General features: G+C 44.2%; 1 protein-coding gene across 1 annotated transcript; it reads left to right on the top strand.

Annotated features, from left to right (window-relative positions):
* The first annotated feature begins 13,041 nt into the window (after nt 1-13,041).
* Nucleotides 13,042-65,449, top strand: PTCHD1 (patched domain containing 1). The gene is made up of 3 exons (XM_027096708.1): nt 13,042-13,437; nt 49,963-50,623; nt 61,833-65,449. Exons 1-3 carry the CDS (start codon nt 13,087-13,089, stop codon nt 63,485-63,487), a joined length of 2,667 nt encoding a protein of 888 aa, XP_026952509.1. The 5' UTR covers nt 13,042-13,086; the 3' UTR covers nt 63,488-65,449.
* The last annotated feature ends 6,640 nt before the right edge of the window (nt 65,450-72,089 follow it).

Raw genomic sequence — 72,089 nt, 5'->3', positions numbered from 1 at the left:
AAGTAGGATCATTGTAGATGTAATTAGTTAAGATAAGGTCATACAGAGTAGAACAGGCCCCTAATTCAATATAACTGATGTCCTTATAAAAAGGAGGAATTTAGAGACACACACACCCAGGAAGAACACCCTGTGAGCATGATGAGACTACACGGAGGGATGCCAGAGGTTGCCAGCACACTGCCAGAAGGCAGGAAAGGAGCATGGAACAGATTCTCCCACACAGCTCTCAGAAGGAACCAACCCTGCCAACACCTTGATCTCAGACTTCCAGCCTCCAGAACGGTAGGTAAGACAGTAAATTTCTGTTGTTTAAGCCACACAGTTTTGGGTATTTTGTTATGGCAACCCCAGGAATCTAACACACCAGATTAATCATTGAAGCTTCCAATATTTGAGTTCCCAAGCGCCAGCTCCTCCATACATTATCTTACGACCGCTAGAGAACTACCACTGCCACCATTTTCAGACTTATCTTTAAGTTGCCTTCTGCCTCCGGCCCCTTCTTATGTATTTACTTCTTTCCACAGTTAGAAAAATCTGTGTTTACTAATTTCTAAGATGGGCTTGATGCAAAGCCATCTGTTAAATGAGAAAAATCCCTGTATATATGAGATAATCAACAAATATGGTTCCAATTAATGATTTTTAAATTACCATTTAAATATTTACTTGGACTGTGGCCATATGATGTCAAAATAACCGATTTGCATGTGACTATTTCTGTCAAACAATTAGCTGTTTTGTCTATATAATGCCAAATCATGTGGTTGGTGGTTGTTCTATTACCATATTGACTGGACTGACCGGTGGGTTTCGGCATCATAAAGCACAGCCTGGATTCCTTTAAGAGTACCAGGAGACTAAGCCAGAGACATAAAAAGGTATTTCTTTTCTTTAAATTCCCAAGGACTATTAATAATGAAATATTACAGTGGAGGGAATCTTCACTAAGAAAGTATCACTTAATAACATTAGTTAGTCCTTCCTGTGGGATTGTCACCACTTAATTTCACCTTTATTGTTCTATAGGGGAGTTCATTACCATGACTTAGGTGATACTACTGCTTATGGAGACCAAAGTGTTATCACTTCAGGTGAGGCAAATTAAACAGAATGCCTACCGGACTGATAATAAATAGGGAGGTGCAGAAGTGGGGGAAGGCTCATGAATACATATGTTCTTATTGTTCTCTTTTTCCCATTCCTTAATTTTCCTCACCAGCCACTGGCCAGATTGACGGGGACTGGACGGATAAATGTAGGGTGGAACTGGAAGGAGTAAATTGGGGTGAGTAGTTTCAACTAGAGAAAGGGGATAAAGTGAATTTGACAAGCTTCCAAGTGGGTCCAAATCAGACCCACTATTGTACCTCAGGCACTACCCCCCTCTGGCTACCCTCAGAGCTATAAACGATAGTTGGCACATTATGTCTTTGTGGCCTTCCCACAGCTCTCTCTGAGTCTTTCATCTCCTTTCGGCCTCGCCCTCCTTTCTTTCCCATTCTGAGTGTAAACTGAGAGAGCATCCTAGTGGCCCCAACTGCCATCTTTGCTGTTCCATGGCTTAAAGAAATCCCCCCAAATTGGAGATTCTGTGGAAGGTTTGGGCATCCCTGGTAAGATGTGGACATCACAATCTGAAATTCAAAATCCCCAAACAATGAGCTTCCACATGTATCTAAGTAATACACTAGTCCAATCAAGTATATTTTCCAGACAATCTCATTATCCGAATTTTTATTAGGATATTACTGGGATTTTCAAGTAACATTTTGAGATGTAAAAAAAAATGTCTTTCATCACAAAGGGAGAATTTAAAAGACAGACAAATCCGGGGGCTGGGGGGGTGGGATGAACTGGGAGACTGGGATTGATGTATATACACCACTTGGTATAACATAGATAACTGATGAGGACCTGCTATATAGCACTGGGAACTCTACTCAGTGCTCTGTGGTGACCGAAATGGGAAGGAAATCCAAAAAGGAGGGGACGTGTGTATACTTATGGCTAGTTCACTTCGCTGTGCAGCAGGCGCTAGCACAACATTGTAAAGCAACTATACCCCAATAAAAAGTAAATAAATAAAAGACAGACAAATCCAGAAAGAGACTGCTGAAAGGTTTCGTGAACTACCATCTAATAATAAGCAGAGAAAAAACTAGCATAAATATGATTGAAACAAACAAGCAAACAATCAAAAAACATTGCCCGTGCGAATGTACAATGGTTCAGGCCCTTTGGAAAACCGTTCAGTAGTTCCTCAAAATGTTAAGCATAAAGTTACCACGTGACTCAGCTGTTCCATTTCTAGGTATACAGCCATGAGAAATAAAAACACATATCCACACGAAAAACCTGTACACAAATGTTAATAGCAGCATAACTCATAATAGGACTAAAAATATTTCATTTAAATGGTCTAATATTTACAGCGCTCCCATATAGGTGACAGTGAAAGAATGAGTGTCTAATACTATAAAATGCTGGTGCCTGTTTTCTTCAATGTGATTGCTAATTGTGTAAATTAAAGCACCCACACGTGGCATATGCGTGTGTGTGTTTCCTAACGAAAACATAAGCTTCTGCCAAGGAATGGGGGCCTTATGTATAGGGTCTGGTTTTTGGTCACCTTCGGAGATGGGTTCTAGAGGGTCATCAGAGGGGAAATTCGCAGGGGTGCATTATAAAGATGAAGAGAATTGAGATAAACCAAAGAGGGAGGTTTCTGGGAAATCTCACCCATGAAGGCCATATATTTCATTTTCCTCCCACTGCCCCTGTCCCCACCACCTCCTCCTCATTTATCTCCTTTTCCTTCTCCCCTCAGTGAAGTTGTCTCATTTAAGCAACTGGCCTTAAGATATAACTCAGCTCCCTAGGGAGCAAGGACGTTCATTAATCCACACGAATCACCATATTACAGACTTGACCTAATTGACTTTAGCCTCCACACTGGGGACTCCTCCAGGCTACTGACCTCTCTTGTCCAACTCTCATGTCCAAACCATTACATTCAATCCCCATTTGCTGTAGCTTAGAGCTTAACGCAGTCCATCTTTCCTCTTCCTCCCCCTGACAAGAAGCTCTGTTCTCCAGTAGAATTGGTAACAGTAAACTAATATCTCTAAGGTTGGATATGATTTAGCATAGCTCTTTGCAATGAAACTGTGTCTTCAGAAACCACGAGGCAGTGCCTTAGCTCCATTCTGCAATCACCTCAGTCCTGTCAATTCTATCCCCCCAAAAAATGTATCAATCCTTCCCTTTCTCTCCATCCCACTGGCCTCCACCTTGCTTCAGGCCCTAATCTCTTCTTGTTCTAATTGTTATCATGACCTCCTAACTGGCTTCTTTGCCTCTAGTCTTGCCCTCTCTTTATCCACGCTCCACACAGCCGCTAGAGTAACTTTATAAAACATAAACCTGGCCATAAACTCCCCTGTTTAAAGCCTTGAAATGGCTCCCCGTCGCCTTAAAAATAAACACCCAGCTCTCTATCTAGGCTTATAAGTCCCTTTTTAACACGGCCCCTGTCTACTTTTCCAAGTTATTGTCTATCCATCTTGAACTGTCTGCAGCTACCAAAACAAGCTAAGCTCTCTATGGCCATCTTTATAATTTCAAACGTTATTCTCTCTGCCTGGAATATTCTTTCCCTCCATGATGGGTTGGCCAACTCCTTTTTTTTTTTTTTTAGACAAATTTACTGAGGTATAATTTATACACCACTAAATTCACTAGGCTTGACTAACTGCTAACCTTTGAGATGCCATTTGGATGTCATCTCCTGTTTTCAGATGGGCTCCCCCAAAGACAGATACTGAAACAAACATGTGGGCACAAACAGTTTATTTGGGAGGGGATTTCCAGAAAGCAGAGCGAGGGAGTGGAGAAGGGAGAGAGAGAAGAGACAAAAGCCAATAAAAGGTGTGTTCACAAATGGGCAACCGTGGGGTCAGCTCTGCTGTGGTGTCTTTGAGAGCCTGCGTGAAACACCTCTCTGAGTTGTCCCACAGAGAGGCAAAGAAACTTGGGTATTTCTTTCTTTTTCCTATCCGTCACTAACTGAGGGCCACTCCTAAGGTTGTTAGCTCTCTGGCACTTCCAGCCTGCCCCCCGTGGCCAGAGGATATCTCAGACAGAGAGAAGCAGGAAGCCATCAGCATATATAGGAACTACCTCGAGTGAACTTCTAGAGCAGGCCAAGAGGCTAAGGTTGGAGCACCAGACAGCACCTCCACACATACCCTTCACAGCCTTTCCAAACCCTACCTCTGCTTTTCAGATTGGATTAGAGGAACCTTCTCACTGGTCGCATAGCACCAATGTCCTTGCCACACTACACAATTTTGTTGTTTCACTTGGTGGCCCCAGTCCACTGCACTGTGGACACTTCAAAAGCAAGGTCTTCACACGTCTTCATTCTCCACATTTAGCAAGATGCCTCGGACTTATCAAGCCCGATAATGGGTATGGTCATTTCAAAGTACTTTACATTCATTATCATGTTTTATACCTGAAGATCTCCTTACCTGGGAGATAGCATCATCTTCTTTATCATTCTGATTTTTATGAAGAGAAATCTGAAATACGGTGATGAGACAGAGCTAGATGCAAGACCATATTTGCTGATGGCTAGGCCAGTAGCCAAACGACTTCAGTTTTTGCTGCTAGGCGGACCACAGGAGGTAATGGCATTCACCTGAGGCTAAACCTTTCAACTCATGGAAGAAAAGGCTTTTCCACAACTAGAATAATCCCCTTTACAATATTCAGAAGATGCCTGAAGGTGGAAGCAAAGCAGCCCCAGAAATGCCAAGTCTTGTGCTTTTTCTGAAAAAGGATTCTTTGATTTTTTTTTCCTTCTCTCACTTAGACCCTCCTAGGAGCTGCCTCTGATGTAACTTTTCTAAAATTCTAATATTTGTGAACATGTAAATCAGATTTTACTATTAATTAATTCACCAACGTAATGCCATTCACTAGAAGGAAGTTATCAGCCATGGGGAACAGAATGCCTTGTAGCTCTGTCATTTTTAAAAGTCAAAGCAAGAAGTACACAGTTCTAATAACAGAAGAGATGAAGCGCTTTGTTCTTAGGTTATGCTCTGGAGTACAATTTTTAAAGGAATTAAATATATAAACATCAAAGAAAGACTGCCCCGAAGCTAAGAACTGTATCAGGAAACCCCCTGCTTTCTTATGTCCCCTATGCTCATACATAAGACAACGGATCTGGTGATTATAATGGTCTCTGTTCACTTTACACAGTAAGTAAAGGAAGAGAATTAAAGAATCTTTCCTTTGCAGTATAATGACTACTGGTGAACCACTAAAAAATGGAAGAATTTCAACAGGCATAAGGTCAGAGTCTATTTGGTTGCTTTTTCTGCTATGTATTTTGGAACCACTTGACAGTTTTCCATTTTAACATTTTGAGGGATTTTTCTTGGTAGAATCCAGACAAGGACTGCAGAAATTTTGCCATCTGCAAAAAGAGTGGGTTGGATTAGATCAACAAACACTTTGGGTTCCATAACAATATTTTTGTTGGTCCACAGAACTCCTCTAAGGAACACCAACGTCAGAAATGAATACAAACACTGAAAACCTGATTGACGGATAGGCCATTGATACTGACACTTTACAACACTATTAAATGAATAGTAAATACAGAAACAGCATGAAATTGTTTATAATATTCATAGCACATTATATTAGCTGATTATGAAGTTTTTTACACTTCATGATATTCAATCAAGGCATTTTAGAAAAGGAATCAGGTAATTTTCTGCTTAAAAGAATGATTGAACAGGAAAACATGGATTTTGATATCAGATAGGCCTGGATTCTATTTATACTTCCATTACAGTGTAACCCTGAACAAGACAGTTAATCTCTTTAATCCTCAATTTCCTCTCTTTAAAATGGGTTTGACAATACTTACAGCCCACAGAGTGATTTTGCAAATTACAAGGACTAAGATACGGGAAAGTGCCTAAGGCTAAACTTAGCACATAAAACACAGGAGAATATTCTTTTCCTCATTTTCTATCATTCCTGTGAGTTTTCAGCACAATCGCTCCTAAAATTCAAGATATTGTAGTTTAGAATTTGTTCTAACATTTTCCTTTAAATGTCCCCCCTCAATACAAACACACCACAAATGCATCAAATTATTGGGCACAATTTTAAGTATGATCATATTGGATCTAATGGTCTACCAGTTTAAACTTATTTCCATTTTAAATGACCTGGCTTAGAAAAAAATGATCAACTCCCTGATTATATTAGTTTAAAGAAACTCTTTAGCTCTAAAATTTCCCTAAAACCAATTTAGAAGTGATAGAGGCTGGAGAGGGGAGGAGTCACTAGGTTTTAATGGACCTGTCCCTGGTGCTGAAAGTGAATAAAGTACCTAAACTCTCCTCATTTAGATGCAGTGGAAGGAAAGTCAGCTTCACTTAATGAAAAACCTGAGTTGCACTTAGATTTCAAGAAAGTGGCATTACTCAGGAATTCCCAGAATGAGGAGCGGTCATCTTTGACCAAGCTCAAAACTTTAGGACCATCCCAAGGGAAGAGAGAAGGGGGCCTCTATCAGCCCAGCCCAGTGGTCAAAAGCCTATCAAAAACTGATACATAATATTTACATCTCATTAACGTGTAGATATCTATAACATTAGATAACAAAGAAGCTCAGAACAGCAAGATGCTAGCTCAAGGCTAAAGGTATTCTAAGGCTGGAAACCAACCGGATATCATCTATGCCTTTTTTGTTGCCTCTCCTCTAACCCTTAACTCTGGTTCCTATTTTAATTCTCAGTATATTTATCCAACCCTATTAGACTAAAAATTTCTTGAGAGCAGGGAATCCCTCACTCAATTTCTCCCAGTTGTTGACCTCAGTAGAAACTTGCTCACTGAAAGAATTCAAATAAAATTGTTCAATCAAGTTAAATTAATCAATGTTGTTTTGGCAGTCAGAGAAAGCTTATTAGATATATGAGCTAGGATTTTAAGAGAACCTTGAAGGACGGAAGGATTTTGAAAGATGGAGAAAGGGCAAGGCCACGCTTTCTGCTTTTGAGGAGAAAAAAAAGCAAGCAACAATTTGGACCTGGCCGTCTCAACCTACGGGTGGCATGGTGAGCCCAGACACCCAAATAGCGTCTTTCAAAATGTTTCTCCCCGAATCGATGCATGAAATATCCCCCTCTTAGCCCTGGAGTCCTATGTTTGTTCAAGAAAATTATTTTGCATGACTTTTTTCCCTATGTCATGATTGATCATTTTGCTACAAGACTCATGATGATATTGAGAGCCTACTGAGTTGGCAGAATATCCTGAAAGACTCAGATATCCAATCAGCACACTTTTCAGAGGGGATCATCTACACACAGCAGCGTGCCTCTTTATCTTAAGCAACCTATTAGGACTTGCCACACACGTGTCCTCTCTTCAACTGCAAGTTTAAACTATCTTCAGAAGTCTCCCTTTGCGTAAACTTTCTGTGAATACAGTGTTGCTCTGCATAAAACGGTTTTTTGGTCAAAATAGGGCTGAGTCCCAGGAGATATTTTACGGAGGCATCCCCGCAAAAAACACTGATGTTTGCCAGGGGACCCTCCTCACTCCGAAAGGAAAATGCTTGTTACACTTTCTCCTTCCCTGCATCTGTTTCCATTCTCCAAGAAATCTTACCTAGATAGCATCTTTTAGGATGGCAGAAGCACCCACCACTTAGAAATCTATCAGGCTTATTGAGATCAGGATAGTATAAAGTGACGATAAACACACTATGCTACGTACCACCCTAAATTGCAGCCACCCAACTTTCCTATGCATGATCCTGCTGTACATGAAATCACGTACAATGATTTCATGGTTGACATAGAACAGTTTAGATTTAAGATATATGAATGAAAATAGTTTGTTGTTTCTGAGACAGAAAATGGTGGTGTGATTATTGAAAGCTAAGGTTTGACATACTTGCGAGACCAGAGACTACCCTTGTTTCTAACCTTTTCAAACCAAATAAGCTTTTCCTTTGGGTCCACACTCCTTCCACACCATGATCGATCCCTCTGGCATCTCTGAGCAATACTGAGCCAAGAGACGGACTCCAAATGTAACAGATGATAGAAATCCCCTGCCCCCAAGCAGGAATACTTCATTTATTTGACCAAGGAGTGTAATCCCTGTGAAGGAATGCCCTTGTCCCTTCCAACTGAACAATAATCAGAAAGACATTGGTTAGGTAGGAGCTGTCCACTTAAAATGTAGTGATGGATATTTGACCCTAAGAAAATAGAGATGCAGTCAGACATTTACCTACAGGCTGTTCATCTCACTGCTATTTACAAAAGTAAAAATTTTAAAAACCTAAATGTCCAGCAATATGGTACAAGTTGAAGTTTCAGCCATATGATAGAATTCTACGCAGCCATTAAAATGTCTTATAGCAATATTAATTGACTATGAGAAAATGCTCATAATCTATTTAATGGGAAAAATGTTTATCAAAGAGAATGTTTATTATAACCCTCTATTTTAGAAAAAGGCAGTGTATAAACATTGTACATGCACTGCCAAAGCCCACCAGGAACATGCCAATAATCGAACAAGTTGGCTTTATTTTTCATTGCAGCCAGGGAGAACACGCACCATGGAGAACTGAGGGGCGTCTCAATAAGAAGGTGTTAGAGAAGACTTATCATAGGATTTCGGCTCGTGTTAATGATTTGGGGTAAGGTTTAAAGCAGTGGGGCTTGCTCTGGTTTGGATGCTCTCGGGAAGCAGGCACAGTTTTATGATTGTGTCTTACTAAATCTTCACCTGGAGGGAGAGAAGACTAGAGCAAGGCTAGAGCTGTCATTTGTTTTGCAACACACCACAATAGTCACTCATATTAGCCAGGGTAGGAACATGTTTGGTCATTTTTGTGGTTTGGACAAGGTTCCTGTTTTGTCTGTGTTCAGACATGATTATGGAGTGTTCCTAATTTTGTCTGGATCCATCACAGTTACAGAGTGACCTTATCTGCCATTAGTGTTTCGGGAATGGTTTTTGCTCAACAGGAGAACACCAAAGCTTCGTTGTGAGCAGGTCCTAGCAACCCCAAGTCCCAGCAGATTATACCAGGCCAGCTTCTGCATGGCAGGGACTGGCAGGGACTGACTTTCTTTTTCACACACACACACACACACACACACATATTCAGTCAGAGAAAACTAGAATTGTAACAAATATCATTTACTGTTCGTGATATTCCAGGCACCGTTTTAAGTGCCCTACATTTTTAACCTATTTAACCTTCACGGCAACTCTATGTAGTAAGTACAATCAATATTCCCATTTTCCAGAAGAGAAAAGTATGGCATAAAGAGGTTAAGTTACTTACCCAACAAAAGTAGTAGAGCAAGGATTTAACTTAGTGGCTATAGACCAATAGCCTTAACCTCTACATTATGTTGTCTATGTGTACAATAAATTATTAATAGAGGTTACCTTTGAAAGGTGGTGAAAGTACAGGAATACAGGTGTCTTTTTCTTTTTCTTGTTCTTATTTTCTAAATTTTCTACAAGTAATATGTATTAATTTTTAACCAGAAAAAGGAATAATTTACAAATGTACTCATGGAAGCTCTGTACCCAAGCCAAGGTCATCGTCCTAATGCAAACCCAAGTCTTTGGTGGTGGCAATGCTCCTCTGAATGTCTGAATCAAAAGAGAAGACAAATCAAATCGGGAGGAGGCAACGCCCTCCCTGCGCGCGCGCTCTCTTTCTCTTAACTCCAACTCAATTTAGACAATTTCCGCATTAAAAAGTGGCAGGAAGACCCACTCTCAGGCCGGTCCGTGTGTCGGAATTAAAGCCGGTAGGGTATGTTCCCCCCAGTATACCGAAGAACAATTAGGAACCGAGTTGGGAGGACTAGAAGCAAATGCCTCGGTCTCCAAGGTAAGGCCCTTTCCTCGTGGGAGAAAACACCCCCAACCGGCCCGGTGAGCACCGCTGCGTTTGTCCCGCTCTAGGACTCAGCCCAGGCACTGAGAGCGGGGATGCCAGCTCTTCAGCCCGCGTGAAGGCTTATAGTGAAAGGCCGAAAATTCTAGGGACGGGAGGGAACCATCTGGAGGGACAAAGACTTCAGAATGCAAAGAGCTTTGCCGAAATGTTAAAGGCTCCCCAGCAGACCTGTCGGCTGGTTTCCCTTCTCTTACTTCTGGCGCTGCGCTGGCACCAGAGCAACAGGCAACATCTTTGTTTGCTCCCCGCGCAGAGACCGACTTTAGGCCTCCTGAGAGGTGCCCACCCACCAGCTGCCGCCGGCTCGGCCGCAGAGAACGGTGCTCGCAGTAATTCCCACTGCCACCGTACCCCCCTCCCTCCGCCGGCCCTTTCCTTCTTTCCGAGTGCCCCGGCCGAGCCAGGCGAGGCATCCACCCTGCCATTTAGCACCTCGGCTGCGCAGTGGTGGGTGGTTTCCCAAAGCGTGTGCCCTCGCAGCCGCTCGCGCTCGAGTCGCCGCTATCAGGGGCACAAGTCAATGAGGCTTTTCCCTCCGCGATCATCGTGAATCAGCAAAGCGCTGCAGAGCAGCGGCGTCTCTGCGAGCAGAAATTAAGATGACGGGGGAAGGGCACAAGTGGAGTGTTGCAGGGGAATTTCGAGCCCCTCCCGGGAACGGCAGTTCTGAGGGGGGGGGGGGGGGGAGCGCTGTCGGCTGGAAGCTGCTGGTGAACCAGAGGGAGCCTTTGGAAACAGAGAGCGGTGTGGGGAACAGCGAGGTGGAGCTGAGAAAGTGGACGAGAGTACGGCTGGGCAGAAGGACCTAGGGAGCGCAGGCAGAGCTGAGCGGGTGCGCCCCCGGGGTGGGCAGCGCAGCAGTTGCGGTGTTGCTGAGGGAATATAGGACGGAGGGTCTGGTGTGGGGAAAGGGAGAAGAGGAACCAAGAAAGGAGGATTTCCTGGCCCACGACTTCCTGTTTCTGACGTGCAAGTTCCCAAGTTCAGTTTGAGAAGTGGAGGGCCGCTTGGCATTGGGGAATCTGGGCTGGGAACGTTAGGGAAATACCCCCCTTAGTCGCGGTCTCCCATCCATCTCCCTCTCCCTCTCCTCCTCCTCTCTTCCTCTCCCTATCCCGTCTTCCTTCAGCTTTGATTAATATGCATGCCCATGCTCAGTAGTGCGGGCCACACTCCAGGGACCGCGCCTCCAGTCACCGCCGCCTCTCGCTTGACCCTTGGCACTAAAAAGCTAAGCAGGAGCGACCGGAGGCGTGGGATGGGAAGGCCGAGCGCTCAAAGCGCGAAGCCTGGGGACCCCTCTCCGCGCCCCGGTCCCCACCCCCCTGGCCGGACCGAGCGCCCCAGCGGCCCAGACTCCGAGATCCCGCTTCGGTCTGCGTTGCAACGGATGGACCCCGGGGATTGGAGCGCGTAACGAACCGCGCTAAATTGTACCTGTGCGTGGCCGTTCCCGCCGCCGCCGCAGGTCTATCCCGGGCCCGAAGCCGGCGCCCGCCTTCTCGGGGAATTCTCTGGAGGGGGTGTGCGAGGGGAGCCACAGTGGCTGCCTTCTAGCTCACGGCTGGCGCGCACAAGCACACGCCCAACTTTGCCGAGCCGTCGGCGCCCCCCGGGTTCCCCCGCGCCCCCTGCGGCTCGGCACTCTCGGAGACCACATCTCTCCAGGTCTGAGATAAGGTGTCCCCCGCTCCTACACTCGCCCATTTGAGGAGGAGAGGGCGGGGTGGAGGAGAGAAAGAGAGTAACGCTACAGACTCCCTAACCAGCTGTTCACAAACACTCTATGCCCGCAGGGGCGCCCGCTCCAGCCCCGCCGCACCAGGTCCCCCAGACCCGCCAGTGACGACAGAGAGAGGAGGAGGAGGAGGAGGAGGAGGAAGAGGAGGAGGAGGAGGAGGAGGAGGCGGCGGCGGCGGCAGTGCGGAGAGGCGGGAGTCCGGGAGCAACAGAGCCCTGGCGACCGGCGGCTCCACCGACTGACCATCATTATCAGCACTTTTATTACCGGGGGACGGTGTGGGGAGGTTGAGGGGCGCGCGGCAGAACTGTCCAACCCACTCTGGAGTGCCCCTAATTGAGAGCGAGAAGACTCTCCAGAGGCGCCTTTGGAGTGGACGTGCCCCAGACGCACAACCGGACTCTGTGGTCCCGCGGAAGCTGCAATGTTGGGGATATTTTAAATGGCTCTTACTTGAGAGGAGGCGTGATTTCCACGTTCGAGCGTCTTCGCTCCCCACCCCCTCTCCGCACCAGCCAGTGCGCGCCACCACCTGAGCCTGGCGAGAGAGCCTGGGCGCACGCAGTCTTCAGCCTCTTCCTTTCCGCCTCTGGGGGGATTCGGCTCTGAGCGGGTCCGCCCGACGCCCCCCGGGAAAACTCTTTACTTTTTGTTTGGAAAATCGGGGCCATTTCTTTATTCATCTCTGGGTCTCCCCGGAGGAGGACAGGGGAGGGGAGGGCGTGCGCGGCGGGCCGGGCCGGGGGAGGGGAGTGCGGGGAGGGGAGGGGACTGGGTGTAGCCTGGAATTCTCCGTCCTCGTGCTCCTAGGCTGGCGCGCAGAAGCTCCCCGCGATAGCGCCGCCGCCACTCCCCGCGCCACCCCGTCGTTGGCCTCGGGGGTCGGGTGAGTGGGGTCATGACGCGCCGCGGGGGCTGCCCCGGGCACCTCCGGCGCTGAGCCGGGACGCTGCCCCGCCGCTCCGAGCCCCTCTGGCGGGGAGGCGGCGGGGGGTGGGGAGGGCGCACGGGGTAGGGCGGGGTGGGGGCGGCGCGGAGGCCGCCAAGCTGGGGGGCTCTCAGGGCCGGCGCGGCCGCGGGCAGGAGGGCGTGTCTCCGGCCCGAGGGGACCCTCCCGAAGCGCGGCGCGGGACTCCCCGATGGTGGTGCCGCGGCTCCGGGAGAGCACCGGGTCTCGCCTCCGCCGCCGCCGCCGCCGCCGCCGCCGCCGCGGGCGCCGCCACCACCGCCGCCGCCGCCGCCGCCGCCGCCCGAGCCCGCGCCGAGCGTGCGCCTCGCCCTCCTCCCGCGCCCGCTCTGCTCTAGGATGCTGCGGCAGGTTCTGCACAGGGGCTTGAGGACGTGTTTCTCCCGGCTCGGCCACTTCATTGCCAGTCACCCTGTCTTCTTCGCCTCGGCGCCGGTGCTCATCTCCATCCTGCTCGGCGCCAGCTTCAGCCGCTACCAGGTCGAGGAGAGCGTGGAGCACCTGCTGGCGCCCCAGCACAGCCTCGCCAAGATCGAGCGCAACCTCGTCAACAGCCTCTTCCCGGTCAACCGCTCCAAGCACCGGCTCTACTCGGACCTGCAGACCCCTGGGCGCTACGGCCGGGTCATCGTCACCTCCTTCCAGAAAGCCAACATGCTGGACCAGCATCACACCGACCTGATCTTAAAGGTGAGAGGGGGGCGGGCACGGGCAGCCTCTGCGGGCGCCGCTGCCGCGGTTGGGCTGGCTGAGCGCGGGGGTCCGGGCTGAGAGCGCCTCCTCTCCCATCCCAGGCGACTGCCGCAGGGGCTCTGCTGCACCGCGCGCCCCTCGAAGGCCGCCCGGAGCCTCCCAGCCTCCCGGGCGCGGAGCGTCCGGGTCCGGGCCCGGCCCTGCCCTGGCCGCCGTCGCCGCCACGCCGGCAGCCGCTGCAACAGTTGGGGCGGCGGCGGCTACGGTGCTGTGGTCGGTGCGCTTGTTTTGGTTGCAGTGGTCTTGGGGGCGGGGAGGCTTTGGGGTAACTGGGCCAGAAGGAACCGAACTAGAGAAGACATTCTAGAAAGTCCTGCTACTTGAAAACAAAATACCATCTTGGGGGGATTCAGAGACCCCTCTCCCCTGTCCTCATTTCTTCTCCCTTCCTCTGACCCCGGAGTGTTTTGGAAAAGGCTGCTCGGAGGGGCTGTGAACGGGATGGTAAAGAAAATGCCTCCCATCCACCAGAAAGAAGTGTGGTCCTGGAGAGAGGACAGGGGCTGCCCTGCTGCCCTCTTCCCCGGGCGAGGTAGCCATCTCTGACTTATAGGGTGAGAGAGAACGTTTGTAATTCGCAGTTGTTTCATCTTTCACAGTAGCTCCTCTCCTTTGAAATGCAAAAAGTTCTTTGGGAAATGAGGGATTCGACTGATGCACTTTCATTTGGGTGTATTTGGGCGTGAGGGTGAGGGGCAGAGCCAGAAGGGTGAGGACAGAAGCCAGGCTGTGTGGCCCTGAGAAGAGCACAGGAAACCGAGCAGCTGGTTACAGGGTGACACTCAAAGAAACAGGGTGTGCTGTCAGCGTGAGGTGGGAATTTGATGTAAAAAGTGAGGTTAATGGTGATAACTTTCAGGAAGTTCCTAAGAAAAGCAGAGGAGTGAGGACTAGAGTTGGAAAAGTGGAGACCTTGGGAGAGAAAAGCAGAAATAGGTGAGAATGTTCCATCCAAGCCCTGGTGGGGATTCTGGGTCTTGTTTACTTAAGGTACTCCTCTGGGGAGGGCAGACAGGAGCCAGTCCCAGCTGGAGCCCTGGGGCGGAGGGATGGAAGGTGCTGGTTTTGTGTGGGTCTCTGGTCCAGATCCAGGATTGGAGGCTGGTTAGATTTCTAGTCTACTTATCCCACCGGGAGTCAGCCAGTGAACCTGGGGGACTCTTTCCTTCTCTTTTACTCTACAGGTAACCCCCTAGAGATAAGCGAATTTTCCCCCCCGTATTTGTTGACATGTTATCAATCAGCAATTAGTAATGAGGGGAATCTGACTAGAGACTCAGTGGAATTAGGACCTTCCCACATTGGGTGGCTCGTGGTATTTTTAATGGCACACACATCATCACACATACTCACCACAAAACCTCAGTAACATTAATCCCGAGTTGTCTTCTTTTTTCATGATTATGCTTCCAACATCGAAGTGGGTTTTTATTCCCCCGATACTTTAGTTACCGTATTTTGACACACAGATAAATACTGCTCCAAATGCTTTCCCAAGAAAACATGTAGTAGTTTCATCATAGGCTTAAGGAAACTATAATTTAGCCAGTCCTGACATTTAGAAAGCTGCCCCGTCTTTTGATAGATGATCTACTAAATGATGTTTCTCTTTTTTTGTTTTTTGAGGTGATGTTTCCACTGGCTGGTTTTTGGGGGGTTTTTTTCCCCGCTAACCGTCATGCCACTCTGACGGGCAGTCACCAGTTCTGTTCACTCTCAAGGTTAATGAGACATCAACAGGCACATCAGATGTCTTTTCAACTGGACTGTTTCTCTCCTATTTGATTTTGATCTGTTCAGGACAGAAAACCGTATTAGAAGAGAAAGTTGGGACTGGAGAGCCAGGGAGGCTGGCTTTGCCTTCATATCTAAAGGGCAACTTTAAAGGACGGTGGTCTTGTGAGTGAATTGTTTTAAGAAATGGGATGTTTTTTCGTGTTCTAGGTTTCTGGGGAAGATCAAAACCAAGTGGCATAGTGGTCAGAACTCACTTCTAGCTGATGGGTCTCTGGTGAAAATGAATTCACAGAGCTTATGAAAACCCAGACTCATGAAACTGAGGGAACTGCCTTCAATTTTATATATCCATCTTTTTCTTCTTATATCCAACGCCTATATTTGGTAGGTATGGAGCTGGGGGACAGAAAAATGGACCCTCGGTAGTCATGGTACTGTAAAGTGTGGGAACAAGCACTTACTTTTTTCCTCTTTTTTTCTATTAGAGACATGAAAGATTTGTCCTTTACACAAGACGTTAGGAGTGAAAGAGTCACTGTTTCTGCCCTTACTGGTGTTATTCTGATACTTCGTTGTTGGCATCAAGGGTAGCAGTGACAGTTAACATTGTACACAACACCAGCCAGCCCCTGCCTGTTTTATAACAGCGCACTGGAAGTAAAGTGGACAAAGCATAACCAGGGTTTGAGGCTTTCTCATGCCCCACGACAAAAGTGAAGGAAGTTAACTTGCAAGGCTGTGTCACTCACTCCTGGTGCTCTGGGGTTGTACCCACTCAATGAAGGCGATCCTTCTTGCAATATTAGTCCAGCTACTTTCTGATCAAAAATAGACTGGGAAGGGATGATGACAAAAAATGAAAATCCAGGTTGTTTTTTTCAAAAACATAATTGAGAGTATCACAGAAAAAACTAATCCACCCTTGACAGCCCCAGCTGATCTGCTTTGGAGGAGCTGTCTCAAATTCATGCGAGCGACATGACTGCCATACTCTGACCTCTGCAGCGTTAGAATCTGACCACAAACTATGAGACGGGTGACTCTCCCTAGCAATGGTTTCCTCTGAAGCCTACAGGGCAAAGATGTAATTTTGGGTGAAAGTAGGTGGGGCCTGATGGTACTGGCAAAGGATCAACCATTAATTTCTGAACCCCTTTAAATACATGTTGATCTTCAAAAGTCTTCATTTCACTAGAATATTAAATTTAACTCATTACTGTATTTTAACAAAAATCCATGCTGTTCATCTCAGAGCAAATTTCAGAGTAGTGCCTCCCGAGCTTTTATGGATATGTCTCTTCCTGATCACCTAAAGTGAAGTGTAAGCAGGTCTTAGTTGATAACCGATCTGGCTGTGACCAAGTCAATACCTGATTTGTTCCATCTGTGTAAAGAACCAATTTAGCCCATTCCTTATAATAATGATATCACCTTTATAACAGCTTATAAGTTATAAGCATACAGTATGTTTAAATACATCAAACACCTAAGGGTAGGCAGGAGAAATGGTGTGATTCCATTTTACCGATGAGAAAACTGCGCCTTAGAAATTAACCGAATTATCTATGGAAAAAAAGACAAGGACAGGACTGTGACCCAGGGTTTTGACTCCCCGCCCAGTGCTCTTTTCACTATCATTTACTGCCTCCCATATGATAAACTACTTGAATGATTTTAAATGTACATTTTTGGTATCCAAATGAGGTATATTCAACCAAAGTCTCATCCCCACCGTATACCGTTGTTCTAACAGTGGCAGTTGGATCATAAGGACATTCTCTCGACTGATGCTGCCTAATGTCAATGGAAATCCACTTACACAAACTCTACATGCCCAAAGTAAAGCATAAGATACTTGTAATTAGCAATATACAAAGACAGAAAGATAGACTATTTTACCGGAAAAAAACCTCTGGATGATTGAATGCAGCGATTTCCTGTTTCAGTGCTGTTCACTGGCCAGGTCCAGGTGAATTCAACTCCAATGCACACAGTCCCTGGCACATAGTAGGCCTTCAGTAAATATCTGTCCAAGGGACGTGCCCTAGTTTGCTCAGACATTTACGTGACGGGCAAAGAAAATTCCACAGAAACTACTCTGAAATGTATTTTCAAAATGACATTTTTATGTGTACAACTTTATAGGCAGATTCTAAGGCTTCTCTTTATCCAAGATACCATTCTCCCTTTCTCTTTTTCCAAGATCACCTCTGTAGTCATATCAAAACACTTTTCAGTTTTGCAGTTGCATAGGGGCGTCTCCTTTGCATAACGTCCTCTTTTTCGGGGGGACCTCATAGGCTGTTTTATTCCAAACCAAGGGAAGGACACATACTCACTATGCAGACATTCTTCCTTTTACTGGGGAATCTCATTTTGTTCAAATATTCAGTTTCTACTTTATTTACACTTTTCATGTTTAATTATATTAAGGAGAATTAAGTTGCAGAATGAGATTGATAGAATTTAACTTGGAATTATTTAATTCAAGCTTTCCACGAAGGGCAGCACAACAGCTAGCTCCGGGTCACAAAGACCTGATAGTTGGATCAAGATCCCAATTTTTCCAAATACCGTCTCAGCACTTTCAGTCATTATAGGAATCGCCATTACGTCTTTCTCTACAGTCTAAGGATCAGCAAATTCCAGCCTACTTTTGAGCGTAGGAGTTTTTACATTTTTTAAAGATTGTAACAAAACAAAACAAAAACAAGGAAGAATATGAGACAGAGATGGTCTAAGACTCTCAAAGCCTAAAATATTTACTCTTTGGTCCTTTACATAAAGAAGTTCCTATACTGTATTCCAAAACCCCCTTACCGGAGCAATTTCAGGAAGTTAGTGCTGTTAAGTAATCTCTAAGGCAGTGGTTCTCAATCAGGGGCGACTGTGCCCTGCAGGGGACATTCGGCAATGGTTGGAGACATTTTAGCTCATCACAACCAGGGGTGAGTTGCTACTGGCATCTAGTGGGTGGAGGTCATGGATGCTCTTAAACATCCTCTGTGTGCAGGAGAGCCCCATCCAGCAAAGAATTATCTGGGCCCAAATACTGCTTGAAAGGGTTCATGTGCGTATTTCTTTTTGTTCTGCTAGGATTTTTTCATCTGCATTGATTATGTAAAATGAGAAATTGCCAAAGAGAAGTTCACATCCAAAAATCTTATAGAAGTTTGCCTGGGGACAAATACTACAACCTGTGAGGAGATGCTCACTTGGGCAATTGGCCAAAGACCAGATTTTCCAATGTAACCTTCCCCAAGATGCACTTATCTTGCTCTCCTAGAGCTCTGTCCTTTATGGTCTAAATCCCAATGTAGAGGAACCCAGGAAACTGAATACGGTCTAACTGCTTGAATGATAAAGCTGCTGAATTGCTGCTGGCCTTGGGACTTGTCAGAGCGCCCACTGCTGGCAGGCCTGACCCTCAGTCTGTAGCAGCCACCCACCAGGCCAGACTTCTCCTGACAGTATGTAAGACCCCACTGTGAACAGTGACCTGCCGAGGAGACAGGAGGCCGTGCTCTGTTGCCTAGTCCAGCTGCTTTGCCTTTCTGAACATAAAATGACAAACGAAGAGCTTGCATCCAAAGGACAGGGGATCAAAGACCCTTGGGTTTGGAAGGCACCTTAAAGGTCATCTCCGCAGACACCGGAATGTGCTCTTCGCATCTCAGGGTGCTTTGTCTGGTGACAGGTGCTATGATGCCTTGGGCAGTCCCGTCACTTCGATGAGTTATCCAGGTGGCATGTACTCTTAGAAAAGATTGAGGCCAGGCCTGAAAGGGCAGCATTCGTGCATCTGCTGGACCAGCCAGTTGCCTTTTGCACTTTATTTTTACACTAGGAGCAAAGTGAGGAGAGGGTGAGATCTCGTTTCATTCTCCTTGCATTTCATGGGAGGTGCATCCGAATAATCCAAGTTCAATATCATTCTAGGTTTGTCTGACTTCTAAGCACATGTCATTTGTGTGACTAGTATCCTCCAATACCCACGCTGTTTGTCTCATTTAGATTTGGGGAGCAATCTTTGACTTGCCCATGTAGATAAGCATTTGGAACAAACTTTGGGTAAACTGCTAATTTAAACTGAAATTTAAATATAAAGCTGTAGTGTGAGAGGAAGCCCACCTTTTTAATGACTCAGAGTATCTTGACAGATGCCGTATTAGAGTTAGAGAAGGATGATTTTTTTTTTTTTTTTTTTTAACGAACACAAAGACTGAACCTCTCAGGATTCACCAGACTTACGAACCTCATCCAACAGCTGAGCATTTAACCGGTGACTTCTTGTGATAACTAAGAGAAGGAGAAGTAAGCTAAAAGAAGTTATCTGTTTTCTACCCGAGAGGTTGCAGCATCCCTTGGCGCAGGAGCTAGGGGATCTGATCAGCTCTGACTTTGTGGTATATGCCATCTGGTACCTGACTTTGGGGCTCAGTATGAGCCCCAAGTGATACCTGAGATAGACCTGAAGCAGACCTTTGAAGTCACCTGCTTGGTAGCACATCACAGCAAGCAGGCCTGTCTGCCGCACTGCCTGTGCTGCTGCCACATGCCCGGAAGGCCACAGAACTTCCGAGGTATTCTGCCAGACTGATTTAATGACCAGCAGGGGAGGTGAGTAATCTCTAACCTTTAAAAGACAAGAACAAAAAGGAAAATCAACACCAGTTGTTATTTCATGTGGGAAGCTCTGAATAAGATGTCGCGCCTTCAACTTCCGAAGTCATATTTTGAACAAAAGAAGGCAGTGAGGGGACAGGGAAGTTATATTTATCTTCTTGCTCTCCAGGAAATCCTCTTGAGAATATTGTTTCCGGTGTTTTGAAAGACCCCCTTTGTTAGGTCTTCTACTTTAGGTTTAACTTTTGGGCTTCAAGTCCAGTCGAGATGAGGATTTGAGTGCAGGCAGTTACCTTGGGGCGTGATATCCAAAAACATCGGTAAGGAAGTGAGGACAGGAAATAGGGAGTAGCAGAAAGCCAGCCAAGGCAGTGTTCTCAAGCCAGTGTCCACTGTGGGCACCCAGGGCTCAGTCTCACTGGGGAACTCTGGGAGACACTGGATAACCTCCATCCAAGTTATCCCAACTGTGGGTGAAGGACCTGAATAATCTTCTTCCAAGTCTCCAGCCATCATTAGTTGATCCGGCTGCAGCCCGGCACAGTAAATAAATCTCTAGCAATTCCAGATGCTGTATGTGTTCCCATAATCAGAATTGTTTTTGTTGTTTTGTTGTTGTTGTTGTTGTTTTCCGGTACGCGGGCCTCTCACTGTTGTGGCCTCTCCCGTTGCGGAGCACAGGCTCCGGACGCGCAGGCTCAGCGGCCATGGCTCACGGGCCCAGCCGCTCCGCGGCATGTGGGATCCTCCCGGACCGGGGCACGAACCCGTGTCCCCTGCATCGGCAGGCGGACTCTCAACTACTGCGCCACCAGGGAAGCCCCAGAATTGTTTTTTGTTGTTGTTTTATAAAAGCCACAGGCAAAGAGCTGCAGGTGCTCACGGTGAGCGGCCTTGACATGTAGAGGTGAGTGTGAGTGGAGAGAATACAGGTGGAACCCTAAGAGCATCTGCACTAAGGGTCTTACACCCATCTAGAGACACACCTCTAGGAGTTTAGGGCCCACATTGCTAAGGGATGTTCATCCCTTCACTCAACAAGATGGCCATGACGCAGGCAAGAATGACCCAGCACAGCTGTTCAGTTATTCTTGAATTTGATAAGTAACTGCCATTTTCATTTTGGCCACTGGATGGTGCTAAAGATGGCTCCAAGCTGGACCTGGACGCCACCCGGATTTGTGGTTTCATATCAAGCCCTCACATTTGAGTGGCCTGTGTCCAGCCCCTCTTCCCTTCAGGAATACAAGAGGAGTCTGCAGGCCCCCCTTTCACAGCCCCCATCTTCACACATCTACCTGTGTTGCTCTCCCCCACTAGAAATGCACTCGCTGCTTACTATGAGGTCAGACTCACATGTGTCCTACTTTGTGAGGCCTTCCCAAATTCATGGCTCCCTCCCTCCCTTAAATCTATCTGGCTTGCAGTTGTACCCACATTCTTTAATGCTTAACTAGATACTGTTCTATAATTTGCTGTATTGTCATGTGATGCTTTCTCTTAAGATCATAAAGCTCTTCAAGGGCAAGACCAATGTCTTATACTCCCACATCTCTCCTAGAAACTAGTATAATGTGGAATGTACAGCAGGTGCTTAATAAATTGTTGCTGGTTGATGGCCTGTAGGATGGAAAACACGCTCTGCCTTCCCTATTCATTTATTTTGCTTGAATATAATTTTGCCAGGCAGCAAGACCATGTGATTTCTTTAGATGTGTCTTCACTTCTCATCCTTGATAAATTTTGGTTTCAAACTTGATGATAAGCAATAAGCATCCATTCTGCCTTAGGATCTGTTGGTACTTACTTTATATGGGGAGAAACTCACATAAAGAAAAACCAAAACCAAACGCCTGACCACCTCTTTTGGTTCAAGTAGTTTGGAAAGGTGTAAACTGACCTCAATCTCCAGTGGTCCATTCCCATTTGGGAGGGCAGAGCACTCTGCAGTTCCCAGCAAGTACCGTCAAAGTCCGCTCTCCACTACACGTGTCCTTATGTACATGAAGTAAAGTCTCAAAACATTGGCCTAACCCATACTCAAATGTAAACATGAAACACATTTTTTTTCAATCAAGGACGAGTGGTTTTCCCAGTTGTAGCATCAGTGTTCAAGAGATCACCATTCTGATGTCATTCAGCTTCGAATTTCTCAAGAGGGAGCCCAGGGTAACAAAGACTTGTTCTAAGAGGCGAACTTAAAAAACGATGCTGGTACAAAATCAGTGTATCTCTGGTGAGTTTAACAGAAACACTAGAACTGTTCATTTCTCAGCATTAAAGGGGAGATTCCTTTGCTCATTCTTCCATGGGCTCCACGAATTTGTCAAATACCATGGCTTTGTCAATTCCTTCCAATTGTCTCAGTAAAAACCGTATCTCTGCTATACGACTAGCATAAGTGCTCAAAAAGAAAATCTTCGTAATACTCAGTACCTTAATTTTTTGAGTTTTGCACTGTTGTCTCGTTTTTATTCTGGTTTTGGTATAGCATGTAGGCAAGTGGTCATACTGAGTAAACTGACTGCTCTTAGACTCTTTATTGCCCACACATCACCTGGGCATCTCGGGAAAATACAGATTCTGATTCAGCCTGGGGTGGGACCTGCAATTCTGAATTACTAACAAGCTCTCAGATGATGGTGATGTTGCTGGTCAGTGGAGCACACTTTGAGTAGCAAGGCTCAGAACCTCATCTTCCTGCTTGACAGGGCTTTGCACACAAAGGAAGCATTCACTTCTTGTACAGAAGTATCTCTGGAATGAAAACTCTGGGAGTCTGTGGGCTCCAGTTTCAAGGTTCTCTCACAGCCCAGCATGCCAGAAAGGGATTCTCCAGCAATTTAGGTGAGCGAGTTGATAACTCTCCTCTGTCACTTAATTTATATGACTACAGTGTTTCCCTGGGAAATCTTCCCCACAAGCCCTTCAAAGGGAAGAGTGTGTCAGAATTGCCAGAGATCAGGAGAACCAGGCCAAGTGATAGTAAGGCCCCTTGAAACTGTGAAATGTAAAATTTTGCTGACTGGGGGTTTTAGTCATTTAGGTCAGTGCATTTCTTCACCTTCCCTTGTCTAAAATTTCTTTTCATAGGGTTATAAAAGAAACCTACAATTATTTAGGATCGAAGAAAATTTCTCTACCTTCCTGGTTCTCTATGCCTAAACTCTTCAAACAAAACTAACCTCAGTTTAAGTGAAGATTAGCAATTTTTCTCAAATCTGAATATGTTTTGGAATTCCCTGGGAATTTTATTAATGTTCATATTCTGATTCAATAGGTCTGAGACAGCAGGCCTGAGCTTCCGCATTTCTAACAAGCTCCCAGGGCTACTGCTGCTGCTGCTGGTCTGAGAACCACACTGACTAGATCAGTGGATTGGTGGACCCGAAGAACCTTTGCATAATATATCCTGACTAATTAATGCCATTTAACTGCCTCCATACTCTAAAGCAGTGGTTCTCCACCTTGAGTAGGTATCCCCTGGAGGGCCTGTCTGAACACAGATTTCAGATCTCACCCCCAGAATTTCCAATTCTGTAGGTCTGGGGTGGGGCCTGAGAATCCGCATTTCAAACAGGTTCCCAAGGTGCTGCTGTTCCTGCTGGTCTAGGGACCAAACTTTGAGAACCACTGCTATAAAGCATCCTAGTAATTAGCTGCCAGGACTAATTCTAAAAGTGCAGTTTCTCTCTCTCTGTAGAAACCTGGACAACAGATACAGCAGGGTGAAAAAGTTATTTGTTCAGCCGTTAATTTTGAATGATGCTGTCATTCAAAGGAGACTACATAAGCCTGAACCTTTAAGTTTGCGGTTTAAGGCAAGCATATTGGACAGAGGGCCCTGCCCCTGCTGCCTGTCTCCAGGAGCTGGAGTTTAGGAGAAGGGGGCTGAGTAGAAGAAAGGACGCTCAGAGATGGGGGGGGAGAGAGATAACCCCCCACTCCACACACATGCAGTGTGGATGTTGTTACTACCATCAATGTGATTACCAAAGCTTCCTTCCTTCCAAAGACTTCCCACACAGGGTCACCTGCCATTTGCCTTTGCAGAAACATAATTTACATCAGACCAGAAGGCACAGCAGGTACAAATAGGAGCGACATGTTGTGTTTCTGAGACAAGGACCCAGCTCTGGTTGCCAGAGGTGAAGTGTCCATGGGGGGGACCCTGGTAGCTAATGTTCAGTTTCAACTACTGACCAATGTCAGTTCTGTTAGAGAGAGGTAAAGTAGAACTGGAGTGAAGTTCAGTAAGTACTGATTTTGGCATAGTGGAATTAGCATTGTTTCAGAGCCCCAAAGTTCTGTGTTTGAGGCTGTGAACCATCAAAGTGTCTGTGATAAAAGTCATTTATCCTCTCTGGGGTCTTCATTTCCTCACCCATAAAATGCGATCAGCAATATCATCATCATGGTGTTGGAAGACAAAAGGAGATATAACGTGTGTAAACAAACTTTGTAAAGTGCAGCACGCCTAAAGCCACACAAACCTCCCAATGTCTGCACTGAACGCACACGTGTTTGTCTGGGGCAAGAGAACAACCTCCTGGGGATTCCCAGGGGAGAAGACTAACCACCTTAGTCACTCAGTTGACACATTCCAAATCACCGTCTCCTTTTATAAAAAGTATCTGTACAGTCTGTGACTACCTTTTACTAACCAGAAGCTTTGTTGACATGGCCTCGTGCTCGCAGATGATGTAATATTACATCAGTCTATATTTTTACTTTGAATTACTCAAGGAGAATTTTAAAATAGCATATCTGATCACCCATCGTCTACACTTCTAAAGCCTTAGACCTACACTGTCCAATTCAAAAGCCACTAGCCACATGTGGCTATCTGATTTAAATTTAAATTAATTAAAATAAGAAATTCATTTCCTCACTTGCACTAGCCACTTTTCAGGTGCTCGGTAGCCCACATGTTCCTGTAATGGACAGGACAGATAACATTTTCATCATGAGAAAAGTTCTATCCGACGACACTGCTTTTCACAAAGAAATCACTGATGCATCATACAGCTTAACTAATAAGCAGAGGAATCAAGATGGAAACACACATCTGGCTTCTAAAGCATCAGTAAAAAATTAACTCCACCACATTGCCCCCAAGAAATACAGAAATAGATGAGCAAGGCGTGGCCCCTGGTGCCAGATGGCCTTGAAGTAGTATTTCAATCAGTAACAGAGTAAGGAGGAGCTTTCGGTTTCAGCTTCGACATGTAAAGAGCTTGGAAGTTGTCATCCCCATCCTTACAACAGGAAAAACCTAGAAGAACTGAAAATCAATGATTTTTCTCGAGCACATCAGAGAACTGAGGTCACAGGGCAAAGTGCTATCCGCAAATCCATAAAGGCATGGAAACAATCTGCTGACCTGGAGCGCGTGTCTCTGGTATAAACACTTAAATGGTAATCTTGACGTACTGCATGGAAACAATCTGCTGACCTGGAGCACGTGTCTCTGGTAGAAAAACACTTAAATGGTAATCTTGACGTACTGCATGGAAACAATCTGCTGACCTGGAGCGCGTGTCTCTGGTAGAAACACTTAAATGGTAATCTTGACGTACTGCTGGCAGGGAGTGGAAGAAAAGTAATCCTCCTGAAATTCACCTAGTCTTCTCCATAAGGAAGGGCTACTCTCCAGGGAAAAAGACTTTTGCCAGAGCACAATTCTGAAACTTTATCCTAGGTTCCTCCTTCCCACTGGAGCCCCCTTTAGCTTTTGTCTCACGTAAGTTGGGGATGCAGAGTCCACAGGTGTCAGGGCTTCAAGGAAACAGATTAGGAGTGCAGCAGCCAGGAAAGGGAGTAGGAGGCAGGGGAAGAAAACTATACCACTGGAGAAATATCTGTGAAGGTCATAGCCCCAAGGCACAGGCCCACTTAAAGACTGAGATTTCTTCAAAAGATTATATACCAAAAAAAAAAAAAAAAAAAAAAAGATTATATACCATTTACCCTCCCATCACCTTACCACCACACCAACAGGGCTCCAATATAATAATAGTGGATTATAGCTGAAGAGCTGTAAGACACAGACTCTCTCTGAGGAGGAGTACTTAGGAAAGACAAAGTTAAGCGGAGAGACAAAAAGAATGACAATAGAGAAATTTGAAGCTTCTGGTACCTATAGCCACAACAAACATTAAATACATCCAAAGTCCTAGATTAACATAAGTCCTTACTATAAAATTCTATTTACCTCAGTTCCTACTAACTGATACAACATGTCCAGCTTTGGGGAAAAAATTACAAGGCATGCAAAAAAGAAAAAATATATAGTCTGAAGAGACAAAAGAAGCATGAGAACCATACTCAGATATGACACAGATGTCAGCATTATCACACAAGAAATCTAAAGTAACTATGATTAATATGTTGTTGACTTTAATGGAAGAAGTGTAGGCAACATCAAGAACAGATAGATAATGTTAGCAGAGAGATGGAAACTCTCCAGATAAATCAAAAGGAAATGCTAGAAATCAAAACTTGTAGCAGAAATGAAGAATGGTTTTGATGGACCATCATCAGTACACTCAACACAACCCAGGAAAGAATCAGTGAGATTAAATACCAGATGAAAGAAACTTCACATATTGAAACACAAAGAGACAAAAGAGTGAAAACACCCCAGAACATCCACGAATTGTGGGACAATATCAAAATAACATACACGTAATTAAAATGTCAGGAGAAGAGAGAATGCAACAGAAGAAATGTTTGAAATAATAATGGCCAAGAATTTTCTAAAATTAATGATAGACACCAAACTACAGATCCAGGTATCTCAGAGAACACCAAAGAGGACGAGTATCCATAAAAGCACACTTAGGCATATCATATTCAAACTACAGAAAACCAAAGACAGAGGAAATCTTGAAAGAAGACAGGGGATTGGGGTGGGGGAACACCTTACATATAGAAACAAAGATAAGAACTACATTAGACTTCTTATCAAAAACCACACAAGCAGGAATAGTGGAATGAAATGTTTAATGAGTTGAAAGGAAAAAAACTCAGCAACCTGAAATTCTATAATTCCACAAAATTATGCTTCAAAGTGAAGGAGATACAAAAACTTTCTCAGACCAAAAAAAAAAAAAAAACTGACGGAATTCATTGCCTGCAGACCTGTTCTGCAAGAAATTCTCTTCAGCAGAAGGAAAATTACATAGATCAAAAACTCCGATCTATATAAAGAACAGTGTTAGAGAAGGAATAAATGAAGGTAAAGTAAAATCTTTTTAGCTTTTATTCTTAATTGATCAAAAGATAACTTTAAAGCAATAATAGTAACAATATATTGATTGACTATAACATATGGATAAGTAGAATGAATGTCAGCCATGTCACTAGGGACAGGAGGGAGGAACTGGAACTACTGTGTTACAACTGTACTACATATGAAGCATTACAGTATTATCTGAAGGTGAACTTAGATTAGGTATTGATATATATTGTAGGTGCTAGGGCAACCACTAAAATTTTTTTAGAAAAAGAACAAATGCAACAAATAGAGAATACTTACAACTATGGTAGATATTAATCCAACCATATCAATAGTTACTTAAAACATGAATGGTATAATGGTATATTCCAATTAAAAGGCAGTGACTATCAGAGTGGATCGAGAGAAAACAAGACCCAACTCTGTGTTGCCTACAAGGAACCCACTTTAAATATAAAGACTCAGATAGGTTAAAAATGAAGGGATAGAGAAAGATGTACCATGCTAACACTAAGCAAAAGAAAGCTATTATTAATTTAAGATATGGCTGACTTCAGAACAAGGAAAATTATCAGGAATAAAGAGGGACATTACAAAATGATAAAAGGATTATTCTCCAAGAAGACATAACAATCCTAAACATGTATACACCTAACAAACAGAGTATTAAAATACATGAGGCAAGAACTGATAGAACTGAAAGGAGAAATAGACAAACCCACTATTATAGCTATAGAGACTTCAACATTCCTCTGTTAGTAATTGATAGAGCAAGCAGGCAGAAAATCAGTAAGGATTTGGATGACATGGACAGAAGTAAGGGGCAGGATGTCTAATACTCTGGGGAGAGTCATGACCCAAATTTTATAACAACAGTTCTTATAGAAGTATAGAGGTTAAGTTGGAGAGGCAAGATATTGGAGAAGGGGAGATCCCCTCCTCCACCCAGGAGACTTATTTAAGTTTGTAAGCAAGAGGCTTTGAGAAGAAAAGCTGCAGAAAGAGAAAAGATGGGGGCTAAATTAGACCACTATTTTCCAAAATGTGCTTTAGTAAAAATTTCCTGTGATGCGGCAAAGAAAATTGGCTTCTGTGACCAAATAACTTTGGGAAACGATGCATGTAGTAGCCCCATATTGAATGCACATTAGCATATCAAAGGCTTTTAAAAGCTCCTCTGTAAAGAAATCTATTTAACTCTATCCAGTTCAGCATTTCTGAAATTTATTTGATCATGAATACTTTTTACTTTTTTGATGACCCTTATTAACAACCCAAGGAACTAATGTGCTTCAGAATACAGACTGAAAATACTATCCCAAAAATAGGGAGATGGTATCAATAGGATTTGAGGTTCCCTGGATCTGTGAGTAAACAAAGGGAAAAGGGTGAAGTTGGCTTAGAAGTTTCCACCTGGGTAAGCAGAAGGAGGAGAAGGATGTTAACCATAACAGGAAACAGGTGGAAAAACAAATTTGGAAGAAAAGATTCAGCTGTTGGATATATGCCAGTTGAAATATTGCCATAATATGTATTTGCAAATCATCAGGAGGCAGATGGAAATTCAGATATGGAGTTTGGAAGAGAGGTAAGACATTGATGTGAACTGGGGATTGGTCAGCATAAAAATGGCAAGCCAAACCATGGAGGTGGAACTCATTGCCCAAGAAGAGTTTATGAATGTGACACGATCAGAAGTGCCAGAGACAGAATCTTGAGTAGTATCAAATTTACAAGGCAGGTAAAGGTAGAGAAGTCGGTTAGATAGACACTGGAAAACCAGGTAGAGAGGTAGGAGGAGAGGAGAAAATTGTGTCATGGAATTCACCGTGGGAGAGAGGGAGGGTTTTGGTCAAACCACACATATTGAGCACCTTTGTTTGCCAGGCACATAATCGAGGACGCAGCAGTGAAGAAACCATGCCCATGCCTTAATGGAACCTATTGGATTCCCACGAAAATCTCAAAAATGCCTAACCATCTTAGATATGTTTAAAGTACTATTTTGACTTAACTGTGTGTATCTGCTGAGAGTTCAAAAAAATGAGGACTGAAAAGTAGTCACTGGATTTACCTGCTTAGAAGTCATTGTGGACTTTTGGTTGAGTGCTGGGATACAGTCCAGAATGGAGTGGTTTGAGAAGTGAGTGGGAGGTGAGGAAATGAAGTTAGCAAGCGTGAATCACTCTTTCAAGTGTAGCTGGAGACAGCATATGTAAAGAGCTTCTTAAAGAAGGGGAGCTATGGCAGAAGTTGGAAGGGAAGCGGGGTCAATGAGGCCTTTTTTAATATGGGAAAGACATAAGCCTATTTCAAAGCTCATGGGAAGGAACTAGTAGAAAAAGTTTGAGGCCATGGGAGAAGAGGGGATAAACAATACTAGGAAAAAGGAAAGGAAAGCCAGAACCCAATGGAAGCAATTGATCTTAGAGAGAGGAAGGGTCATGGCCTTGATTTTCACAGGAGGAGGAGGTTAGAAACGAATGGATGTGGGTATTTTTAGAGATATGGTGGCAGCAAGTTGAGGGTAATTTCCGTCTATGGCTTGGGGTTTTCTCTGCAAGATAGAAAACAAGGTCAGTAGCTGAAAGTCTTGTCAAGTGCTGAAGAAAGTGAGCGTTTGTCATTATAATATCTATGGGCTTGGAGGCTAATTGACAAGGGAATGAAGAGACTAGGTGGTAAACTGGAAACACTCTCTCTGGAATTTGGGTACGAAAGTGAAGAGACGGTCTCTTCCTCCCTTTTGTCTCTCTTTTGAGCTCACACTGGCTACATTTACATTTTAGAAGAATATGGATTACACAGAAGCAAGGATTTCTTAACTCCAAGAGTTGTTTGGCATCTGAATGGCTCATCAGAGGAGACTGAAATGACCTAGAATGGTTCAAAGAGAGGTTGGCATGATGTGATCTCCAAGGGTAACATGGCCTTAGAATTCTATCACGTATCTCAGTGGTCCTCAACCCTGGCTACATGGTAGAATCCCTGGAGGAATTCAAACATACCATGCCTAGGTCTCACACCCATAGATTCTCATTCCACTGGTCTGACAACGGGGTGGCCCACTCTAAATGTGGTCCTCACACTGGCAGCAGCAGCAACAGCAGCATCCCCTGGGACCTTATTAGGACAGCAGGCTCCACCCAGGCTCCATCCAGACTCCACCCAGACCTACAAGATCTGAATCTGTATTGTTACAAGATCCCCAATTGATCTGTGTACAAATTAAAGTCTGAGAAATGCTGGGCTAAAGCATGGCCTAGAGCAGGGCCAGTCATGGGTACTTTTTAAAACTCCCCCAGGAAATTCTAATGTGCAACCAGACTTGAGAACCACTGCTACACAGAAAAAGAGATCCTTTTGAAACCGTATTAATTAAGCTCATGTGATAAAATGTCATAGTATTACACACACACAGAGAGTGCACGTAGAAACCGCTGAATCCAAACAAGGCCTGTAGTTGAGTTAATAGGATTGTACCAAGTCAGTTTCATGCTTTTTATCATGTACTGTGGTTATGTATGATATTATCATTAGGGGGAAGGTGAGTGATAAGACACATGGGAACTCTGAACTGTAGGTACAACTTCTTGTGAGTCTTAAATCACTTTAAAAGAAAAAGTTAAAAAGAAAACATTTTAAGCTAAGAGAACGCCTGCCCAGGATAAGGAGCAGCTGTTGTCCATCATCATCTAAGAAATAAACGGGCTCCATCATTCATTCGGAGCGGAGCCATTGGAGGATTTAAAGCAGCGGGATGACAGGTTTGGATTTGTGTTCTAGAAAAATAAATCTGGTGGCAGTTTGGAGGATTGACTAAAAGCAGAAAAGATGAGTTAGGAACCTGTTTCTGTCATCCAGATGGATTATAAGGGCTAGAACCAAATCAGGAGCAATGGAAATGGAGCACGAGAGGATGGATTTGAGAGATTTTGGAGGCAGAATCCACAGGACGTGATGAATGATTCAAGGATTCGTCAACCTTGGCTGTGTGTGTAGGCCCCTGGGAAGCTTTTTCAAATACAGATACCTGGGCCCTTGCCAAGGGATTCTGATTTAAAGGTGTGAGGGGGAGCCCAGGCATCTGAGTTTGTAGAGTTCCACAGGTGGTTCCCATGGGCAGGGTTGAGAGCAGCTGGCTCCGACTGAGGAGGCGGGAAGTGCAGGGGAAACCTCACAGGTTTTCAGTCCAGTCGTGCTGGAACCACAGAGGATGACGAGGAGGCAGCAGAGAGGCAGCCAGGATAAATTAGGGAGGTAGCCCTTCCTCTTCCATTTGTTTTATGTTGAGTAAAACTGTAAGACTCTGAGTTAAAACGTGTAAAGCCATTATCCTTGCAACCTAGCTGTCTTCCCATGGCTTGTCTGAACATATATTTTTTAAACGAAAATAAAACCTTAGTTCGTTTGTGCCATCCAGACATAACTTCAGCTTATTTAAAAACAACGACAGGGACTTCCCTGGTGGCACAGTGGTTGAGGGTCCGCCTGCCAATGCAGGGGACGCGGGTTCGAGCCCTGGTCCGGGAAGATCCCACATGCCGCGGAGCAACTAAGCCCGTGCGCCACAACTACTGAGCCTGCGCTCCAGAGCCCGCACGCCACGGCTACTGAGCCCACGAGCCACAACTACTGAAGCCCACGCACCTGGAGCCCGTGCTCCACAACAAGAGACGCCACCCCAATGAGAAGCCCGTGCAATGCAATGAAGAGTAGCCCCCGCTCGCCACAACTAGAGAAAGCCCGCGCGCAGCAACAGAGACCCAACGCAGCCACAAATATATAAATAAATAAATGTATTAAAAACTAAAAACGATGATGGCAGAAATTAACACAACATTGTAAAACAACTATACTTCAATTTAAAAGAAAAACCAACGACAACAGCAACTTTCTGTTAACCCCAAATTTTGAAGGATTTATACAAACAAGTCTTCAGGAGACTAGGCTAAATGCTTTGAGAACAAGGTGAAATTTCTTGTTTTTACTGCCGTTGGCCCCTCTGCACATTCTGGAAGCCCCTCCCAACCTTTCTCCCAAATCCACGCAGATGCTGTTCCCGTTTTCCTGTGAACAAGTCTTTCCTTTGGGGTTGCTGAGGCTGCTTTCTGGAATCCATCCAAAAGCTTGCTCCTGCCCGCCCCCTGCCCTCACCGCCACCACCACATCTCCTGGGTCACCAGGCCAGCAGGCGCAATGGAGCCTCCGCAGTCAGTGCTCACTGCTAATAAGCCCCCGGATTCCATAGAAGGGCTTCTGGGGCCGTGCACCATGCCCTCAGAGCTTCAAGTCCGAAGTAGCCGATGGCTAGTGGTTTATCTTTTTCAGGGTGACCCGCCAATGCCACCAGTCTCCAGCTCGTAAAAACAATCTGGGGTTTCCCCACTGAGAGCTGTTTGCTGCCTATTGGGACCTCTCTTCATAAAGCTGTGTGCAAAGCACCATGAAGGTGTTTCCATCTCAAAATGGTCTGTTCTTCAGCATTTCTGTTTTCCCCATTAAAGACATTTTTGACCCTTTTTAACTTAAAAAGAGAAGTTACAAAGCTCACCGATATCCATTATAATAGTGCAGAAGCACCTCATAACATATAATAAGCACATTACAGAGTGTAACAATGATTTAAGTGGTTAATGTGAGACGGAAAACACTAAGGTGACATTTACAGGGATACTTCTGTGTTTGTGTCTCAGCCTTTACCAGCTCTGTTATTTACAAGGTAACAGAGTAATGCCTGGGCTCATCCATTTCTTAAATGAACCCGAACTAACTTTGAGATCTGCAGGCTGGTTTATATTGATTCTGATAAAGCTACTTCAGCATGGAAAAGGGGAGAGGAAATAATAGACTCAGAATTTAAAAATCTCCTTATTCCAAATTCCAAGGTCCTATTCTTTCTAGAACTGCCTATATTAATAACTGCCTGTGTATTCCCTTGAGAGCTGGGCTGGAAAAGCATTACAGGGCTGTTTTGTTTTGTGTTTAAATTGTCACAGCATCTTTACTTTTAGACATAAAAGTACATATACTCATTGTAGCAATCACCATTCCCCACGTGTTCTGGTACCTCTTGCTTGTCTGTTGGCCTTTTTGTTTGTTTTGCTTTCCCCCCCACCCCACCCCCCGAGTATTTGAGAACTACCTAGTTCTTTTGCTTGATCACTTCTCAGTACTTAACCAGGCTTTAGGCCATGCAAGTGGAAGCTGTTTAAAGCATGCTGGTGATGCCAAGGCGATTTGGGCAAGAGTGTGTTGGCTTGTCCAGAACGTTTCTGCCTTAAGTACTGTGTGCCTGCACTGTGCTGGGAGTGGGGATATAACAAAGAATAAGACTCAGAGAGCTCAAAGAAGATGTCCTTATAATATGGCAGGTGATGAGACAGATGTGTCCACACGCAGGGGACCAGAGAGGACCTTGTCTGCATTTCCAGGGCAGGCTTCCTGGAGGGGGTGATGCCTGAGCTGAGTCCATCGCTCCTCACAAGTCCAAAGTCCCAGAAGGGAGGGCTGGGGACCACAACTAGGCTGCTCACTCGGCAGCCCTTTCCAAAGCAGCCTCACTTTCTTATTAGTCCTGCTCTGCAGCAGCTTCTCCCCCTAAACAGAGAACATGGCTCTAAAAAGTGCCCTGCAGATCCTTCCTGCCTCACATCAAATAAGGCACTGCAAAAGATCATGCTTAGGAAACCTTGCCATTGTGCCTCCCACAAAAAGAGAAATGCTACTTCTCACAAAGAATAAAGCCCTCACGTCATGAGACAGGCGGTAGCTTTATGACAAGGCACCACTAGACAGCCAGGGAGAATATGGGATTTCTACGCATTAAAACCATCATGTTCCTCGTGACTAGAAGCTCACAGGTGATTCTGATTGAGATGGGGCGAGGCTCCAACATTTACTAAGAACCTGTGATGTGTTCCTCTGCCAGGCACTCCATCTACGTTGTCCCATTCAGAAACCAACAGCACTCTAGACAGTAAGCCCATTTTGATGATGTGGAAACTGAAGCTCAAGAAGGGCATATGCTCAACGTTACCAGGTAGTCACCAGCTTGGCTGGATGTGATCACGTCTGTGTGGCCCCAATGTCAGGCTCTTTTCAGCACGCCAGGCTGCCTCTGGGGCTCTTCTGTTTGGCTTTCTTTACAAGCCAGCCCCACTTGTCTTGAACTTACATATTCTCTTAAAAATCAATAAAGAAAAGACCCAACAACCCAATAACCAAAGGGACAAACAGCTCAGACAGGCACTTTGGAAAAGAGGATAGCCAGATGGCTAATGAGCATATGCAAAGGCACTAAGCTTCAGGCATCATGGAAGTGCACATTAAACCAAAATGACGTACCAGTACACACCCACCAGAATGGTAAAAAATGTAAAGACTGATATACCAAGTGTTGCCGAGGATATGGGGCAACTGGAACCCTCATACATCGATGGCGGGAATGTAAAATTGTACAATCACTTTGGAAAACTTAAACCAAATATATGCCTACTCTCTGCTTCTGAAATTCCACTCCTGGTCTCTGTACCCAGTGGTATGCTGAGACTGGCTCCCACTGGCTCTTGAAAGCTGACTGGGCACACCTCTTCCTAACCCACATCCCCTTGGTAGCTTGAAACTGGTCATGGTGGCGGTATTTACAAACCGTACAAGTCAGAGCTACTTTTGTTAGAGAACTTACTGTTACACATTTCCCAACACACCACTGCATATACCTGAGAGAAATGAGTACAGATGTCCACAAAAGGACTCGTACAAGAATGCCCATCGCGGTTTTATTGATAACAACCCAAAACGTCCACCGATAAGAGAATGAAAAAATACACTGTGGTATGTTCATGCAATGAAATACTATGCGGCAAGAATTAAAATACAAGCTATAGATAAACACAACTGGGATGAATCTCACAGGCCATGGGCTGAGTAAAAGAAGGCAGACACAAAAGAGTACAGCTGACCTTTGAACAACACGGGTTAGGGATGCCGACCCTCCGCACGATTGAAAATCCATATATAACTTTACAGTTGGGCCCCCCAGATTCGTGGTTCTACATCCACAGATTCAACCAACCACAGATCATGTAGTACCGTAGAATATACTTACTGAAAAAAACCCGAATGTAAGTGGACCCACACAGTTCCAACCTGTGTTGTTCAAGGGTCAGCTATACATACTGCATGATTCCATTTATTGCAAACTCAAGAATAAGCAAAGCTAATCAATGTTGATAGAAGTCAGAATAACCTTCCCCTGGGGGTTGTAGGGGTATTGACCAGAAAGGACACAAGGGGGCCTTCTGGGTGCAGCAGATGTTCTGTGTCTTGATCCAGGCAATGTTTATATAGGTACGTACATATAAAATTCATTGAGCTGTACACTTAAGATTTGTGCACTTTCCTATATACATGTTATACCTCAATAATGAACACTGTACACACATACACATTCTATTCAGTGACCCTGTTAAAAAGGCGGAAGCGTTAGACCACCATCCCAGCAGAGCATCCAACAGTGCTGAGGACCGACATGAAGAAAAGCAGTCTGAATCTTGGCAGGCAAATCAGCTCAGTTTTACTGACATCTGACACACCACCATCATGGAGACTCAACACCTGTACTGGCAGCACATACTCCCTGGGCACATCACTGCCTGGGAAGGAATCCAGTGAACACATCAGCTGTCTCTCCCACACACCTACCACCATAACAGCAGAAATCCAGAAATGTAAAGATAGGGACTCTCATCCAACATGGGTGACATTCCAGCACTTGCTGTCAACAGAGAACACTGAAGCCTGAGACCTTACCTGCTGACATGTTCCAGAAGCATGCAAAGAGGCTGCTAACTGTGTCTCTGAGTGGTTTTTTTTTTCAAATAAAGGAAAGCCAAAGAAATGCCTGCTTCCTTTACCATCAGCAAGAAAGATGAGAGATCATGTCATCTCATAGTTCATTCCTGGCAGGATGTAGGCCTAATCCCTTCTTGAGGGGTTACCGTGCATTCTTGTCACCAATATACACTGGACCCAACATGTGATTAGCTATAAACCTTAATGAAGAGAATGAACTCTGCCCCAAATGAGGGAGAAGTGCTGTTGGGAGCATCTGGACATTTACATTCATGAACATATCAGAGCCACTTGAGAAATATTTGCTGCATACCTACTGCATGCAAGTTGGCAACATCAAAGAAATGTGTCCACCATCAAAAGACAATATGAAGAGAAGCTCAAAAGATCATAAATTTACTCCCTAAGGGTTGAGTTTTGACATAACCATTACTTGAATACACAAGAAACTGGGGGGTTGGTTTTAGAATGCTTTAGTATTTTGAGGAGACTTGGAAACTCTAATTCCAGAGGCTTTGAGTGTTATTAGACATCTTAGTTTGGGTTTCCCCAGAAGCAGACCTTAAAATAAGAAATCAAGTAAAGGTAGTTTATTTGGGAGTTGAAGGGCAACCAGAAGGGATGCAGGGCAGTGAGACAAAGGGGAAGGAGCCTCAAAGGGTATGTGATCAAGCAGACGAAGGCTGTGGGCAACTAGAGCACAACCCGCTGGGGAAGCTCTGGGAACCAGTTTAAAACACACTCACCCATGAGTAATCCCACCCATGGGGAGGGAGCTGGGTATTTCTATGCCAACTCCCATCTGTCATTGCTTGAGGTCTGCTCCCAGGGGACGTTAATTCCCCAGAACTTTTGGCCTGCCAAGCAGATGGCAAAGTGGGCTCTCTGACAAAGAGGGGTGGGTACTGGGATTCAAGGTTAGGTAGGTATGTTCTCAAGAGCTAAGGGCTGGAGGATATGAACAAGGTGCCAACCACATCTGCTACAGAGGAACTTGAAGCAACTGGCCAAGAACTTCTGCACTTGTATGGTCTATGACTGCACTTTACAATCATACACACAGAAAAGTGAAAGGCCACACATCGGCTAGACCTGCACATCTATAAACATGCAGTTGATAGACGACACATTAAGACCCAAACGTAGGAAATGCAGTTCAAGTGTTTAATCAGTACTGCAGATTTTAAAGTTGTCATCGGCTTCTGCTACCTGACTTACTCCCTGGGCTAAGCTGTCCAAATCTGTAAAAAGGTAGAGACATCAACCTTCTGCCTCCTTCACGCCAGTATGACTACTCACTGTGGTTCAGATCTTCATTTCACCAATGAACTAGTTACTGCATTAATATTTCAGTCCAGTTCCCCACCTCCACTCTCCAGTTTTCCCATTCCAGCTACCATGTTGCAGACAGAGTGATCTTCCTAAGACACAGTTCTGATCACCTCATCCTCTGTTTGAAACCCTTCACTGGCTCCCAAGTGCCGACAGGACAAAGCCTGTCTTCCAGGTTCAGCAGACAAGGCTTCGTGTGGTTTGGACCTTTCCTCTCAGTTCCCGGACCAGCCTGAATCACTTCCTTTTCCCCGACATCTGTATTGTGCCCCGAGATTGCCCATGCTGTAGCCTCCACCTGATATAGTCTCCCCACCAGTTCCAGAACCCATGCCAAGCCTCTGCCTGTGGTTAATTTCTTGTCATTCTTCAAGTGCTAATTTAGAAGTCACTTCCTCAAGAAGACGACTTCCCTGGTGCCAGGAAGGTTGGTGTAGGTGCCCTTCCCTTAATATCCAATATTTCTCCCATCTTAGGACTCCATGCAGATTTTGTAATTGCCTCTTTGCTTGTCTGTATCTCCCATAGTTTGAATGCTCTGTGAGGGCAGAGCCATACCTATCTTGTTCACATGGCTTTATGTAAGATTTACAAATAGTTACTAATACATATTTGTTGAATGTGAAAATCCTCCCTCATCTGGCCCGTCTCCTCTCCAACTTTGTATTTCATTGTACCCCCCACTGCTACACACACACACACACACACACACACACACACACACACACCCCAACATACTAGACTCCGTGTACTCTCCCTTTACTCCTATTATAGAACTGTAGCACTTTACTTCACTCTATGGTTTGCCTGTGCTAACCAATTCTGACAATCTGCCTAAAGTCCCTCTACAATAAGTTTATTGAGGGTAAAACCATGTCAATATTCTTTATCTCCCCAGGGCTTATATTAATGCCCAGCATAGTGTAGACACCTAGTACATGTTGAGTAGATGGTTCACTGCTTTAACTGGTGATGAAATGCCTAAGACTTTTTCTGTGTGACCTCTAACTCCCAACGAAGCAAAAATGCTCTGGCCTCCCACCTGCCTGCGACCCATCACAGTCTTCACATCTGCGAGCCTTGAAAAATTTCATCAGCCAAGTCTGAGCGCCACTGTCGGCCTTAAAGCAAGATAGAATCACCCAGAGTGACACCTTTGGACATGGAAAGCAACCTCGGCTCCTGGCTGGACGAAGCCACATGTCAGTAAGACAACCAAGGGGAAGCTATCTGTCAATTCCAGCAAGGCCAGTGTGCTCAGGGCAGGAAGATGGAATGTTCTAAGGGTACTATGGAGATGCACTCCACCTCTGCAGGAGTGAACGGAACTAGGCTATGTGAGAGCTGAATCTTGCAAAACATCAGAGCCGTGACATGGAAAGAAGTTGCAACGGTGGGAAGGTAGGTGTGGTTGGAAGTAGATAGAGACGGAAGGAGTTTCTCCAGATTCCTTTCCCAGAGGCCTGTCTGATGACAGGATAGCATCACCTGCAACAGTCTAGGTTCCATCAGCAGTGATGGGTCTGCAAACCAAAGGACTGCCATCTCATGCCCATTGTGAGGCATAAATGGATGAAATCACATCAGTGCTTACCCCCTCTGAGACCCCCATACATAGGGAGAACATCCTGCTTTGCTTATGATGGTCCCACTCTATGCCTGGTATTCCTGTGAAATTACCAGTGCCCTCTTGCACTCTCAAAAGTGTTCCAGGGCTTCCCTTGTGGCGCAGTGGGTGATAATCTGCCTGCCAATGCAGGGGACACGGGTTCGAGCCCTGGTCTGGGAAGATCCCACATGCCGCGGAGCAACTGGGCCCATGAGCCACAACAACTGAGCCTGCGCGTCTGGAGCCTGTGCTCCTCAACGAGAGGCCGCGATAGTGAGAGGCCCGCACACCGCGATGAAGAGTGGCCCCCGCTCGCCGCAACTAGAGAAAGCCCTTGCACAGAAACGAAGACCCAACGCAGCCAAAAATAAATAAATTAATTAATTTAAAAAAAAAAAACTGAGGGCTTCCCTGGTGGCGCAGTGGTTGAGAGTCCGCCTGCCGATGCAGGGGACACGGGTTCGTGCCCCGGTCTGGGAAGATCCCACATGCCATGGAGCGGCTGGGCCCGTGAGCCACGGCCGCTGAGCCTGCGAGTCCGGAGCCTGTGCTCCACAACGGGAGAGCCACAGCAGTGAGAGGCCCGCGTACCGCAAAAAAAAAAAAACAAAAAAAAACAAAAACTGAGACATAATTGGCTATAACATTATTTAAAAAAAAAAAAAGTGTTCCAGTTTGCATGATAAATTATATGGTCACCTACATGGACAGCATTAACACCAGGGCCAGAATCTTCAAACAGACATGACACTGGATATAGGTACATGGGAGTTTTTATGTTAGTCTCTAAACTATTCTGTATTTTTAAAAAAACTTTTCCCCTCCAACAAACAAAAACACTAGAAAAAATTCAAACTACTCTATAATTAAGCATAACACATAATTATTTTTAACACATAATTACCCAATTATTTTTTAACACATAATTACCCAATCTCCTACCTAAATTGTTTCTCTGCTCTTACATTTTTTACATTGTATTCTAACCATATCCGTCTGTCTAATGAGGTCAGCCATTTGTCTGCAGTGTGTAAGTGACAGGACTAAATTCAATGTCATCTGTTTATTTAAGATGGAAATGATATGCAGGTAGAACAGTAGCCTTTGGGTACAAATGAAGTATCATTCAATGTCACCAGAGAAAATATAAATCAGCAAGAAGGAACAAACACTGAAGGTTCAGTCAGCACGGCTTTGTCGGGCTTCCTCTATGTACCATACAGTATGGAGTGAAACAGAGTCCCTGCCCTCATGGAGCATTTACATTCTAATGTTAAACTGCCTTTGTGGCGGAGTGATAGCCAAATCCTGTACACCCCCAACTTAAATCTCATGTTTTGCAATAAACCCCCAAATTGCCGGCCCTTTTCACAAACATGTTCTATAACGTATTTTTTTCTTTTTCCTTCTGCGTGTGTGTATGGGGGGTGGGGGGAGAGTCACATAGAAAACACACAAGATGCAAAGGATGCTATCTGGACCGATGAAAGGCTTGTCCTCATACATCTGTTTTTGGCATCTCCAGCTAGTGGCATGTGCTTGTCACTAGTAATGAGATTGTAGCTTCTCTCTGAGGTCTCTATCATAGATAGCTGGCATTTGCTGGGTCTCACTGTTCAGTACAGGTCAGAGTCTTGCTGCTTCCCCTAGGCTGCTTTGTCACGTTTGACCCCTTGATTTTGCTACGTCATCACCACTTTTAATTCATAACTGCCCCTAACCATGTCATTCTGTGGCTTGACCATGCTTAAGCCTAACACCCCAAAACAAGTTTATCAATATCCAAATGGCCAAAGCACAGAGATGAAGGGGTAAGGTCTTTACTGTGCCAAAAAAACCCCACTGGGAGACAATCTTCTGAGCCCAAGATTTAAATCTGGGCCGATCCACTTACTAAATTTGTGACTGTGGGCAAGTTAAGTTCCTTGAGGCTCAGTTTCCTCACCTGTAAATGCAATGTAACATTGACCTCTCTGAACTGCTGTGAGGACTGAATGAGATGATAGATGCAGCATTCTCTGCACAAAGCCCAACCCTTCATAGGCAGTTAACACCTTTTAGTTTCCTTCTTTCGCCCACACCATAGTCCCCTTCCTAGTCGGATGTGCACGGTAATCTAACTGGGAAGCTAACCTGAAAAAGGTGGAATGGTTTCAGGCTGGGAGTTTATCCTGGAATTAGGGAGTGCAACTTGTAAACACATACAGTCCAGCTCTTCTCTTCAATTATGTGTATTGGTGCATGCTATTAACCCCATTTACCCTTTAGTCCCTAGTAAAGATGGGAGCAAAAATCTGTCACCTTTACATTTCATTGAAGATACTTTTCAAGAAACACTGAGGAAGTTCTATGGGTAAAAGAAAAAAATTAAGGGGGACAAGGCAAAACAGAGGATAGAAAGGGGTTTTTTTGTTTGTTCATTTTGGTTTTTTTGCTAACAAACCTTTACTGGGTAGCACTTGCGTGTCAGAGACTATATCGAGCAGTTTCCATTCAATTTCTCACTTATCCTCCAACAATCCTAAGGAGATAGGTACTATGATTGACCTCATTTTACTGATGAGGAAGCTGAGGCACAGAAAGAGCTATTAAGTAACAGCTTAGTGTTCAGGATCACATATCTACTAAGAGCCACAGCTGGCAACTGAGTCCAGGCAGTCTGTCTTCTCCACGCCACACGAGGCCACCGACATTGGCACCTCCCAGAAAGGTCAAGGCCCTAGCAAGCTGAATCACAGAAACTATCATGGCCTTGACCATTTGCTCTGTAAGACTTCTTTTCAGATCTGGAAAAGGAGGGCAGCAGCTGAGACACTCCTGTGATTTTTAAGGTCAGTAGCTTTGTAAGGTCAGTAGTTTGGGAAACAGAAAAAAACAGAAAAAAAACCATTTCCAGGAAAAACATGCACTATCAGGTAACACACTCTTTTATGAATTAAATCAAGTACTTGCTCTTATAAAGCTCATGGTCCACCACTCAGGAGTGCCGCCACCATGTCATTAGGCGGAACTTTTTCCTTGCTCCGTGCCCATTACAAACTTAGTGAATCCTTTGAAGGAAAAAAAATTGCCAAAAATCTCGTCTGATGAAGACGCTTGTTCATAATTTTGTAGATTTAATATTGTTATCAATTATTTGCAGTTCCAAATAGATCAGGGATGTGGGTTATATAGCATTTTTTTCCCTTAAGCTGAAAACTGCTAAAAGTGTGCATTCCAGTTGCATGCAGGGACTCATGGCCACAGTATCTGCAAGTCTCAGTTTTGCTCGTGGAAAAGGGAATGAGTGGATATTCTAGCCCCAAACTGTTGTCTTTTTCCTAAAAGCCTGTCCTGGTACCACCAAACTGGTCCTTGGAAACCAAATAAAATTGTCTGTGACCCCCTCCTCCCAGGGGAGTTCTGGCAGGACTCTTGGAAAGGAGGAGGGGCTAAAAGGGGAAAGAACAGACCCTCGCTGAAGGTTAGGTGATCCACATAAAACTGCCAATACTGAACCACTCTTTTACCTATAGAAGTGGAAATTTCATATGGTTTAACCCAATATTAAATGCCAGACCACAAACCTTTTTTATGTTATCACACTTGATCTTCATAATGACCCTATGAGGTCAGGTTTATCCCCATTTTACAGATAATGAAACTGAATTAAATGCCTGAAGTAACTGTCTTAGTTTGGTTTCCCGCTAAAGTTGACGCAGAGTCAAGGAACTGATGCAAGTAGTATATGTGGAGGACAACCCCAGGAAGCACTGATAAGATAATGGCAACAGGAGCCGGGGAAGGGAAGAAGTAAGTCATGGGGACATTGTCAAGCCGGTTACTCTGTGGGCAACTGGAGCCTAATCCCACTGGGCAACTCCAGGAGCCAATGAGGAACACATGTTGCAGAGTCAGCCCACCTTGGGGACAAGGGAGCTGGGCTATTTATACACAAACTGTTTTGAGTCATCGATCCAGGCTGCTTGGGATTGAGATAGTACGTTAATGCTTCATTATTTCCACATCAGGCTGGAAACAGGGCTGGTGTGCACTGAAGTGGTAAGGAGATAGGGGCAGCTATCTATGCCCTGAAAGCTAGCACTAAGCAGCAGGATTTGAACTGGTGGCATTCTGACCTCATAGCCCATGTCCCTCCCACTACAGCACAAGATGTTGCCAAATCGTGGGAAAGATCACGGGCTCCAGGAGAATCAGGAATCAATTGTAGGGTTGTGTCTGGACAGCTGGAAGATACTAACCACTCCATGCTTCCCTGCTGAATAAGAACTACATTTGTGTAGCCCTCTAGAGTTTACAATATGCATGCACATCTATCACCTCACTGGCCCTCATCATGCCCGTGAGACAGACTAAAATCCATTCACTCACAAGATTATTATAGTCATGTGTTTACGCCATAACTATTGAGTATATGTTTCAGGAACTAAGTAATGGAGATGTAGAAGTAGACCAAAGAGACAAACACTCCAGCATGGTAAAACATACTCTAGTGGGGACAGCAGAATAAAGAAACTAATACGTATATATTACATATAATGTAATGCCATATCATAGTTGGTGCCATGAAAAACTTAAAACAAGCAAAGATGATGGTGATGACGAGGGATGCTATTTTTTAACTTGGGGGTGGAGTCAGGGAAGATGATTACATTTGAGCAGGGAAGTGAAGGAAGTAAGGCTATCTGAAGGGAAGACATTCCAGGCAGACTCATGGCAAAGACAGGCAGTGTGACTAGGGCACGGTGAGATAGGAATCCGTAGAAAAGTGCCAGGCGCAATGGATCATCTTGTTGGCTACAGTCAGGACTTGGGTTTTTGCTCTCAGCACGATGAGGAACCACTGGAGACTTTAGGGCAGGGAAGTGGCATGGTATGTGTTTTCCAAAGTTCATTCTTTATTTATCTCTAACTCATGTGGCCAGCAAGACCCAGAACAAGGACTCAAACTGAAGTCTTCTGACTCCTGATCCAGTGCTTTTCCCACTTAGGTTCACAGTTGTTCTGCAGACCTAGACGTCCTCGGTATCCTTTTTTTAATTTTGTCTGTCCCCTTGCATAGTTATTTGTGGTCTCCTGACCAAATCTTAAAAGGGTTGTTGGCAGTTCCCCAGGCATTCGGCTCCTTGGGACTTCTCTTTGCCTCTTAGCCAGTCAGCTTTAATATTCTTCCATTTCTGAGAGCATCCTGTTCTCTTAGTTACCTAGCAAAACTCATGACCCACAAACTTGCTCAAGCAGAGTTTAAGCTTGACCATGAAAGTCAAGTGAGGACAGCAGGATTCAAAAATAACCACTCTAATCAGAAAGTTTAACTTTACAGATTTCCAGGAGTCTTCATATCAAGGAATTTTTTTATTTTTTTTTTGGTAATCAAGAGCAAGCCAAATTTTCTCCCAGACTACGGGAAAAAAGAGAGCATTGAACCTGTGGTTCATTGCATTCTGTCTCATCCAGACCAACGTGGAATCAGGCAAAAGTTGCAATGAGATATTGCAATTGCCTTTTCCTTCGTCGTTACTATATTTTGTTTGGAAAATCGCAGATTTATTTCCTTCAAATCCAAAGCTGCGATGTCTTTTCAGTCAAGGCTGCAAAGACAAACAACCTGTTTGGGGAATTACAATGTGGGGCTTTTAGTGTCAGCACCCACAAAACACTGTTTACCCCCTGGTAAAGCAAGGAGAGAAACAGAAACATTCCACTCTCCCAGACCTGCACTGGCACTGCAGTACTGACAAAGGTAACCGTTTGGGTTTTTTGTCACTGGAGCAGGTCAGCATGACACCAGGCACCTGTGTGTAAAGGAAGCGTGTGGATAGTCACTTGTTTAGCTATATCCACAGCTTAAATTTGGTGTCCTCCGAACACGTTATGTTTCAAAGGCAGAATGATATTTCTGTCCACTTATTAAGGCATGACTAACTTGCTTCTGGCTGCACTACAAATGAATCACAGTAACAATCCCCGACTTGCGACTGATGTTCTGATGTAATACACTTCTATTAAAAGAAGAGGAAAGAGAGTGGGTGAGAGTGAGATCATGCAGAGACAGAACATAAAACCGAGGGAGCCAGCGTAATTGATGAACTGCAGACACCAGATCCATCCACTTCAAGGTGCTTTCTTGTGTCCTGGGTGAGGATACCTTGCCAGTCCATTCCTACCCACTTACAGTGGCAGCATATAGACCCTGGTCAAGGCCTGGAATTTGGAGGGGACTCAGTGAAGAAAACACTTCATTCGGGCATGAAAACCAGATATTCCTTGAAAGCATTTTAAAGCAATTTTGATTTAGCATCACTTTGAAGGTAATATTTGGGGGCAAATGATATAGGTTAGAAAGGCAAACCAATAAGCTCCCCTTTTAAACTGTTCCCATGTGCGCAGCTTATTTGGGAGTGGCAGAAGGAGGGGGCGGGAAGGTGAGATAAGGAAAGGAAGGCAGCTGATAAAGGTAGTGCCATCAGACTGATCCCCCCTGGGGACCCCCCACCTCCTCTGAGCCTCTGGCACAGCTGAGCTTGCTGGGGGACAGCGTGAGGTGTTAATTGCCCTGCCTTAATGGCCTTCCTGCCTTCTCTCTCCCCTTTTTCAACAAGAAACAAATACAAAAAGAGCTGGAAGGTATGGAAAAGCTCTTCTGAACCCACAGGTATTTTTCCTACGTCAATTACCACTCAGGAGCAGACACTTCCTTCCTCCCAGTTCCCTTCTGTACTCTCCTCTACAAGGTGCCCCTGCTGTCTTCTGAGGAAGATCTGAGTGTGCCAAGGAGAGGCAGAGAGGAAATTAGACTCTGGCCTGTCGTGACCAGCAGCCCACACTGGCTTTGTCCCAGGCTCTGGCAGAAGGGGATTATAAGAGCCAGTGCCTCCCCAGCACGGGAAATCACTCAGAGAAGGGAATCTTTTTTTTTTCCCAGTAAACCTATTTTCCCTATCCTGTGGTTTTCTTTCTGGGTTTCATCTACTATCAGATCTGTCACTGACCTAAAAAGAACTTCAATGTGTTGGAAAAGCATACTTCAAGCAGCTGTAATAAATCTCAAGTTGATATTTATGAAGTTAACTTTCTCTCACTGAGGATCTGATTGTATACTTTGTGGGTGTCACTCATCTTCGAATCATGTCATGTTAGAACCAAATTGTCCGTGGAGATTAGCTAGACCAACCTCCTTTTTTTACTGAAAAATCTGAGACATGAAGAAGCAGAGTGACATTCCTAGGGTCTCCGACACTCCTACCTAGGCAGCAAAAGCCAGACTCGAAGTCAAAACTTCCTATTACTGGATTCCATTATGCCCCCCGGTCTTTTTTCTTGGTAAGGCGGTTTTAGAAGTTTCATTTGGCAACTAAAGAGGCTGGATGGAGAATAAGAAAATTCAGTAAGTTCAAAACCCATCCCCTTCATTACCTGTTAACATTGCCATGTTCCGTTGCTGCCTAAAGATGAAGTTTGGCTGTTTGGATTATTTCTGGTCTCTCTTAATGGACCCCAGATCCCCAAATGTGGCCATCCCACAGTTCAGTCACATCAAGGCCGGTCATTTGAACCAGGTGGGCTGACAATTCTTCATTCTTCCCCAATAGTTCTAAAGCTGCCCTGGTCTAGACTCGTTAGGCCTCAGCTGCTCCAGCTATAAAACGGGAATCACGATTTAACCATGTCCATAGAGTCTTGTATTGAAGAAATTTTGAAAACTATATAGAGAGTGCTTAGCAGACGAGTTACTATTACTGTCATCATTCTTAGCCTGAAGGGTGATGAGAGAAAAGAATCTAACAATTTAAACAGTATGTTCAGAGCCCTAGAACGAATCTCAATTTAACATTCACTTTGGCCTCTTTGGCGGCAAATACAATAATAATAAACATATTGCGATCAAGACTGACATTGGATTAGGCTTTACTAGAGCGCTCGGCATTGTTAGAATAGCCCCTTTGTTTTGGACGTCAGATCTCTTATGTGATTTTCCATGTGTAAGTGTGAGCACCCTAAATTCAGGGAAATTATCCTATTTTGACAACACAGTAGATTTGATGAGTACTTATTCAATGTGTGTTGAGTGAATAATCCAAAATCTGTACATAGTTATAGAAACGTGGATTATATGCTGATTCACATGACAGATTCAGACTATATTAAGGGTCAGGACTATGACTTTATGTCATTTCCCTCTCCTTTTCTTTTCTGAGGGTCTCTAATAATAAGCTTACAGGGATTGAGATTGTCCATTTCATGGACTGAGGTGTCTTGGTCACCATCTCACTATCATGCTATGATGTCTTCCTATCTTTCTTTCCCCCTTCTGCCCCTAAGAGCAAAGATTAAAGACAAAGATGAAGTCACTGTAAACTAATTTGTCATCGTTTTCACGTTGCTTTTCTTTTTCAGTGCAGAAATTTAAAGTGAGTATAAACCAAAAAAACAAAAGCATAGCTTTGATCTCTGGCTTCCATTTTCCCCTGTGAATATAATCTAAGATCACCTACTAATGCCTCTGCTGTCCTGAGTGGGGCTCCTTTAGGAAAGTAAATCAAGGCATTCTAAAACCCTGTACAGGTAGATGTCCAAGTAGCACGTGTAGTGTGTCTGCCCGTGGCTCTGTGGACAGCCAAGAGTAGAATGTGTGTGTACCTGACGTGTAGGCATAAGAACCAAAGATCAGAACTGAGTAATCCCAAAAGCCCCAGGAGGGAGTCTCCATTCTCCTTTCCCAGACCTCTCATTATCCTCGCACCTCTTATCCCACAGTAGAATCCCAGTAGACTCCCCCTGCCAGGTGGGTGGCCTCAGCCAACGCCCCTTCTCTGGCTGCTTTTTCACCCAGCATCTCCCTGCCACTGAGAAGCGAGAGTGACACATGTTCTACCCACCTTCCCTTCGGAAATTCAAAGCAGGTGAATCTCACAGCAGTTCTGGTACTGAGAATTAAGAAACCTTCCCTCTCAAACTTCAGGAAGGTTCTTATTTTCCAAGCCTCCCTCCTATGAGCTGGTGGTACGGGGGTTAACAGCATGTCTGCTTTCTTTGGTCTGTGGTCCCAGGGGGTCCCAGCAGTAGATCGGCAGAGTTGGCAGATCACTAAATAGTTTACAACTCCCCACCCAGCGTGGCATGGTCGCCTTAGAGAATGGATGGAAAATATCCCCTTGCTATAACTGGGTTCAGCCTTGTGACTTAGCACCATCTTATTTGGCAATCTTTTTCTCTTGACATATTTAGTAATCACTCTAAGGGAGATTTATTAGACTGTTCATGGGAACAAACAATGCACTAAATATTACACATATGCATGCTTTCAATACCACTCCTTTTCTAGCCTATTCTGAAGCTTGCCCCCAAAGTCTTTCTTTTAACTCCCTCTTGTCTTTAAATTCCTCTTGGTTCTTCTCTCCTCCAAAGTAACTTTTCATATTTTGGAATTTTTTTTGTAGTTAGGCGTTCTTTTAATCAAAATTCACTGGGCCAAGCTTAGAGAAGAATGGATGAAAACACACTCTCAGTGTTTACGGGTTGGGGCCCGTGAGGAGACGTGAGGAAGGAGGACTTTGACAGCTGGTGCCCCTCAGACATTTTCAAAACACATAGTATCCCACTCACTCTGGCACATGCATGCACAGGAAAATGTCTCAGCAAATAATCCAGCTACAGCAGATTTAAGAGCAAATCTATCAGGGTCATGGAGACGCTCAGAAGGTTATGAGCTATAATGGCACAGCAACAGTACGGCAACTCCGGATACGAGGCTTTTATTCCCTTTAAGTGTGAAATGTTCTTCGTTCATCAGGTATGTAATAACGGCTAGCTCTGCTCTTGGGAGAGCCCTCTCAGTGCCAGGCATGGACCTAGATGTGCTCATTTGTTTAACACTCAGCTACATGTCCACTAATGGCCTCATTTCACAGAGAGAAGGCCGTATTTTCTCACCTTAGACTAGATTACACACGCTCCTACATGTCTGAACTTGAGCCCTTGTCATTTTTTAGAGGTGGGGTGGTGAAAGCACAAAACCAGGATTTAGTTGCTAGCAAGAACCTTCATCTAGCTCCTGGTATTGCCAACCTAGAGGCGTATGGTGAGGGGCCAGGAGCACAGGTTCTGGAACCAGACTGCCTGGTAGAGCCCAGCTCTGTGTGGCCTTGGGCAAGTGACTTGGCTTCTCTGTGTCTCAGCTTCCTCGTCTGTAAAATGAGGCTAGTATTTGTACCTACTTTAGAGTTTCTTGTAAGGATTAAATGACTTAATCCATATAAAGGGCCTAGAACTGTGCCTTGCACGTAGTAGGGGCTGTTAAATGAGCGTCTGTATTCCCATGTGCACTTGGATCACAGGCATACAGAACTCGGGCACAGCAAATGTGATTTAGGGCAAGGTGTGCGGAATAAATCCTACTGTGTTCCCTTAGCATGACTGCCATGTATCCCAGCCAAGCTCTGCAGTTACAGCTCCCTTCCCACGGAAGCAGAGAATACAAGAGCCCTCAAGGTGAACCGCTTGTCTTTTATGTCACAGAGTGACTACATTGAATGGGGAAATCATTTAGCTGCCCTACAAATCGGCAGCAAGGGATGGGCCTACAGGGGGCCTGTGCACTTGGAATTGCACCTTAGTTCACTTCTTACATTTTCAGGGGGAGACCTTATACTGGGGTGGACCAGTATACGATTTTCAGATATTTATAGACCAACTGAGTCACACATAAAGAACACACAACGTGTAGAAATAATGGTGGTGCTCCTCAAACTTTAGCTATATCAGAATCCCCCGAAGGGCTTGTGAAAACCCAGATTCCTAGGCCACACCCCAGAGACTGTGACTTACCAGGTCTGAGAATTTTCATTTCTGACAAGTTCAAATCTGTGTTTTACATCCTTACTACCCACTTCTGATGTAAGGTTATAACATTTAATTTGAACTCTTTAGCTTAGAGATGGCATGAGTGACCCCCTTTCCCCTCCCCCACAAAAAATAGAGACGTTTGAATCCACAGAGCTAATGTCACTTAGTACTGTCTTATTTTTGGTAATCAACACTGACTCTCATTTTTTCCCCATAGTTGCATGCTGCTGTGACCAGGATCCAGGTTCCAAGGCCTGGATTTAATTACACATTTGCTCACATATGTATCCTGAATAACGATAAGACTTGCATCGTGGACGACATAGTGCATGTCCTGGAGGAGCTAAAGAATGCTCGGGCCACCAACCGGACCAATTTTGCTATCACGTACCCGATCACTCACTTAAAGGACGGGAGGGCAGTTTACAACGGGCATCAGCTTGGAGGCGTCACCGTGCACAGCAAGGACCGAGTGAAATCCGCAGAGGCCGTCCAGCTCACCTACTACCTGCAGTCAATCAACAGTCTCAACGACATGGTGGCAGAGAGGTGGGAGTCCAGCTTCTGCGACACCGTCCGACTGTTCCAGAAATCTAACGGCAAAGTCAAAATGTACCCTTACACGTCCTCCTCACTGAGGGAAGATTTCCAGAAGACCAGCCGCGTATCAGAACGCTACCTGGTCACCAGCTTGATCCTGGTGGCCACCATGGCCATCCTCTGCTGCTCCATGCAGGACTGCGTCCGCAGCAAACCCTGGCTGGGCCTGCTCGGGCTGGTGACCATAAGCCTGGCCACTCTCACTGCGGCCGGGATCATCAATCTTACTGGTGGGAAATACAATTCCACCTTCCTGGGAGTCCCTTTCGTCATGCTAGGTAATTACTACCCTTTGTTTTTCTGTTTCCTCCTTCTGGTGGTGGTGACTGGGTTCCTAAAAGGCAAGGAGAAGCCGTCTAACAAGTTTGTTTCATTTATGGCTTCCTCCTCTTGCCCAGAAGCCCTGGGGCCAGTTCTATAAGGTGGTGTTGGGTCACAAGAGGCAGCCTTATCTGGTAAATGTGCCGGAAGTCCAAAGTCCTGGGTTCCAGGCCTGGTTCTCCATTAAGTAGCTGCATGGTGTTGAGCAGATATTAATCTCTGTGCTCCAGCGCCTTAGGCTGGGCTTCCCCAGAAGCAGACCCTGAGACAAGGATTTAGATACAAGTACTTTGAGACCCGAGCATGGGAGTGAGGACATGAAACAGGGAAGGAAGACGATTCGGGGTATGCTAATCAGCATAAGCTGTGGGCACCCGTGGCTTAGTCCCACTGGGGACCTTTGAGAGACCTCAGAGGTCTCCTTGAGGGGTGAGGAGGCTGAAAGCTGTGCAGTGTACCCAGAAACCCTATGTATGATTCATTGAGGGTTCTCCCCCGAGTCATTAACGCCCCAGCACTTCCCAGGGAAGACCAAGCACATTCCTGCAGCTGGAGAAATCCCTCAGGTTACCAGTATTTGGAGTAAGAAGACTTCCGTGAGCTCAAGAATGGGGAACGGGAGGGCACAGAGGTTGGGCGCGAACAGTGTCCACTGGCCTCGGTTTCCCTACCCGATGGACTGAGTGGATGCGAACATCACACAGAACGATATGGTAAACGTACGAGAACTCTGAAGCCAACAAGTGAGACATAAATAAGAAGGTAACTTTTTCCTGTCTTTGCTATGAACTCAGGAGAACGTTTTAAAATGATAGTGTGAGAATCCCACTATGTTCTCTCTTGGAGGCTGCAGGAACTTCCTGATAGAGATAATTGTCAACGTAAAGCTGTAGTGGTCATAACATAATGTCAGTTGCTCTGTCCATCTGATTTTGAAGGTGCCATGCCCAGCAAACCTGATGGCAGAGTTCTTGTGGGCCAAGGATTCAGTTAGCTTCCCCCTCTTCTTTGGCAACTTCTCATCAATCCCTTTAGCAAAATTAAAATGTCATTTGGAATCAGATGCTGACATGACAAATGAAGTGGCATTTCTCATTGGCTGAGGAAAAACTATGGTGGAGTTCATTAGTATGCCTTGTGTCCTGTTTGGGGGTAGTAGAAAAGAAAGGAATTTACTCGGGAAATCTCAGCTGCATGATGGTTAAATGATAACGTGCGGGGCTGGCGGAGCCACAGAACTACGTGCGGCCTTCCATGCTCTGCGGCCTGTGGGAACTGAAACCCAGGCAATAAACACATACTAGCAGCCTTGGTGGAAAAGCGGGGCACTGTGCGGAGACCGAGCATGCTGCGCAATTACCAGATCGGTTTACTCATCACTGCCGAACTCAGCACAGGAGAGGCTGCCATACTTCCTCCGGAACTCAGTCTGTTGAGATGGCAGCATCACTTGCCTCTCTAAGATAACCCCAAGACGATGTGGGTCAGCTGTGGAATACAGGGCGGTTCCTTGAGGCGTGAGTAAGGACTGGTTAGGAGGAGCTTCCACGGAGGCCTGAGTCAAGATTTCAATTAAAATGTTCTGCTCATGATTAGTCAGATGCTTGGGGGGTTGTTTTGTTTGTTTGTTTGTTAGCTTTCCTTTTTAAAAATAGTGTATTTTTTAATGTGATTGTTTTTGTGGGAGGAAGATAAATGGGGATAAGGGTTTATGGGAAACTGAAGGGAGACAGGTTCTTAAGGGGAAGAAAAAAGGATGTCAGGGATAGAAAAAGGACTATCATTCCTGGTTTTATGACACTCTTAAGTAGTTACCAGTGAGCTCAGAGAATGATACAATATTTAAAACTTCCTGAAAATGAACTGCATTCATAAAACAAAATTTCAATATTTAGAGGTCCTTAAAATTAATTTTTAAGTAAAACTAAACAGTAATATTCAAAACTTCTTCAAATTAATTTCACTATAAGTAAAATGAAATTAAATATTCAAAACTTCTTGAATTTTATTAAGTAAAATAAATTACAATATTTAAAATTCCTTAAAACTGATTTTTGTACTTTTTTAAGTTTTAAATATTGTAAGTAGAAGTCAACACAAAAAGGAATACAGCAGGTAGTGCTGGTGTGGGGAGGGATGTAAGAGATGGAAAGATGCTGTTAGCAAGGGAGACCCAGTATCAGTGAACTTCACATGAATTCAATTCAGAAAAATCTGGCATTTGTCGTGAAAGAGATCAAGCGCCGCAGTGCCCCATACACCCTTGCTCGTAATTTGTGAGGAATGTTACATGCATTGATTTGATGGTAGTTTTCCCTGCTGACAGTCAGTAGGCAACCTTTCTGTACATTTTCAGCTCAAAGAGATCTCAAATTACTTAGTCACAACATGAAAGGAAGCTACGCATTTTAGTAGCTAAGGCCCATTTGCAATAAGTACTTTGCATCACGTAACGGATGCTTAACATGCTCGTAAAGCCAACAGCGTCCGGATTTAGGATAGTTGCCCTTCCGTATTTCTCAGATAAACTCTTCGTTCTCAGATTTGATTGTAAAATGGAATATACGCCAGAGCATGCTCATAAATGCTGCTGCATTCAGGACCAATGTTTAATTCTGGTTTTTTGATGACCAGTCCTAAAATGCCAATAAATATTTCAAATGACCAAGAAGAAATGCAGTGCAAAGCGTTTTGCACTATGAGTCAATAAACTTGTCCAGTTTCTAAACTAAGCAGATTTAAGCAAAACTTCTTGATTTTCTGTGATACTAATATACGATCAAATAAAACTTTTAAAAATATATGGCCTCCTTTAGAAGGAAAAGTATCTTAGAAAAAGTCTCTTTTTCCTTTCCAGACATTTCCTTGGCCGACAATAGGTCTATAATGTGATAAACAATTATAGGTTTAAAATTCAACAAACTAAACAGTCTCAGTGTGATGCCAGTCACATAAGGCCAGACCCAGCCAAATGCCAAAATGGCAGTAGATTTAGAATGGAAAATTTTAAGACCATGTGTGTCAAGCAGTATTAACCTGACAAAATTCCAGAATAGGAAAGAATTTGGATAAACTCTGAGAGTTCACCATAATGGGATGTGACTGTGTGTTTCTAGCCAAGACGGTACGTGACATCTCTGGCAATAAGAATATATCCTACACAGATGAATCATTTTGGCAATGATGTAAGCATAGATACATCAGGATTTAGAATGTTTTTAATCAGTGTCATGCATATTAGACAACCCCACTTCTGCCAAAACCCCTGTCCATATGAGTCAGATCAGTTTATTTAGAGCTGAAATTCTTAAAGGTCTACAGTATCATAAATGCTCATTGACATTTTTTAGTGGTTATAATTTGGAGAGGAGTTTATTTCATCCATGCCCCTTATGCGTAACGTAATAGCCTTTCTTTCCAAACTATGTTAACACCAGGTATTGAGGTACCTGAACTGCCATTTGTAAACATCTCACACTCATCATGTTAATCCGTTATGGAATTTCCTTTAAAGGATGAGGATTTACAACGTTGCCCTGCAGTTGGGTATGATTTAAGAAATTGGCACAGGTTTTGCACATGCAAGCTCTCCTTACAGGCTTAATATTTCCACAGCTTTGCTGATCAGACACAAATCAGGAAAGGAATGGAATGCTGGAGAATATAGAAGGCAACAGAAGGAAGGTTTTCTTCCTTCTTCATCTGGCAGGTTTGGTGCCTCATGTACATTCTGTACAGCTAAAAGGGGAGAAGTAAAGTTGCGGTGAAAGATACTTGGGATATTACTTTCTATGTGGTAATCTAATTTATAAGGGTTGCTTTGCATTTATTAAGATACAAGAGACTCAGAGCCCAGATGAGACGAAAACTTTTCTTCAAGAAAAATATTCTTCAAGCCCTTTCACATGTTTGGGATTTTGAGACAGTCTAATGTCAGATCCAGGGTTCCCTCTTCCTTCTACATTATCCAGCCAGGCCACTCAAATTCAAGGATAGGAAAGGAAGAAAGGATGTGATTAAGTGTTAGGAGGAGGCTAATAGCAAGGATGTTTGGCTTCGTTCAGGTTTCTAAGATTATCTATATTTAGCAGAAACCAGAAGCTCAGGCTCAGTTCTATGAGAATTGGTTCTTATTTGCTGCCACCTAGAATCTGACGCAGTATACGGAGCTCAGGCTTATAAAGAGGTAAAAGTTCCTGTGCAAGAAATTTCGTTCTAATGGAGAAATCGGAACTCTTAATTATCTTGGCTCTAAACTTAAGCAAACCTGCAAAGTTTTGCTTTCCTGATGAGTATTCTGGTATATTTCTAAAGTCATGAGAAATGTGGGAGGGAAAAATCAGCCAGATAATAATAAAATACAAAATTGTCAATATTCAACCATTTTTCACCTACAAAATTGGTACCAATATCTGACCATTTTTGAACGACAAAAGTGGTCATTTCTTATGGCTCAACCTACTACGTTATCGTAGAAGTCCATTATTTGCAACAATAGAACAATCTACATGATGGAGTAGAAGTATGCTAGAATGCTGTGGAAATACTCTGCTTAGATATAAATCACTAAAAGGTTCAGTAGTTTCTAGAAAAATAATTGATTCATAGGGGTTTTGTTGTTCCCACTGTTGTTTACATCTGATTTGAAATAAGAGAGTAATTTTTCAAAGTTTTTTCCTGAATAGCTTTTTTCTAATGACCTGTGCTCATTGTGGGACTAATTTACAAGGCTACTGTGTAATCAAGTTTTGTGGCTAGTTACCGGCTTTTTATTCTTATGCTCCACCACTCCTTACAGTAAGGGGTGGGTGGGGAAAAATAGGTTTGAGGGGATGGATCAAACACGTTTTATTGTTCTATCCTTAACCATAAAGGAAGACAAGAACGGGACTAGGGGCACAGTCCGGGAGGGCAGAGCCCAGTTAGGCAGAGGAATGCAAGGGTGCTTCATCTCTGACCCAGGTCTCTTGGGTATCCTCTGGGTGGTCTAGCCAACTAGTCTAGGGAATAGGAGAGTGGCCCATTCCATGAAGGTCTGGCAGCTGGAAGCAACAGCTGGAAGGACATTGAGCTGGTTAAAAAAAAAAAAAAAGACCATGAGGAGAGACACCTAGTTTGTTGTTGCATTTGGATTAGCATCTCAGAAAGTCACTGCTGGGGCCCGGCAGTGTTGCCCACATGGGTCTACAGTAGCTCACAACGCAAGCAGATTCGTAGTCATTGTCAAGGATACCCTGCATTTCACCTAGGCTACTTCACCAGCCACGAACCAAAGTGTAGATGGAACCTAAGGGAGGGATTCTAGCCCCTTCTCTGCACTGACTGGTGTAGCAGCACTAACATTTCTCTTCCTCACCAGTAAAATAAATTTCATATCAACTTACTAGTCATCTTGTGTGTGTGTGTGTATGCATGTGTGTGTGTATGTGGGTACATGTGTGTGTGTCTCTGTGTAATCTGGGTGCATAATACATATTATATATCACATTACCTATATCATATGTAATATGATATATCATGCAGTAAGTTCATGTTTATATACATTTTTATGTGTTTATAACCTTACATATATTGTTTAAATGTCTGAATAGAAATACTATATATTTCTCTCTATATTACATAGTATATATTCACACATTTTATATGTAAATATATAAAATGTGTTTGAATAAGATATGCCACATATACATATATTTATATATTACATATGTCTTCTATATGAAGAGATATTATACAATGACCATAGCATATATTATGGGCCACAGTTGTACACACTGATTTTATATAGTGCATGCGCGCGTGTATACACACACACAGAGTATGTAAATACTTTATCTTAAAACAAGGAAGAGCTATTAGCCAATTCATTTCTTGGACTCTTATTTGCACCTCTCGAATGAAGGAAAATCATTTCTCAGATTAAAACCCAATGCTGTGATTAGAATTACCAAAATGTGACAAGCCTCTGGTAGAAAGAGTAAGATGTGTATATTCGCCCTGATGTGAGCATCTGTCTTAACTTAAACAGAGCACACCTTTACTCTCACTCTTAACTGTCAGACAAAACAGGCTGTGATAAACCAAACAGTTCAGCGTAGAAAGTAAATGTTCGTAACAGGCAAAGTGTAAATGCAACCCAATTAATGAACTTCTCCCTTAAAACAGATGTTACTCAGGCCAGACGTATATACACTTTAAATTTCTTCTCAGAAAAACAAAAATCATGAATTTATGTGGATGTCATGGAAGGAAAAGCTTTCTATAAACATGAGCTACTTAGTGAAACTTGTCTAAGAATAAAATATGTTTTAAGCAGATTTTTCTCATGCATTCATTACACTCCATGGATTTTCTAGAAGAATGTAGTGATTTTATTTCCATATATGAAATCTGGCACTGGCCAGGCATGCTATCAACGGCTTCAGTGTCTCCTGATATTAAATGTTTTCCCATTGAAACTGGAAGCCATCTCATTTTACCTCCTCCATCTTCTTAGTTATTCCTTACTTTTAAGAACTCAGGATGAGGAAATCCTGCTAGGATTAAAGGATTAAAATGTGAGGAGCACCCAGAGGCATCAGCCTCCGCGCTGTGGTTCTGTGTGCTGGGGAAGGCAGGAGAATCTGGGCCTGAAGAAACATCTGCCTTACAAAGTCCAAATGTACAAAGTAGATCGATTTGCCTGTGATATTCATTGGCCAAAAAAATAAACAAACAAATCACCCAGACTGCCTCTGATAGCAAAACCATTAAATACGTATAAAATATAAGTGACTTTATGAACAACTTTCCGGAAGTGTATCTACTGGGTAAAGTTAGGTTAACTCTCAACTATTCACTTGTCGATTCCTGCGTCGGTGGGTTGTAAACAATCCCAAAGGCTTTGGTCAGGTCCCAGAAAGGAGTCTGGGTGAGAGTGAGATTTAATCTGTGAGTATTCCTGACACTCACCCCAAGTGACTGGAGGATTTTCCACCATTAGTGTTATTTATCATCTGTGCTGCCTTGTCTCTTCATTGCCTCCAAAGCCTGCAAGTTAACTGCACAGAAAGATAGAAAATTCTTTGGAAAAGAAGAAAAATGATTAGCCTAAATCCTTCGGTATTTCACTTTACTAGATGAAAATCCCAAAGACTACTGCTAATAAAATTTAAATTGCACTCCTCGTATAAACTGTATCTGAACACTGGTGAAGAGCTCTACTGTCCTTATCCCAGGGCCTGGCTAAAAGCCTGCGCTGCCACAGAGCATTCACTCATGAATAATCAGAACTTGGACCTGTGTGTGTGTCTTGACACACTGATAGGCATGTGTTCCTATGCACGTAACTATACAGACATGCGATGAACCAAAACAAACATCTTGAATGTGCTTTTCAAAGACTAAGTGAATACTTTAAAAGCTTCTTTATCTTCAGAATTTGATAGAATCAGTATGTATTGTTTAGCAGTTCCCTCTGGCAATTCATCAGCCTTAACCACTGTGGCTGTAGGAGAGGGAGCGCGCTAGGATGCTGGTCAGTTCCTGGCAGGCTCACTACCACGCAGCAGTCTTTGACTTCCAGGTCTCAGGCTGCCCCAGGTCTTGGACCTGCCCCTTGGATGATGAGCCCAGGCTCCCATTACGTGCAGGGCTTCTGGTCACCAAGGGCTAAATCTATTTGTTGACACTAAAGAAAGGAGGCAGCTGCTGAGAGAGGAAAGTGAAGAGGAACAGAATGTACCAAAATCTTTCTTCCCTGCCTTTCCTTGGTTTTCATTGGCCCAGTTTCTGAAATGGATGTAAAAACAAAGACCTGGGCTGGCTGGAGGAAAAACTGGGAAGGAGTTAGTCTCTGTGAGATCCTCCTTACCTATGATTTCCTCTGCACTCCCTCCCCATCTCCGTTCTCTGTCCCATTCCCCAGACCAAAGGGAAGCTGCTTCAGTAGACACACTATTCCAGAGGGGGCTGCATTTAAAAGAATACTCTTGAAGGCCAAACCACAGGGAATTCAGTTGTGATGATGGGCAGAGCAGACATTCTTGGGGGGCAGAGTATTCCTCATGTCCTACGGCTCTTGGAACATGTCTCCCCTTGAGTCCAGGCCAGAAAATAGGGGCTCCACAGTTCCGCTTTCCATTAGGGTAATAGACCAACCTCTTCAACATAAATACCCAGCTGTGAATCAGGTCTGGTGCCAGCTAGGCAGTCCAGGCTATTCATCCCGGGGAGGCGCCCGCACCTATGTTGGCACTCATCTCTCCCTTGACTGACTGAGCTTCAGTAAGGAGGCCCAGTTATGGTGTTAGCGGTTGTCCCTGAAATCCAAAGAGCTCTTTGAAGACAGTGCACAACTGCCATTTGGAGTTTAGGGTGTAGGCATCTGCTAGAGGGGTGTGGCTTGAGAGTCAAGAATCTAGCCTATCAGGAATGAAGGTGGGGGCCTTTGCAGGCCAGGCCACCAATGACTAGCAACAAACGCTGAGTGATCAGGTAAAACAGATTCTTGCTCAGGGCTTCCTCTTCTGGCCTCTGTATCTGTATGCACACCCCTGTAGCAAGAGGAATGAAGGAGAAGCATAAGCCCCTATGAATAAAACCAGAATCCTCTGGAACTGCCCCCAGAACCAAGAACGTGTAATGTGCAAGAAGAGTCAGGACTCAATAAAAATGATCAAACTACAGAAGGATAAGGCATTTAAAATGCAGCAACAGATCTCAAGAGACAGGCGAACAGCTTACGTCCACCTCTCCTTGAGTTTGATTATTTTCATTCTGGACCCTCAAATGCCTTATTCTTTTCACCTAATAGCTCTGTTAACTCAAAGTCCTTTCCTCGATTAGCTTCTAAGATCATCCAACAGCAAGGTAAGAAAAGGATTCTTACTGTATTTTCCAACAAGAGTCAGGGTCAGATAATATCATTAGAAAACATCACACCAATTGTAAAAAAGGACTGCAAAACAGATTTAATTCAAATCCTACTATATGAGTAACTCTAATTCTGCTCTCTGCATCTTTATTTTCTTACCATATTTAATGACTCAGTACCAAAGCCCTGTTTTAAAACTTTTTTTTTTTTCTAGCAAGAAAACACATAAAATTCCATTTGCCATTTTCAGTGAAACTCTAAAGTGTGTTTTGCCCACCAGAACTTATTCTACATGGCCCCAGACGAAATGGTCAGTATTGTTTCCCCAGGATGCAGATGCCTCGGAAGTACTTTTTTTACCCTCATTTCAAGGGATCAGTTATTTTTTTATTTTATTTTATTTTCGCGGTATGCGGGCCTCTCACTGTTGTGGCCTCTCCCGTTGTGGAGCACAGGCTCCGGACGCGCAGGCTCAGCGGCCATGGCTCACGGGCCCAGCCGCTACGTGGCATGTGGGATCCTCCCGGACCGGGGCACGAACCCGTGTCCCCTGCATCGGCAGGCGGACTCTCAACCACTGCGCCACCAGGAAAGCCCGGGATCAGTTATTTTAATCAACGATCAGCTGGTCCTTCCTGAGAACACAGTGGCAACAAACTCAATAAATAGTTTGCCCTGGTAAGACTAGACATTAACTATCTAAAACATAATTAACAACAGTATGCCAGTCAACGAGTGCACTTTTTACTTCATGTCTGGGGAGTTTAGTTGCCTCCAATTGAATAGGGGCCACGGTGCTAGTTATCAAATTGACAGTCTTGACCTGACCTCTAAAAGTGGCTGTAAAGCAGTGCCTAGTAAATTAAGATAGATGCCAAATCTCTCTGAGGAAACAGGCCTACATTGTGACTATGAAATGGGCATTCGGGTTTGAGGCCAAGACTTCACAATACATATATAAATACCAGCCTGGGCACGAGGGAAGACAAGCGCTCAATGACTGAACACAAGGTAACAGTGACTCACTTTACTCAGTATTACGATTGGCTGGAGATTTTAAATTCATTTTTAAAAACCAGACTATTGTACCACAGGGTAAAGATTTTATTCTCCTCAGTAATGGGATTGACTATGCCAAGGTGTAGAAGCAGAAAATGAGATCTGCCGATCTCAGTGCCAAGACAGGGGCGATAGAAAGCCACAACAGGTCACTTTGTGGGTCTTTTCAATGTTGCAGTGGCCTGGAAACCTGGGGAGGCCCGTCCAGGAAATGTCTGGCTCCAACTAGGAAAGATGGGAGAAGTTCAACTAGATCTGGTTTTAGGCAGTAGAATAAAGTCAAAACGGGCACTTACTGTACCTGTGCTGTTCCAAGGTTACTGGAATACTAACCAAGGAGCCAAAGGCACTAAGTAGTTCAGGAGAGAGGTTACTGGTCTGGCCCGGTCCCTCAGAGGCCACTGCCAAAGAGTGCAGAGAAGCCAGCAGAGTCACCGCCTGCTTGCGACGCCATCCATAAACAACCAAAACGGGTCAGACATCCCTGAAGACAAGAGACACGCCACAAACTTGCAACCTGAATTTTCATTTTTATCCACTGAGTTCATATGAATCTTGTTCCTTCTTCCATCCTTCCTGTTCACTGAAACTTGTCCCTACTTATTTTGCTTCCCTCTGTTTCGCAGATTTATTGCTTCCTGCATTGATATTTGGGGAAGAAGCAAAAAGAGGCTGTGATTTAGGTTCCTGTGAAGGCTCAGATTAAATACAGTGCTTCTTTCTCCCTAAAGCCTTCTACTTGGCCAAACTTAAATGAGGTGATGAGCCGTTAACTCAGAACCCTCTGCCCACCGCCTTAGTCTGTGCTGACCTCCAGCCAGACTTGTGGGGATGACAAGCAAAATGACGAGTGGCCAGGCATCCTCTCTGGAGTGTTCCACCAACCAAGGCAAACAAATACTCCGCAAACTGCACCAACAACCCTAAACTATCAATGTGCATAATCCCCAAAGACACAGGCACACGTCTACTCAGATTTTTATAGGCAAAAGTCCACCCAGCTTTCTTGAGCCAGAAGGAAGCCATGAAGATCTCAGCTCCTCTATCTTCCCTCTATCCCTTAACATTTATGATTCACTAAAACACGAGTTTCTCTCTCCACAGGAGAAATCAGTGACATTTACTGTCACCTGTCACCCCTAGGACGGGTTATATTTCCTTTGACCCAGTAGTTCCCCAGGACCAAGGTGTTTCCCCTCTTTAGAGAGATTAGCCTTTAAAATTTTTGATCTGGTCTTTTTCTGCCCCCTCAGGTCATGGATTATATGGGACTTTTGAAATGTTATCCTCCTGGAGGAAAACTAGAGAAGACCAACACGTTAAAGAGAGAACTGCAGCAGTCTATGCAGACTCCATGCTCTCCTTTTCTCTCACCACTGCCATGTACCTGGTCACCTTTGGCATAGGGGCCAGCCCTTTCACGAACATTGAGGCAGCCAGGATTTTCTGCTGCAATTCCTGTATCGCAATCTTCTTCAACTACCTCTATGTACTCTCGTTTTATGGTTCCAGCCTGGTATTCACTGGCTACATAGAAAACAATTACCAGCATAGTATCTTCTGTAGGAAAGTCCCAAAGCCCGAGGCATTGCAGGAGAAGCCCGCATGGTACAGGTTTCTCCTGACGGCCAGGTTCAGCGAGGACACAACTGACGGCGAGGAAGCGAACACTTACGAGAGTCACCTATTGGTATGTTTCCTCAAACGCTATTACTGTGACTGGATAACCAACACCTATGTCAAGCCTTTTGTAGTTCTCTTTTACCTTATTTATATTTCCTTTGCCTTAATGGGCTATCTGCAGGTCAGTGAAGGGTCAGACCTTAGTAACATCGTAGCAACGGCGACACAAACCATTGAGTACACTACTGCCCAGCAAAAGTACTTTAGCAACTACAGTCCGGTGATTGGGTTTTACATATACGAGTCTATAGAATACTGGAACACTAGTGTCCAAGAAGACGTGCTAGAATACACCAAGGGGTTTGTGCGAATATCCTGGTTTGAGAGCTATTTAAATTACCTTCGGAAACTCAACGTGACCACTGGCTTGCCTAAGAAAAATTTCACAGACATGTTGAGAAATTCCTTCCTGAAAGCCCCCCAATTTTCACATTTTCAAGAGGACATCATCTTCTCTAAAAAGTACAATGATGAGGTTGATGTAGTGGCCTCCAGAATGTTTTTGGTGGCCAAGACCATGGAAACGAACAGAGAAGAACTCTATGATCTCCTGGAGACCCTGAGGAGACTTTCTGTCACCTCCAAGGTGAAGTTCATCGTCTTCAATCCGTCCTTCGTGTACATGGATCGATACGCCTCCTCTCTGGGAGCCCCCCTGCACAACTCCTGCATCAGTGCTTTGTTCCTGCTCTTCTTCTCGGCATTCCTGGTGGCAGATTCTCTGATTAATGTCTGGCTCACTCTAACGGTTGTGTCCGTGGAGTTTGGAGTTATAGGTTTCATGACATTATGGAAAGTAGAACTGGACTGCATCTCTGTGCTATGCTTAATTTACGGAATTAACTACACAATCGACAACTGTGCTCCACTATTATCCACCTTTGTTCTGGGCAAGGATTTCACAAGAACGAAGTGGGTAAAAAATGCCCTGGAAGTGCATGGGGTAGCTATTTTACAGAGTTACCTCTGCTATCTTGTTGGTCTGATTCCTCTTGCAGCTGTGCCTTCAAATCTGACCTGTACACTGTTCAGGTGCTTGTTTTTAATAGCATTTGTCACCTTCTTTCACTGCTTTGCCATTTTACCTGTGATACTGACTTTCCTGCCACCCTCTAAGAAAAAAAGGAAAGAGAAGAAAAATCCTGAAAATCGGGAGGAAATTGAGTGTGTAGAAATGGTGGATATCGATAGTACCAGAGTGGTTGACCAAATTACGACAGTGTGATAGCGTCTGCTTGTTATATTTTCACCCTAGGTCTTATCAAGAGCAAAGGGATGATGTTAATGGAAACAAATTGAAAGTTGTTCTTTGGTTTTTAAGAATAAGAAATAGGCATCGCCAAAAAAAAGTAAAGGACAAGGTGGGGAAATGGGCATTGCATATCTTCAATCTTTAAAACGAAAGGTTGTCATCAGAGAAAATTTACACACACACACACACACACACACACACACACGCACCCTAGGAGACTCATAGTCTCTTAAACTAAGATCAAATAAGCAAAAGCTTATTAGCAAGCAGAATCCTCTTTTACTCACACTGCAGATGTTGCTGGTATTGTGACAAAAACCTCCTGATTGAAAGGTCAGCTGCCAAGGCAGAAATAGCTTCGAGCGTCGCTCAAACAGTAAAGCTTCCAGAACTTCTGCAGAGCGGCAGCTCCAAGCAGCGTCTGTGGTTTAAGGTCTAAGGTCTTTGCCGTCTCATCTATCCCCCCAACACCCCAAGGGGATGTTTGTGAAAGTTCTGGCCACCAAAAGCAAGCCAGAACCTCAGAAACAGACACATGGCGGAATGGCCATCACCCATGGACTGAAACTGAGTCACCTCTAAACTCACCCGGGTGAGGCAGTTTTGTTGTCCAGAATGAATTTATCATACGCCCCACCCACCCACCATCAATATACTTTTAACATCGGTATGGTTTGGTTAATATACCTTTAAACCAATGACAGCTCCAGCAATGCAGAGTTAAGGCAATTCTATTTTGGTATATCTCGTTGCTTGTCACCAAATGGATCTGCTTCATTACTTACAGCTCTTGGCAAGAGGCTCTGAGTACCCAAAACCACAGAGCCAAACCGAAATACCTGGCATGATGAAGGAAAAGCAGGTGTCTACTTGAACCCAGAGATAGTATTTCCATTTTGACAAAAAAAAAAAAAAAAAAAAAAAAAGGCCAGCTGGTACAGCTGTTTGCGGTTTGGCCCTACATGCATTTTTTTTTTTTGCATGGATGCCCAGAAATAACATCTGCCCACACATAGCTGAGGAAGGAGAAATGAACACTGACATGGTTATCTGCCACAGCTTCCCACTTGTAGTGCCAGTCTGCCTTTGCTCAGGAGACATGCTTGCTCAGAGATACAGAGAAGAAAAGTCCTGAAACTTTGTAAGTCCTGAAACTGAGAACTTCAGGCAGACATAAAGGGCTGAAAGTGAGATAAATGGAAATGACTGGAAGATGTAATCACCACCATAAATCTATCAACGATGACAGTCAAGCTTTCCTGCTAACCTGGCTGCACTTTCATCTTCCTGGTCCCCACGCCCCCCCACCTTCGTTGGTACCCCTCTACTTCCTTGCACGGCCCTTCTGTACATTATTGAGCCTAGATGTTTATACTGTTGACTTGCAGTATCTACAGGATCTAAACAGAAATGGTTTGATCTGAAGAGGCTGTGTATGTTGCCCCCGACCCCTGCATTTCTTTAAGTCTATAAAAATGAAGCTAAAACCTGGTCACACTTGAGGTAAATGTCTACAGTACTTTTTCCTTTTAGAGACGTAGCTTATTTAGACATCTGTAGTGGTAAGCATTTCCCCAAAGCACCTTACCTTTCCGGACCTTAGCGGATGTACTGTGCAACTTCCCCATCCCCTGCAGCGGAGGAAACTGAGACCTAGGAGAATAAAGTGACTCACCCAGGGTCACACCACTGGAGGGTTTCCATCATTTTAGCATGCCTAAGACAGGGCAGGCCAATTTTAGATCTTCTCATAAGAGGGCTACTACTCCCTTCAAAGTACATTTCCAAGGAAGAAACATAGGACTTATTGGCCATAAGGCAGACTTTTTTTTAATGTCTGGGTAATGTTTGGGATTTAGGTTTACCATTGTCTTTCCAGACAGCAAAAATTCCCAAATGATTCAGATGTAACTACACCAAGTGCAAACCTGTGCTTTCTATTTCATGTACTGTTGTTCACACAGTTCTAAATATATGTGCAGGGGATCATAGCTAGTGCATTACACACTTGTTCAAGCTCTCCTGCAAACACACTAAGTGATCATACCAATGTGTTATGCACTCAACTAGAAGATAATGAGCTTTAATCTAAGGACAAATGCAATCCTCGAAAAAGGGCAAGTTCGCATAATAGATCTGCGATCAATTCTCTCTCCAAGGGGCCTGCAACTAGGCTATCATTGATAAAACACAGCTGAAGAGGGGATTGGTTTTATTCTTAAATCATATGTTGCTAAATCATTTTCTGAAGAGCGTGTTCTAAATCAGCCATTGATTTAGTGCCAGCCACGTGGAGCACCTTGGGTTACAGTGACTCCACAAAACTGATACAACACATACCAATTAAGCAGATTTTGTTGAGAATTTAACCATTCAGTTTGGTCAACCAGAATGGCTTATGTGGAACTTTATTTTATGACAGATAGTAGTTTTCCCTCTTGATGGGGTCTCTGCACACCTTGGGCTATCGTATTTTTAAATGAAGGGCATTTTCAAACTTGTCAACTTCTCTTTTCAGCACTTGAAATCTAAGCTTATGGAATTCTGACTGTGGAATGAATGAATTATTTTGGGGGGAGTCTGCATGCCAAGATTGACTACTTATTATTTATTGTTAGATCATTATTACTTATTTGTTAATATTCATTATTAATAATTGCTCTGATAGCATTGGTTTAGCCCCACCATGGAGAAGACATTTTGAAAATAGGTCAGAATCACATCCCCCCAAAATTTAAGTCTTTACTTCATGAAGTTTTACTTTTTCAATTGCTATAAAGAGGGAAGGAACAATCCTAGCAAACACTTGCAAAAGTTTTATTTTTCAATTAATTCCAACCAAGACATTAATGTCCACTTTACCAAAGAAACTTATTTGGTTGGTTTTGAGTTGGTATTTATTGTTTGTTTACCAAAGAAAATATTCCATTCATCAAAAATATTTCCCCTGCTCAACTAAAAAAAAAAAAAAAACTGTGATATTGGGCTTTCTTGGCCATTCATAAAGAAAAAAAGAAAAGTCAGGGTAAGGGTGATATTCTCTCATTGAGTTAAACTCAACAGAAGATGTAAATTCACAAGAAGCTTGGGGTTTGCAAGAAAGAAAATGACACTTGAAATAGGGCATTATTGTTAAGTCCTATAGCAATGGCCCAATGAATAGCATGAGGGCTCCTCGGGCTAAAAGGAGCATATTTGTTGCACAGAAAAAATAAGATAATCGCTGATGAAACTCCTTCGCCATTGTTCCAGCTCATAAGCTTTGTTTGGGGTTTGGGGGGGTTTTAGGTTTTGGGGTTTTTGCTTTGCTTTGGTTTGTGACATTTGTTTGTGTTTGCTCCTACCTTTTCTACCATTTCTACCCCCTCAATTTTCAGGCAAAAGTGAGCTAATCAGATGCCATCCTCCATGGCTACAGTTATTTGTGCAATATGCTGCTCTGAACAAGGCCCTTGATAACCCTTTTATTTTAACCAACCACCACCCAATTGTTCTAAGTGGCATTCTGGGACCATGACATCACTTTCCTCCAGCCCCAGCAATGGAGCGTGGCTGTGTCTATCTCAAGAACGAGTGGGCTGGGCAGCCGCCCTGGGGGTGTGGCATGAGTCAGAGCCTCTTGGACACAAATGATATCCTCCTTATAATGGCTTTTTATTCCTTCGGATCCTATTAAAGTAGCCCTGCAGCTTATAGTAGTGTTTGATCTCTGTGAATCTCTGTTTTCTCATCTGTAAAATGGCGATAATAACAGTAACTATCTTTCAATTCAGCAAATACTTACTGAGTGCCTAATATCACCCAGATACTGTTCTAGAGACTGGGGACAGCAGTAAACAAATCACATAAAAAAAAAATCTGCCCTCGAGAGCCTACATTTGAGTGATATTGTGGGTTTACTGTAAGGATTAACATGAGAAGATGTTCAGAGAGCACTCGTGGCAAGGCCTGGCATAGAGAAGGAACTCAAGACATTATTATTTGTAATTTGTCCATCCCACACAGTAGCACTAGAGCTCAGGATGGAAAGCTACAGAGAAGCAGATTTGTGCAGATCAGAGCCCAGGATTAGGGCTATGTAAAAACGCAGTTGTCCTGGTCATTTTAAGACATTCAAAATTTGGCTGGATCATCACTTAGTGGAGTGAGTGTGAAGGTGGCACAAGCCCTAGATGGTGGAGTTGGATTGTAATCCTTGAAAGAAAGGGATTACAGGTAGTTGGGAATGGAGTGGGGAGGGGAGGGCGCTTATTTCATTACTATGCCCGGCTTGTCTGAAGACATTTGAACATTCCTTTGGGGTAATTTGCTTTTAAGTCTGTGCTACATAAAAAGCACCAGGTATTTAAAGACAAAGTTCCTATTTTTTTAAAGCATGGTAAATCTGCAACACGAAGGAAAATATTAAATTAGTACTACCAGATTCTCTGGCAAAGAACTGAGAATGGCTTCAGCCAACACATTGCAGAGTACCTCCCCGTGGTGGTTACAACTGTTTATTTCTGTTTCATGCCAGTCCAGGAGAAAGCAAAGAGGAAAGTGAATGAGCTAAAATCCATTCACCTGAATAGGCAGTGTCAGGCTGTCCTCCCCAGCCCGCCTCTCACCTGCCCCCCTTCTGCCCAGGTGATGTGTTTGAAGTCCTCTGATATCTGTGAGGGCACCATGCAAGGAAGAGGAAGCGAGGTGAGCAGACAGCTATGGCCTGTGTGTCAATTTTCAGGTTAGATTAAAATGAGCACGGCAAAGGTTTGGAGGAGCCGACCCGGGGAAAGAAGGTTTCTTTTCAAAGTACAAAGAAAGCAACGTCTACCAAGGAGGCGACCCACAGAGGGCCCTTGGTGGAAGGAATGCTGTTCCTGTGGGACACGCCAGCCTCTTCCCCCTCCAGAATGTTGACACCAGATGAACCGTTGGATAGAATTAAGCTTACCCTTCTGTTTTTCACTTAGGAAAATGGAAACCTGCAGAAGTGAAATTACACGCACAGAGCCAGTTAGAAGCAGATACAGGACTATGATTGAAGTCTCCTAGCTCCTAGCCTCAGTCCTTTCTCCATTCTGCCACTTTACTGCCAAATTCTATGTGTCTAAATCACGGGCTCTTAACCTGGGGGCCATGAATGAGTTGGTGGGAGGGCGGGACTCTGAACTCCTTAGAATTGAATTATACGCAAAAATGTGTCTATATGTTCCATATGTGCATTTTCCTAAAGAGAGTTCATAGTTGTCATCAGGTTTCCAAAGAGGTCTGCGACCCCAAAAGGGTGAAGAACAACTGTCCTCAATTAATAAAGACCTCATTGGGAGTGTGATCCTAGTGTCCTCATTTTGGCTAAAGGGCAATCAACAATTTCTCAACCATCTTTTCTCCAAGGAGCCAAAACTGCTTCTAGGTACTGGTCTCTTCATGCCCAGCCAAGTGCCTACTACTCTTCCTTTATTCCTCATTCACTCATTTATTTAATCTGCAAACGTGTTTTCATTGTCCAATCTATGTTCTAGCACCAGTTAAACACACTCTCCAGGGCGAGACTGGGGAAAGGACCCCTCTGCATCATGCTCTTATTGGCAGAAAGAATACTAGGCCGCTACCACATTCTTACTGTTGCAACAAAGGAATATATAGCCTCAGAGTTACAGTAACCACTCCCCACACATAGACACACACAGAGGGGGCAGCCAGCAAAGGTGACATGTGGACGTGGGCCCTGTTAAAGAAGAAGCAGCAGAGCAGCCTATTTCCAAGCTTTACAGGTCTATGCTTGTGGCAGCAGCATGCCATCCTTGAAGGGGTGCTCCCAAGTGATCTCTATTCAAGAGAGGGAGAGAATGTGTCTCATTCATCTCGGTAATACTTGTAGTGAACACATAGGAAATCACGGCCATGGACATATGGTTACATTTAAGGACAGATGTGTCTTGGACACAGATATACAAATTGAAGCCCAGTTCTCTTGACTCCCAACCATCAGCTAGATATCGTAGACATGGATGGAGGAAGCTAGAGAATAAACGACTCTACGTGTACCTGTTAGTTGTGCTTCCTCTGGCATAACTTGAGGCACAAGGAATGTACCTGGGTTGTCCTAAGGGTAAGGCTGGGGAAGCACTGCTTAGCCCTCCCTGAAGCACAAAGGAGGCACGGGTGACTGAACAGTGCCATTTATAGAACCCTCTGCCCAGCCGTGAAAAGGGAAGCCTTCTGTTGAGGTGGAGGGATATCAGCCCCACTTTGTAGCATGTGATATGAAGTTTGAAGACTCTGCTCACTGAGATCTATAAAGTGCTTCGTTTAATTCCCACAAAATGGCAAAGACTCGGCCCATTCCTATTACCCACCCATTCCAGGCTCATCCTGGGGAAAACCCATACGATTCTCTTTGGCAAAACAATGTACTTAATTTCCAGGGTGAAACTTCAACATGTCTGGCTCAGACTTTCACATCTTTATTCTTTAAATTAACATTCTGCCAGAACTGCTTTTGCCCCCTTCCAGAATCACCAAGGCAAATTCCATGATGCCTCCCAGGACCATAGGTGACTGGCCAAAATTGGTAACGACCCATTAGCGCTGCTTCACACACACACACACCAGGCACACACACACACACCAGGCACACATAATGCATGTACACTCACACCTATAACACATATACACACATAAGTACATACATGCACATGCACACTGCCTTTTACAACATACCTGACACATTTGAGGCACATTAAAATGCTTTAGTAGGCCCAGCCCTGTGGTTCGGTGGGATTTGGCAAGCCAAAGGCTTCAGCTATCTGTAGGGAACCATAAAAAATATTATCTTCCCCTTTTATATGTTTCCTGTGCGTGAGCATGTCTGAGACCAGCCATATAATACACTTTAAGAAAAAGAAACCTGAGGAAGTGAATGTTTCTTGGAATTTACAAAGTGCTAACAGCTTTCTAGTGGAAAACTGCATTTGATGGAATTTTTCTAAGTCATAGGTGAGAACAGCAGTGACCCCAAACCACAGAGATCTCTCCCAAAGTCTGGAACTGTGGAAATTTACCTAGAATTTTTGCTTTGCAATCCAGCCAAGGAGAAAAGGAGTGGAGAGGAAGGAAGAAGTACATATGGGGTGGTCACTTCGCTTTGCCAACTCCCAGTCTTAAGGAGTGGGCATTTGCCGTTTATCTGCAGCATTAGTTTGATGGGAAAGCCAGTACCTTTCATCCATGTCAAGGAAAGGAGGTGCCACCCAGGGAAGCCTAGTGATAAGAAACATCAGTTTGGGAGAAAAGTCACACAAGTAACAGAAAGAACTATCCAACACCAGAAACTTACAGCCACCCCACAACACACACACACACACACACACACACACACACACACACACTAACACAGGGAGTAGACAGTAAGAGAAGTTGGGGAGGGGCTTCCCTGGTGGCGCAGTGGTTGAGAGTCCGCCTGCCGATGCAGGGGACACGGGTTCATGCCCCGGTCTGGGAAGATCCCACATGCCACGGAGCGGCTGGGCCCGTGAGCCATGGCCGCTGAGCCTGTGTGTCCGGAGCCTGTGCTCCGCAACGGGAGAGGCCACAACAGTGAGAGGCCCGCGTACCGCAAAAGAAAAAAAAAAAAAAAGAGAAGTTGGCGAGAGGAGCCCTAGTGCAGTTCCTAAGATTTAGAGTGTGGCAGGAAAAAAGGTAATTATTGGGAAGGTGAAATGAATCAAATTTGTGTGCAATGAGTAGAAACATGAGCTGAGAATAATGGAGTTGTTCAGGAATCTCCATAAGATAAAAGATATGGAGCCTGAATCTATACTTTTTAAATAAAAGGACCCCACATTTTCTTTTGAATTCTCAATCCATAATTCCTCCTTAGTAACTTTATGAAACACACTCAGGTTCTATTTTTATTGTCTATGATCCCATAATTCACCCGCCCACAGTTACGTATTCACACTCCACTTAGATTCTGTGAGCAGAGTTGTTGAATGCTAGGCCCAAACAAGGACAGTTTCAACTTGGGTTTAATAATTCCTTGGCCAAATTTCTCTCATTCCTCTAAATGTGCAGATGTTTCAAAGCTATAAAAAGGATGTCTAGATAGCCAATGCATTTTTTTAACATCAAAGGTAACTCCTGCCAACAATGATTAACAATGAAGTAGTCATAACAGCTAAACGTTCCTTTAGCAGTCCAACTTCAGTGGGTGACAAAAGGGAAGAGAATCTATATCAAGCATTTAGTGATGCTGGGAAAGATACTCACCCTAGACATAAAATAGTTTAGAGAGCAAAATGTGGTCCCTCTCTTATTGTCACAGCTAATGAAAGAAGTTCCTGAAATTGCATATTATTCTGTAAAGGTTTGGGCTAAATCACAATGAATTTTAAAGTTGTATCCATGGCAATTGATCTGAAGATTACATCTTGTCAGTCAGATTAATCACTAAATTCAGCCTTCAGAAGTCTTATCTGTTTCTTCAACAGAGACCCCAGTGTTACCTTGTGTTTCCCACTATTTTAGTTGGGTTTCTTCACAACAGGAAAGTAAGTGATTCTGAAAGTAATAAATTACTTTTAAACTAAAA

This window comes from Aethalodelphis obliquidens, unplaced genomic scaffold (genome assembly GCF_003676395.1).
Source record: "Aethalodelphis obliquidens isolate GAN/ISIS:26980383/991018 unplaced genomic scaffold, ASM367639v1 scaffold107, whole genome shotgun sequence".
Taxonomy (NCBI): domain Eukaryota; kingdom Metazoa; phylum Chordata; class Mammalia; order Artiodactyla; family Delphinidae; genus Aethalodelphis; species Aethalodelphis obliquidens.
Note: the sequence above shows the minus strand (reverse complement) of the source record. Positions and strands in the feature narration are given on the sequence as shown.

Bases quoted from the DNA above. Each gene is read 5' to 3' on its own strand.
- PTCHD1 (XM_027096708.1), top strand. From the start codon at position 13,087: ATGCTGCGGCAGGTTCTGCACAGGGGCTTGAGGACGTGTTTCTCCCGG. The intron at 13,438-49,962 runs GTGAGAGGGGGG...TTTTCCCCATAG, and splicing joins ACACCGACCTGATCTTAAAG to TTGCATGCTGCTGTGACCAG. The intron at 50,624-61,832 runs GTAATTACTACC...CTGCCCCCTCAG, and splicing joins AGTCCCTTTCGTCATGCTAG to GTCATGGATTATATGGGACT.